General features: G+C 35.5%; 5 protein-coding genes across 10 annotated transcripts in view; 2 read left to right on the forward strand and 3 right to left on the reverse strand.

Annotated features, from left to right (window-relative positions):
* The window catches only part of LOC121254924 (ultraviolet-B receptor UVR8), a 4101-nt gene extending 850 nt beyond the window's left edge, over positions 1-3251 (forward strand). For 2 of the 3 annotated variants that reach the window (XM_041155158.1, XM_041155160.1), the window contains exons 2-7: positions 258-297; positions 413-692; positions 790-1139; positions 1246-1647; positions 2170-2554; positions 2800-3251. In XM_041155158.1, the coding sequence (XP_041011092.1) occupies positions 468-692; positions 790-1139; positions 1246-1647; positions 2170-2554; positions 2800-3042 (1605 nt within the window). In that variant the 5' untranslated portion in view covers positions 258-297; positions 413-467 and the 3' untranslated portion in view covers positions 3043-3251. Of the gene's footprint in view, positions 103-257; positions 298-412; positions 693-789; positions 1140-1245; positions 1648-2169; positions 2555-2799 lie in introns of all 3 variants that reach the window. The other variant, XM_041155159.1, reaches the window with a different exon arrangement.
* A 13062-nt stretch (positions 3252-16313) lies between these two features.
* LOC121255987 (probable pectate lyase 5) lies at positions 16314-18400 on the forward strand. The gene is given in 5 exon segments (XM_041156562.1): positions 16314-16586; positions 16713-17068; positions 17071-17452; positions 17658-17796; positions 17891-18400. Coding segments are annotated over 5 exon segments (1206 nt in total). The 5' UTR covers positions 16314-16479; the 3' UTR covers positions 18113-18400.
* A 3853-nt stretch (positions 18401-22253) lies between these two features.
* Positions 22254-27597, reverse strand: LOC121254911 (T-complex protein 1 subunit epsilon). The gene is made up of 9 exons (XM_041155141.1): positions 27192-27597; positions 26056-26374; positions 25052-25400; positions 24512-24644; positions 24312-24364; positions 23628-23730; positions 23129-23295; positions 22869-22982; positions 22254-22719 (listed from the first exon to the last, which is right to left on the reverse strand). The coding sequence occupies exons 1-9, from the start codon at positions 27388-27390 to the stop codon at positions 22549-22551; spliced, it is 1608 nt and encodes a 535-aa protein (XP_041011075.1). The 5' UTR covers positions 27391-27597; the 3' UTR covers positions 22254-22548.
* Positions 27598-39244: 11647 nt separating this feature from the next.
* Positions 39245-46164, reverse strand: LOC121256749 (cleavage and polyadenylation specificity factor subunit 6). 4 transcript variants are annotated; one of them, XR_005939057.1, is made up of 3 exons: positions 45902-46140; positions 42953-45115; positions 39245-40395 (listed from the first exon to the last, which is right to left on the reverse strand). XR_005939057.1 is itself a non-coding variant. In XM_041157635.1 (2 exons), the coding sequence occupies exon 2, from the start codon at positions 45067-45069 to the stop codon at positions 43111-43113; it is 1959 nt and encodes a 652-aa protein (XP_041013569.1). In that variant the 5' UTR covers positions 45070-45115; positions 46011-46164; the 3' UTR covers positions 42774-43110. The 4 variants fall into 4 exon arrangements, 3 of the variants coding, with proteins under 3 accessions (XP_041013569.1, XP_041013570.1, XP_041013568.1); XM_041157635.1 differs by lacking the exon at positions 39245-40395 and having other exon boundaries at positions 42774-45115; positions 46011-46164; XM_041157636.1 differs by lacking the exon at positions 39245-40395 and having other exon boundaries at positions 42774-45115; positions 45902-46141.
* Positions 46165-53876: 7712 nt separating this feature from the next.
* On the reverse strand, positions 53877-66650 carry LOC121254920 (actin-related protein 3). Its single transcript, XM_041155151.1, has 9 exons — positions 66171-66650; positions 65474-65933; positions 58291-58437; positions 57417-57509; positions 57108-57227; positions 56036-56146; positions 55154-55279; positions 54903-55001; positions 53877-54317 (listed from the first exon to the last, which is right to left on the reverse strand). Exons 1-9 carry the CDS (start codon positions 66218-66220, stop codon positions 54237-54239), a joined length of 1287 nt encoding a protein of 428 aa, XP_041011085.1. The 5' UTR covers positions 66221-66650; the 3' UTR covers positions 53877-54236.
* Positions 66651-68940: the final 2290 nt, after the last annotated feature.

Consider the following 68940-nt stretch of genomic DNA (forward strand, 5'->3'; position numbering starts at 1 on the left):
TTTTCTATTTACGATGGTCATTTCAACTTGGATGCTCTCATTTAGGCTGCTTTTACTTGGGTTGAGCCTATAATTCAATGATCGGTTCACAAATTTCCTGTGGTATATATGTCTATATATACCTTGGTTTTATTGGAGGATTTATTGTTTAGGTTTCTTATGAATAATGGGCATTCTTCATGTACAACGGACTATATAATTCAGTTTTGTTTCTTTTCCTCATGTAAATAAATTTTATGGGCATCTGTTTTCTGTAGGTTTGAGAGTTGAAGTTTGCTGATCAATACATATTTCAAGGTAGATACCTGTGCCCAATATTTAAAAATAGTAAGATGTATTAGATGTAGGGATTGGATACTCGCCGTAGACAATAATGTAGTAATTTTTGTGCTGATGTTTTACTTATTCCCAGCAATTTTCATATATTCGTCTACTATAATTGGGCACTGCAAACTGTGGCATTGCCCATGGACGCTACAACTAGTGGAACCCCAACTATTCAATACCATAACATTCCCGATCAGCCAATTACTGCTATTGTTGCCACGTCGGTACCGGCATTTCAACGACAGCAACGCCATTGCTTTGGGGATTCCACACCCGGAGAATTCCCCTTGTCTGCCAATCCCTCCATTGTTCTTCATGTCCTTACAGCATGTCATTTGGATCCCCAAGATCTTGCAAAACTAGAGGCAAGTGCCCTGATTCTGTGCATTTTGATATTGAACGTATTTTGCAATCTTAGAATTGATAATGCTGCTCATTTGATTTTGAATGTGCCTATTGCAGGCAACATGCTCCTTCTTTAGGCAGCCAGCAAACTTTGCTCCCGACTTAGAGTTGTCCTTATCTGAGCTTGCTGCTCTGGACATGTGCCAAAAGAGGGCCATATTTAGGCCAATGACAACAGAAGAACGCCAAGAGTTGAAGCAAAGATGCGGGGGCTCATGGAAACTGGTCCTGCGGTTTTTGCTGGCTGGAGAAGCATGTAGCAGGAGGGAGAAATCCCAGGCAATAGCAGGGCCTGGTCATAGTATTGCTGTGACATCAAGCGGAGTTGTATACTCATTCGGCTCCAACAATTCAGGACAGCTTGGACATGGCACCACTGAAGAGGAATGGCGGCCTCAGCCAATCAGGTTACCTACATTTGACCATTCTTAGACGTGATACAATAAATGCAAGAATATGGAAAAGGAACTACTCCAATTAAAGGAAAGTTAATGGAACTACACTATGTTGCAGATCTTTGCAAGGCATTCGGATTATCCAAGCAGCTGCTGGGGCTGGCAGGACAATGCTGATCAGTGATGCTGGACAGGTTTATGCCTTTGGAAAGGACTCCTTTGGTGAAGCCGAGTATGGAGTTCAAGGAGCTAAATTGGTTACAACTCCACAGCTGGTTGAATCGTTGAAAAACATATATGTGGTCCAAGCTGCAATTGGCAATTTCTTCACGGCTGTCCTGTCTAGAGAAGGCAGGGTTTATACATTTTCCTGGGGCAACGATTCCAGACTTGGTCACCAGACTGACCCAAATGATTTGGAGCCTCATCCTTTGTTGGGGGCACTAGAAAACATACCAGTCGTACAAATAGCAGCTGGATACTGCTATCTTCTTGCTCTAGCTTGTCAACCTAGTGGCATGTGAGCTCCATCTTCTTTTCTTTATCTTAAGATAAAATTCTATTTGTTTTAAGAAAAAAAGTATTTTCTACTGTCATATTTTATTTAGGCTTATAGAACCTTTCTATTACAATTATTTTTGTGAAGTTTATGTTCAGATATTAATGTTTCCAAAAGCTAAAAAATTCTTAATTATGCTGAGTAGCTTTCAATGGATAACAAAAAGCGCATATATCTTTTTGTCTTAATTGATATGTGGAAATGCATTGCATTTTTATTTTAAGTATTTTTATTTCACTTGAAATATTTTAAAACAAATTGCTTTGGAATCGATTTTCAGAAGATAATTTCACATCTAGGATTATTTTCATTTACTATACTGGAAGTCCCAAAATTCTAAATTTAGCTTTGACATTATGAATCCTATTTAGCATCTTACTTTTCCCCTCTCTTTGGAATCCTGTATAACTTATAACAAATGTATTGGATATGATATCTAGGTAATTAATTAGTTGTTTCATCTTCTTTCTTAAATCATATCAGGTCGGTTTACTCTGTTGGGTGCGGCTTGGGTGGGAAGCTTGGACATGGTTCACGAACGGATGAGAAGTACCCCCGATTGATTGAACAGTTTCAGGTTTTGAACCTTCAGCCCATGGTGGTTGCTGCTGGTGCTTGGCATGCCGCTGTGGTTGGCCAGGATGGACGGGTCTGCACATGGGGTTGGGGGCGTTATGGTTGCCTAGGTCATGGGAATGAAGAGTGTGAATCAGTTCCTAAGGTTGTGGAAGCCTTGGGCAAGGTGAAAGCAGTGCATGTTGCTACAGGGGATTACACAACCTTTGTGGTGTCTGATGATGGCGATGTGTACTCATTTGGCTGTGGAGAATCCTCCAGTCTCGGACATAATACCGGTGCTGATGGACAGGTCTGGCTTTCTCCCAATTCTTCTTTCTTATCTAGTCCATTAATCTGGCTTTATGGAAAGATGACATGAAATTTTATTTTTCATAAAAGTAGTGATTTATGCATCCTTGGCTCTTGGACACTCTTTAATCAATCCACCACAGCTTGATCTTATTGCCCAAAGTTTAGTCATGCACCGAGAGAGAGAGAGATCTACAATTCTATGAATCTACTGAATTATATTGTTTTTTGTAATGCATCTTTCAGGGAAACAGGCATGCAAATTTATTAAGTCCAGAGCTTGTAACGTCGTTGAAGCAAGTTAATGAGCGTGTAGTACAGATCAGCCTCACCAATTCCATATATTGGAATGCTCACACCTTTGCCCTTACTAAATCAGGGAAGCTATATGCATTTGGTGCTGGAGACAAAGGGCAGCTAGGCATAGAGCTTGTTGCCAACCAGACCGAAAGGGGATACCCGGAGCTTGTTGATATCGATCTCAGCTAGCCCTTTTATAGCTTTTACCTCCCCATTTATCATCCTTCCAATTTATCATCATCATGCATTGCATTTGGTGTTGAAATTTCCTTGTTTATGCTGTACATAGAATCAAAAGAAAAAAAGTTGTTAAGGTTCATGCCTAGTTAACACAGGCCTAAGCTAACATTATGTGGTTGTTGATATCTAAAAGACCTTGGCTTGCACTTTTGGTTGAATCATGAACACTCCAATCCCCCGGTGGGAATATGAATAGCTCACATTGAGCTGATCTGATCGTTTATTTAAAATTAATGGATAGCGATGAAGCCTGCCATTTGAGTTCAAGGGTCAAAATTCGAAGATGGTGTTGAAAAATAAATTATAATTAAAGACTTAAATAAATAAAAAATTTGACGAGTTCTTAATTATTATTTAAAACATACAAACATTATTAATTTTTTTTCTTCATGCCTACATTATTTCTAACATATTTAATAAATCTACCTCTCCTTAAGAATTTGATTGCAGCTCAATAAAATCATTAATCTTTTCTATGAGTTCTTATATTTTTAAGCCGGTGTGTAGAGCATATATTCGCATCACTTAAACGGTAAGATTTAAATTTTAAAACTTCTATTTCAAATTAAATTATGCTACGAAAATATTAAAATTTTGAGATGTGTTACCAACACTGTCTTATTCTTCGTACCTAAACATAAAAGAGTTTACATTACTCAATGGAAATTCTAAACAAAAACTAATATAAAAATTTGGTTACGCAAGGCCAAACTATCGAAAGAGACTTGTTTTTCGCTTTGTTAAAATTTGAAAATTGTTTTAAAATGTCTTCGGGCTAAAAGAGAATTGAAAAACCAAGTTGACCGCCCATAAACATGCGTTGCAAATCACAACCCACAATTTAAGATTCAAAATATACCGATAAAAAAAAAATAAAATAATAAATTAAAATATATGCAAGTACTGCATTTTGAATTCTTAAGGGATTTGAATTGAAGATTTTAAACGGTAGTATGATTATTTTATCTACTAATTTTAACAAATAAATTTTAATTTTTTTGGGAATGTCTTTATATAATTTATGTAAACATATATCAAGGAATATATTTATAAATACTTTAGATATTTTCAGCATAAAGCTAGAGATGATATTATTAAAGATAATACATATGAAGCTATTCTAGTTCATACAAGTTGAATTGAATTTTATACGAGTTTTTAATAATCGATCATAATTTTGTATTCACAAATATCTCATTTATTATAGGAATCAAGTCAAATTCAAATCCGATCGGCTTCTCAAGAAGTCTTATTCATTTACAGCCTAATACCAAAAGTTGATAATGATGTGTCGATTAAATAATCTTATTGTTATGACTTTTATTTTTTGGATCACCTACGTCGTCATTATGTCATTTGAAAAAAAAAAAAAAAAAAACAAACCATGAAACTTTTTTTTTTTTCTATTTATATGCCCCCACAAAAATCAAAATTACTGTTATAGGTGTGAAGTCTAGTCTTTTTAGGATATAGCACAAACATATACATGGTTAACACATTTCCTAGATCATTATAGCTAGATCACACACATGAAAAATTAAAATCCGAACCTCCTGTAAATATCTCAACTTATTCGTCTTGTTGATTTAAAATTTATTAAACGAGACGAGAGAAGTGTGCATGGAAAGCGAAGAAATCAAAATATCACAAAATTACTAACACAAAGCTTGATTATAGGCCATCTTTGCCAATTGCTTTGGTTTTACCCCAGTTTGTAGTAAAGAAAGATAAAAAAAATGGTCATGATACTCCATTTTTCTTTTTTGGATCCTTCCATTTATATATTTGAAGGTTTAATCCCTTTGCTTTCTTCCCAACTTTGCTTGCACATTCAAGCAGTGGAATGTAGATCTTTAGCTTGGCATTCCTCTTCATGTAATTCGTCTCCTCTACAGTACAGTACAGTACTACCTGCAACTGCAACCACTTTTTCCCCTTCCATGTATAGAGTGTTTCTCTGTATTGAATTTGATAGTTATTGTGAGCTTTCCTTTCACAGGATCTCGATTTTCTCGATGTTCTATATGATAATGGCCCACTTAGAATTCAATCTGAAGACACATGATGCCCATTTCCAGCTAAAAGCGCAAATAGATTCCTTTTCACTTCATAGCATTTTCCTTGAATTTACAGTGAGGAATGAGACCAAAATTTGAAGATAAATAACTGAAATTCCGAATTATAGGGAGTAAAAGTGCCAAAATTTGATGGGCGAAGATCACATGAGTACAAAAAAAAGTGAAGATATAGTACTATTGGCATTATCTTATGTCTTAACTTTGTTAAGCCCAAGGATCTTAGCAGAACAGAAAAGCTTGATTTGTTATCTTAGAAATGTGGACAAAGAATCTAGAAGAATATATTATAAATAATGTAGACAAAGATATATATATATATATATATATATATATATAAAGGACATATATATCATGTCATAATGCATGCAAATAGGACATTGATATAATTTAGTTTGTAAAGAAGATAGAAAGGAAGATGCAGACATCATTCATTCCCTATCCTAACCCAGCACATGATCTAATCATTAAAATGATCTATTCACATGCATGGCTGCTAATTTTTATTTTATTTTATTATATATATATATATATATATATATTTGTGAACTTCAGTAGGATTCGAGAAATTATGAACTCGTGAGCTTGTTTGGATTGAATGGAAAATTTGTCTTTTAAGATCACTATCTAGAATTGCTTGCTTGGTATGTGCTACTAAGATTAAAATAAGTTAAACAGGCTATTTTACACAAACAGTCTGTGTGTAAGAAACAGAGTCTTCTTTCTCTTTTCTCTATACAAAGGTGGGGGTGAAGTTCTTGGGACCACAAAGATTCTAACATAATCGTGGTGGACGTGGGATGAGTTAGTTTTCCAAGTGGCAGCACAGTCATTAACGGAATTGAAAAGTGAAAAACACGGCAGATGAGGATGAATGAGCTAGAAAAAGAATGGGAGAAATTTCGTTTAACAGAGGAGGAGGCTCTGGGTATAGAGATCAAGGACGGGGTATCAAATGAACTGAATTATAAAGGGGAGCGAAGCTTGGTAGGGAGGGCTTGTGTTGAAATGAGTATTAGTCTAGAAGTGATTGAATCATCGCTGGCTAAAGTCTGGAGAATAAGCAAGACAACAAAGTTTCTAGAAGTAAGATCAAACACCTTATGACTTCATTATTAAGCAAGAAAGCAAAGGTGTGAGCAAAGAGTAGATGGTTTATTCTTGTTCCTCCCCTTGCCACTGTTACTCCTCTTGTATCTCCCATGAAGTCATAATTATTAAGCAATGATTCAATCAAAAACTACATTAAAGGTTTCAAAAATTCCTCTGAAATTGTCTGCATTAAGTTCACTTTTTGTATAAGTTGTGAACAATCACTCCAAACATCCTTTCCTAGACGACACTTTCATAGAGTATGTAAAACAGACTCATCTTCCCTCAAGCAAATGGGGCACAGTAGTGAGTCCACTATTTGTTTCTTTGACAGATTCAGGTTTGTGGGTAGTGAGTACAAACAAGCTCTTCACAAAAAACCTTAGTGACATTAGGCACTTTGAGCTTCCAGGCTCACTCTTCTTTCTTTGATACAGATTTGGATGTTTGTCCCTTAGCTAGATCATTAAGCTCTTTTTGTAAATGGTAGGCACTTTTCACTAAGAATTTGCCATTAGCAGTAGGCACTTTTCACTGAGAATTTGCCATTAGCAGTACATCTTCAAATCAGCTTATCTGGTGCATTTGCAAAACTAATGGGAATTCTCTTTATGATAGTAGTTTCACTGCTTGAGAAGGTCTCCTACAAAAGTTCCAATTTCCATTGTTTAGAGTCAGGATTGATCAACTCTACCACAAAAGCATCTTCATCTAGTGCCTTAAATGCACTTTGATCCTTATAGGTTGAAGGTTGAGGTAGCCATTTATCCTTCCATATTCTAGGTTCTTGGTCATTTCCAATCCTCCAAAAAGGGCCATCTGACACCAAATGTCTTGCTGCAACAATACTCCTCCAAATAAAAGATGGTCTTGAACCTAGCTTGGCTTGAAAAAATTAAGTGTGAGGAAAGTACTTCAATTTTAGGATCTGGGCAGCAAGGGACTCTAGTTTTGTAGGATTCTCCACCCTTGCTCGGCCAGTAGAGCCAAGTTGAAGCATTCTAAATCACGAAAACTCAACCCTCTTGCAGACTTGGCCTTCCCCATTTGACTCCATGAAACCCAATGGACATTCCTCTCATTTTGCTGCTGACCCCACCAGAAATGATGCATTGCCTTGTTAATCTCTTTGAGCAGTGATTTAGGAAGCTTGAAAACCCACATGCTATAAGTAGGCAATGCTTGAACCATAACCTTAAGTAGGATTTCCTCTCTTGCCTGTGAAAGGAACTTTGACTTCCAGTTGTTGATCCTACTCCTTACTCTGCCCAAGATTTATGCCTTGATCTTCCAATAAGGGCTAGCAAGCCAAGATACTTTTCATAGGATGAGGAGAATCTGACCCCTGCAATACTGATTATGGAGTTCCCAGCAACACTGCTGGTGTTGGCACTAAAATGGATAGAGGTCTTCTCTTTATTGAGTTTCTGTCTTGAGGCCCTCTCATAGGTAGCAAGAATTCCAATAAGCCTGGCCCATTATAGGGAATTTGCTCTACAAAACAGCAAGCTATCAGTTGCAAAAAAGAGGTGATTAATGCATAACTTATCTCTTGCAATTGGAACGCCAGAAATTAGTCTCGATGCCTCAGCTTGATTTAGCAAATAGTTTAGTGCTTTAAAGCAAATGATGAACATATATGGTGACAAAGGATCATTCTGCCTTATCCCCCTTGTAAGTTTAAAAGAACATTAAGGAGATCTACTAATGAGGATAGAATAAGAAAATGAATTGGTGCACCTCATCACCAAACTGATCCATCTACTATTGAAACCTAGCCTCAGCGTTACCTCTCTTAGAAATTCCCTCTCCACCCTATTAGAGGTCTTGCTCATATCGACATTTAAGGCCATATACCCTACATGACCAGAGAACCTGATATTCATGGAGTGCATGGCCTCAAAAGCTACTATTATATTATCCAAAATAAGCCTTCCAGACACAAAGGCACTTTGAGTAGAGAAAATAATATCAGGGAGGATGCTCTTCAGCCTACTGGCCAACATTTTGGAAATGAGCTTATAAAGAACATTGCATAAGAATATTGGCCTAAAATCAGAAATTGTTTTGGGGCTTATCAGCTTAGGAATCAACACAATATGTGTCTCATTAATGCGTGTTATCTCACCTGATAAATTGAGAACCTCTAGTGCAACTTCACTGACAACATTGCCTACAATATTCCAGTGAGTTTGGTAGAAAGCTACTGGAAATTCATCTGCTCCAGGGGAGCCCAATGGGTTCATCTGAAACATTTCCTCTTTAACTTCTTCTTTTGTAAATTTCTTGGTCAGAAAAGAGTTCATCTCCTCAGTCACTTTTGGACTCATCGAGCTAAGGCATTCATCAGTACCTTCTGAGTTGGAAGAGGTGAAAAGTGCTTGATAAAATTAGTAAAAGAGCTCTGAAATCTCCTCTGGACTAGTTGCCACATAACCATCTTCTCTACCAATTCTCTGGATAGAATTGGTCTTCTCCCTTTGGTTAGCACACATGTGATAAAACTTAGTGCTCTTATCCCCATCTTTAAGTCATGCCTGTATAGCTCTTTGTTTCCATCTAATATAATCTTCCTCCAATAATGCATCCACCACTTTTTACAACAGCTTAATGTCACCTGAATGATTGCCTGTGTTTAAATTATGCAACTTCAAAATATGTTTTAGTTTGTCAATGATTTCTTTTATCTGTTTAATCACTGTCTCCTTGCTCCATTTCTTCAATGATTCCATACAACTCTTAAGACCTCTAAGATTAGATCCCATCTTAGAAAAAGGATTTTGCCGTTGAGCCCAACTCTCTTTAACGATACTGCTGGACTCCTCTCTTTTATCCCAACTGGCCTCATACCTGAAAAGTTTCTCCCTCCATTGACTACTACTCAAATCATTCCTCAATCCATTCCTCGTGATAATCAACAAAGGACTGTGATTAGATGTCTAGCTAGCTAAATTGGTAATAGAACTGTTTGCATAGAGGCTAATCAAAGCTGAGTTGTCAAAAGCTCGATCCAACCTCTCTTTAGTGAACTAACTGCCCTCTCTATTGTTACTCCAGGTAAACTTAGAACCTTGAAAACCAAGGTCACTTAATCCACATGCCTCGACTACTTCTTGAAAATCTTTCATTTGGTTATAAAGTCGACTTGCAGCCCCTTGCTTTTTATGGTTATGTAATATTTCATTAAAGTCTCCAAAACACATCCATGCTAACCCTTATCTTGGCTTCAAAAGTTGAAGTAATTGCCAGCTCTCACTCCTTTTCGTTGTTAAAGGGCTACCATCGAATCCTGTAATGAGAGTCTGTGAGCCCAGACATATGTTATCTATGCTATCCACATAAAAGTTAGCCCACCATGAAGGCCCCTACTATCAACGACAAAGCTACAATCAAATCCCATTTTATTCCTCACAACCTCCACCATATGTCTATTGCATTTAGTTTCCATAAGAAACACAAAATTGGGACACTTAGATTTCATCAAAAGTGTAATTCACGAACTGTCTGAGAATTTCCAATCCCTTAACAGTTCTAACTAAGGTCAATCATGGTTATTGGGGGTGCTGCACTGCAGCCTCCACCAATACATTTTGAGATGGACTCTGATCAATGGCTAATACTGATTTTGGTTTCTTAGATTGATGCAACACACTGTCATTAGAGACAAACACATGTCCCCTTTTCTTTTTCCCACAACTCTCAGGACATGAATCATTGCTTTTATGGTTTTGATTCGCCCTGGCTCTACTTTTCCACTTGGGTCTTTTCTTCCTTGACATCTCAGCATTCCTTTTAGGGGAATTATCATAAACTAAATTGTCAAGAGGGCCAATGCTTGTATGAGGATAAGCTTGATGTAGTAATGACACCACAGGTGATAAATTAGGCAACTCTAAGTCCATGTGGTAAGAACTTTCCATACCTTCTCAAAGAGACACCATATCTTATTTATTTTAGTCTTCCTTAAGACATTTTCCTACCTGACTTCCTTATTTGTAACTGTGCCTTTACCATTTTGGAAACTACCATGATTTGGGTTCTCAGGCCTTTTGACTTTGTGGTTAGCGAGCTCACCCTCCATTTCAACCAAACTTGCAACATCCCCACTTGACAAAATAACATCATCAGCCTCAGAAGAGGCCTGAGATTGAGCCTCAAATCCCTCTTTCTAATCTGTCTTTCCTTTGTTAGTTTCACCATTGTCACCACCACCGAAAATTTCCTGTTACCTCCTTTAAGAGTAGACCTTGTTCATCCTTCCACAATATTTTCTGATATCAAATATATTAGAATTCATAGGCTGAGCTGGAAGCCATGGACCATACTGCAATTGTGACTCCTCGTCCATTTGTCTGGTTATTCTCTACTTTGTGCACCTCTTCCCTTGTGGTTCAGGGACCCCACAATGAAAGCAGAAACTTTGCAATAGTTCATACTTAAAAGAGATCCATAGTTATTGACCATCAACTCTAATCCACTTCCTCCTCAGTAAAGGCATGTTTAAGTCTACTTCAACCTGTTTAAGTGTACTTCAACCCATACACGAAGGCATTTCCCATGCCCAACCATCACTATCAGCCTCAACTGTAAGCACTTTTCTAATGGCTGACCTAAAATGCTCTCTCACTTCCTCTGACATGGCCACCAAAGGAAGATTGTGTAACTGAACCCAAAAAGGTTCATGCAAAAATGGAATTGCATTAGGGGGATACTTCCTTCTACTTCCTGGATTGCTAGCAGAGCACGATAAAAAAACCAAGGTCTTCCATTTAAAATTGTTTCCTTATCATATGACCATTGGAATTCAATGATAAAATGATTGTCCCCTACTTCTTTAAACATAAACCAACCCTCTAGTTTCCAAACTTGTGCCATTTTCATCCTAAAAGCTTCATTGTTAACTCCTTTCTCAGTCACAATTAAACCAATCAGACAATTTTTTCCTCTTATCCAAGAGTCTTTGACCTCCTCAGTAGGCATGTGGAAAATTTGTTGCTCCTCCTCAGAGAGTTTAAGGCCATCCCAGCGTTTAGACAATTATTCATCCTCCATGCGACAATACTTTCAAGATTCAACAATCTGAGAGACTACTCCTTTGCACAAGCAAAGCAACCACACCTTACTCTACTTGAGAGAAGGACTAAGGCTAAATATTTTTAATCTAATCAAAAATAATAATAATTTAGATATCACACCTCATAGAGCTTCTTAAGCCTACAAGGAAGTAGTAGTGTCCTTGTATCTTTCACTATATTTGAAGGGAAGAAAATTGACAATTACCTTGAAATTAAGATCATCATGGGCAAGAATAAAGATTTGATATGACCAATATTCATAAAAATCCAAATACCAACAAAAAAAAAAAGGTCCCACCAAGATAATTGTGGTAATCAAATGACTTTTACTAGCTCTTTGTTGGCAATGTAAAGCTAGCATGGATGGCTTTATATCTACAAGAAAAACTGAAAACAGCATGATCTAATTTTCACACTCTTGGGATTATATATATAATTACAGGTTTTTTATATAATTAATATAGTAATGCTGGTGCCCCACATTCGGCTTATTGTTATGGGGAAGCTGGAATTTAACATTTGAAAAATAGATCCGCATATTTGGAAGCTCCTCAAATTGTTTTCTACCAATATTTTATTTGACCAACAAAACAAACTCTTCCTCCTATTGCCTACACTTTATTTCATGACCATATTTACTATATTTGGAATTTGACAAAAATGTTAATTTGGAGATAATCTGATTTTATTTTTTATTTTTGTAAAATTTTAGAATTTGGGAAAATATTATTTTCTAAAAAATTATTATCGTTACGAAATACTGATTTTGAAAATATTAAAATTATCCTTACAAGTGAAGAGTTGAAAAAACAGGGACAAAAAAAAAATGAATAGTTAAGAAAATGTGAAAATAAATAAATGAAAATAATAATACTAAATTATAAAGAAAGATTATTTTAATAAAGTGGAAAAATAATTAAAAAGTGAGATAAAAGAAATTTTGGGCAAGCGAGTACCCAAAATAGACAAAGGTATTTTTTGACTCAAATTTGAAAGTTTAGTCAGTCCAATGTAATTGCTCTTACCTTTTTTTTATGAGTAATTCTACATATAATTGTGAAGTACATAAACGTCACATAATTACTTTAAAAAAGAGTAGAGTCCACTATTAAAAATTAATTTTTTCATGTGGGTCCCATGTGTTATTCACTTTTTTCAAAGTGATTACGCGGCAGTTGCACAATTCACGATTGTAAATATCTTTTCTTTTTTTATATAGAGTGAGCACCCCCGTTTAAGAAGATGAATCATTCTAATTTAAAGCATTTACATTATACACCACCTACGTGACACAATTTAATTTGAAAGATAAATTTTAAAATTTGAATCTTATAAATCAAATTATACCATATGGATGATGTATAGTATAAAGGCCTTCAAATAGCATTATTTGAATGAGATTCTTATAAATGGGATCTAATATATTAGACACATGATGTTAGGCTTGGAGCCACAAAATTGATTAAAGAGATTATCTCCTTAAAATCAGGATCAAATAATTACCTTTCTTTGTGGTCTTTCCTAGTGCGACTCATTGGATAATTTGATTCCCACAAGTTACAAACTAATGTAATCATCAGATGACATTGCTTCATGCACAAGAAGAATCCCCAAAAATGGATAAACGTGAGACCCCTATCATCTCTATTCTTTGATAAAAACAAATATCAGCAGCATGATATTATGATTAGAAAAATTTTATACACCACACTACTATTACATTTACATCCCACTGTATAAGATGTGACACATTTATCATTATTATTAAATTAAAAAATAATATGATAACGTAGTATATAGTATTACTCTTATAATTAAGATCTATTTCTTCAAGCATGAGTGGATTTAGTTGGGAGCCACCACCCATGAAAACATAACATTTCCTTCCATAAAACATGCATGCAGCAAATTCAATGATCAAGTTCAAGATACACAATAAATCCCATATATATAAGATGATGACCTTATCCCAAAAACTCTACACACATTTAATAATGCACAAAAGTGGGTCTATGATTGTGCATATTATCATTGCACCCATGACGATGCTGCAGCAGCCTTTGAAAAAAACAAATAATAAATCAAATGGTTGAATATAGTTTATCAGATGGCATGAAGACTGTAAACGACGTGTGTTTTAGTGGATGAGCTCGTTGATCTTGCCAATAGAGAATCCACTATCGTTGGGTAAGGTAAGTTGATCACCTGCCGTTGAGGGACGAATAAAGAGGACTCCATGGCTGTGATTTGACTCAAAATAAGTGGGACCCGAGTGAGAATCTAAAGGGGAACAAAGCTCACATGGAAGAACGTGCCCGTGCCCGTGCCCTCCCTAAAAAGATTGCCATGTCAGCAAATTGACGGATAGTACGGCCCTCCCATGTGGGCTTCATTTCATTCAATCCATCTTTGACGTCGGGGAAGAAATTGTTAGTCCTTCAAAAATAATTCTCCCAAAAATATACCTTTTTAACTGCTCTTTTTTTTTCCTTCTTATTTGAGATTTTTAAGATTATATCTTTTATTTATTAAAAATATAATAATTTTTATCTAATTTTTATTTTTAATATATATATAGATAAAAGTAAGTGACGTGATATAATTTGAATGATTACATTTTAAAATTTTAAAATTTTTTTTAATTATTACTATTCATTACTCCACACTCTACAATTTATTAAAAAAAATATTCACGTCATATAATATAACTCTTAAAAATTTGATGGTGTAATAAAATCAATTTTAAGTATAAAATATAAAATCCCTATTAATTTGGAAATGAATTAAATGGGGTATTTTCCTTCAAATACATTTTGAAATTCAACTTATTAGTTTTTTTCTTTTACAAATAATCAATTTACATTAAATAATAAAAAAATTATTTATCAAGAAGGTTGAAAAATAAGTCAAGTGCAAATATAAATAACAATTTGAGATTTTTTTATAAAACATTTGAGATTTTTTTTCATATAATTTTAAAAAGTTTTTTTTTTTTTTTTTTAAAAAAAGTAAATGGAGAATGAAGAGGATCAATCGAAAGAAGTCAGCAAAATCGGCGTGATCGCACTTCTTCATCGCCTTCAAATTCCGTGCAGTACATGATTGCGGGATCATGCATGCTGTCTTCCAGCCTCTCCAGGTCCCAGGCATTTATTTTCGTCTTTTTATTTATTTAAATTTTTTTAAATCTCTGTTACAGGAAAACAACTTATTTCATAGAATATTATTTGAGATTATTTTGAATACTAGTTTGAATTAAGAAAAATAAACTACTAGCTTGTGTTATTATATATTATAGTTACGTAATGGTACTTGAGGAACTGTATATTTGTGATATGAATAATAAGTTACAAATTTTATTATAGATTCAATATTAATGTTCAGTAATATAGAGGGTAAAGTCATATTTTCCAAAAAAAATATATTTACAAAGATGTATCAAATGCATAAATGGTATAAAAACTTGTGACATTAGTAACAAAAAGTCCCTCCGATTTTCATTTGTGGTATAAAGAAATTCATAAGCTTAACTCATATCATAAAATCGGTTAAACAAGAGATGATTATTCATTCCTTATAAACATGCACAAGACTTTGTCTACAGACAATGTGAGATTATTCCTCAACACCCTTTCTCACGTGCAGACCAGTATTTTTCTTGATCATTGTCATGAAGTAAGTAATGTGGGCCCTCATTGGTCCTGTGGTAGGCTCTGATATATTATGAAACATAAAGAAATTTATGAGTCTAACTCATCTCATAAAACCAGTTCTACAACAAAGAATTGTTCATTCCTTATAAATATACTTAAAATTTTGTCCACAGATAATGTGTGATTATTTCTCAACATGGTAAGATCCATCATCCATCTCATCACATATATATGTATTGAGTCAATTGGCATCCCATGAGAATTGAAATGAAAGCAGAGTGAGAAGGGTAGTGCTTGAAAAGCCTTAAATCCTTTGAGAAAGCCAGCTCTCTCATTGAAAACAAATTAGTAACTCAATGATCGATAGGTAAGCACGTGCATGCAGGGAATTAAAGCTGAAGAACGTCCATACGTATAATGTCATTTTGCTAAAAGTGTATATATATATATATATATATATATGGTCCAGAAGCAGCTTTCAAGCGCCCTATGCGTAAAGGATTGGTGTGATGTTATTGGGGGTTGAGTAAAGGAAATTTTTTTTGAGCCCTTATGCGTTTGGCATGGTTTTGATGCATGATTGGACAACTTAGGCCTCGTTTGAACAGTAAGATGAGATAAGATATTCATAGTTTGCGAAGAAGAAGAAGAAAAAAGCGCCCTAAACGTTCTATCATAATGAGGAAAACGGCAATGGTTAAAACCTTAGAAGTCGTTGGGGAGGGTGAAGACAAGTCAAAGGAGATCAAATGAGAAATCTTTTAAGCCTATTTTAACGTATCATAAATGGATACAACAAAAATGCTTCTGTGTGATGGACAGAGAGGGTAAGAGCTGTCTACATTTTCATTGTTCAACACATGCAACACCGACGCAAGTTTTCTTCATTAACAGAGTGTCGGTTGTGTAGTTAAAATGCAAAAATGAAAATGAGCAGATATATATATATATATATATATATATATATATATATATATTGTCTTTGATGAAACGTAATTGTGTACATCTGTCTAAACACCTGATCTTAAGGAAAAAGAAAGAAACAAGCTAGCTGCTTAAACAGTCCACTAAGGACAATAAGCTGAACTATGTTCCCGTGATTTTCAGGCAAATAAAGGGAAGAAATTCTTGGAGAGGCCTTGTTTAACGGCCGAACTACTACTAGAGGTTTTGGATTTGGAGCCCCTCAATACCATAAATCATGGAGTTTGGAGGGCCCCAAATATTTTGTTTGATCAGGGCTCTTTCATACACTTTATTGATTGCTCTTTTCATTTTCTCTTTTGGTGAAATTGATTACTTTATTGAGAAACCAGATCATCAAAAAGAGCAACTGGGATAATGCAGTCTCAGCAAAACCAACTTTCCCATCTGTTCTCAGTCCCTATATAAGCACACCACTTTCTCTCAACATCCTCACAAATACGGTTCCCTTTCTTCCCATCTCTTCTCTTTGTGTATGTATTTTCGAGCCAAAACACACGAGAAACCATGGCAATTCCACTCACTGTTTTAGCCTTTTTGGCTCTTCTAGCTCCAACCTCCATTTCCTCATCACCAGTTCCAGACCCAGAACTAGTGGTGCAAGAAGTAAATATGTAAGAGGCTTAAAAACCTTGGATTATTTATTTAGTTAATGCTTAATTGGTTCTATCAACATTTTAATAACATGTTACATTCTTAATTATATAATATTGGTCTTCTTTTTTAATTGTTGCATGCAGGAACATCAGTGCCTCCAGGAGAAACTTGGGCTATCTCTCTTGTGGGACTGGAAATCCCATCGATGATTGCTGGAGGTGCGACCCGAATTGGGAGCAGAACCGGCAACGGCTAGCCGACTGTGCAATTGGGTTTGGAAAGCATGCTATCGGCGGCAGAGACGGGAAGATATATGTGGTCACCGACGCCGGTGATGATGACCCTGTGAATCCCAAACCAGGCACTCTTAGACACGCTGCGATCCAAGACGAGCCCCTTTGGATCATCTTCAAGCGTGACATGGTGATCAAGCTGAAGGAAGAGCTAATCATGAACGCTTTCAAGACGATTGATGGGCGTGGTGCGAGCGTGCACATTGCCGGGGCCCATGCATTACTATCCAGTACGTGACCAACATTATTATTCATGGCCTCAACATCCATGACTGCAAGCAAGGTGGGAATGCCTATGTAAGGGACTCTCCTGGACATTATGGCTGGAGGACAGTCTCCGACGGCGACGGTGTTTCGATCTTCGGGGGAAGCCATATTTGGGTGGATCATTGCTCTTTATCTAATTGCCATGATGGACTAGTTGATGCCATTCATGGAGCCACAGCAATCACCATCTCTAACAATTATATGACCCACCATAACAAGGTCATGCTCTTGGGCCATAGTGATTCCTACACACAAGACAAAAACATGCAAGTCACTATAGCATTCAACCATTTTGGAGAAGGGCTTGTACAGAGGATGCCAAGGTAAATTTCCTTCAAAAATGTTGGTCCAACTTTTCTTTTCTCTGTTCTAACATGATAGTAAAAAGTGTCTCCCAATCCCCAATTCTAGGACTTGGGATTTCAAATGGCCTTGGTCCTGATCCATATATATAAATATATATATATATATATATATATATATATATATTGAACGTGTTCCTTCTTTTCTATTTACATTTATTTGCAGATGTAGACATGGGTATTTCCATGTGGTGAACAATGACTATTCCCATTGGGAAATGTATGCAATTGGTGGCAGTGCTGATCCAACTATTAACAGCCAAGGGAACAGATTTCTCGCCCCCAATGACATGTTTAACAAGGAGGTGAGAACCCGCATACAAAAATCTAAAATATGGGAAAAAAGTTAAATGGCCCATAAAATCAGAGCACTTATTCAAGTATGTCAACTGATTTCAGGTTACCAAACACGAGGATGCACCACAGAGCCAGTGGAAGAACTGGAACTGGAGATCCGAAGGAGACTTGCTGTTGAATGGTGCTTTTTTCACTCCCTCGGGTGCCGGAGCATCTTCAAGTTACTCCAAGGCATCAAGCTTGGGAGCAAGACCATCTTCCCTCGTGAGCACAATCACTGCTGGTGCAGGTTCACTTAAGTGCAAGAAGGGCTCGCATTGCTGATCGAGTAGCTGTGGCTAAGACAGCCAGTCCCCCCAAAGGCGAGAATTAATCCAGGCTTGGAGAAATGAAAATGACAAAATCTGAAGGGAAACAGAAGACCAAGCTTACTTGCAAGAAAATTAGGATTAAAGTTCTTGTATATTAACTCTTAATTACTGCCTTAAAAACTTGGGTATATTACAACCTTAGTACTTGTTTCTCTTAAGAATCGTCATGGGGATAAGAAGAAGCGAGCGAAAAAAGTGTTGTGTAATGATTGTCCAATGAAATGAACCCTTTAATGTCTAATCTCTCATCTCTGTCACTTTCGTTGGGTCCCACTTTAGCCTTTGGATCACATGGATGACCCAGTTGGTCTGGCCGGAGCTAAGAATCGGAGCAAATGGGTGTTACTGGTAATCCATTAATGGGGTTTGGTCTATAGGGTTAACATTTTCAACTTGCATGTGTGCCTGCTTTGAAAACATGCAGAGGAGGCAGGAGCAGCCAGCCCACGCCTAGTTCAGATCTTGTGGCCAGGAAGTAACTCCCCCGTACCAGTTTTCTATTAAAATTCTGTCCCTCCGACAACTCCGGTAGCCATAAATTACAACTACTGGCAATCATAATGGCCAACGGTACACATTCCACCTAAATTGGCAAATCTAGGGTCGGCAGAGATGGGAATCCCCCTCGGATTTATAAATTATATCGGCATCCCCTTCCATTATTTTCGTGTGTTCTGCTCAAGGCTAACGGCAGCCCCATCCATAATCTCGGAAGATCAAAATCTTCTCAAAACTTTATCCAAATTTGAGAGTTTGGAAAATTCTATATACCATATTAGCATTTCATTTTCATCTTATTAAATAAGATGTAACATATTTATCACTTTTAAATAATTATTTACTGAATGTTTCTTTATCATCTAGTGGTGATGAATATACCACATACTACTTAGTATAATCAAAATAGAATGAGAGTGTAATGTATAGCATTATTCTGAGAGTTTTGAATAGGAAAAATAATATAGCCCTACAGTATTTAATGAGCATGAGCATTGGTAGTGATTTATGCATCTTCATATACAAAATCATCCTTTTTGAAGAATGATTTTGCATATGAAAAAAAACTCCGACATTGGTTTATGCATCTTTGAATCAAATAATAAAAAATATTATTTTTTTTTATTTTTTATTTGTTTCCTAAAATAATTTTTTTATATTTATTTTACAATTAACATCCACTTTGTCTTATCAACTTAATACAAATTTTATGTATCAAAATCATCTTAATATAAATTCTACAAAGTTGATTTTAATAGATAGGAGAGAGAAAAAAATAGTAAAATAATATTTGAAGAATGAATAGTGCTTCTTCAAATTTGAAGAAGTACTATTTATAGCTATGTAAAAATTTAGAGATACATAAGTCAATGTAGATGAATTTAAAGACACATTCTTTAAATTTAAAGATGAAGATGAAGATGGAGAAGCCACTACCAATGCTAGCATTGTTTGAAAAAATTCATGAACAAGAATCCTCTCCATTTTCAAGTGAAATGAAGAGTATTTGATTTAGTGATGTGAAGTAACCAAATTATCCATTATTTTACACATACTATTTCAAGTGAAATGGATAGAATATTATTCCAAAATTCACATAGGGCAGTAATAAAATAAACATTGTAAGACACATTTATTGTATCTCTTATTCCATGGAATAAGATTCTATCAGGAGATCTTTTTCCTAATATCACAACAAACAGCATGATGAGCTGGTTTGTACCTTAACTCCTGATCACAAAGCTAATATATCCCTCGTGCCTTGAGTTCTCAATTTCTAGGACTTTACAAAAATCGACCACACTGACTGTCAAAGATGCGAACTGTCTACCAAAGTCCGAAACCAAAAGAGAATCAATCGATCGACAACTAAAAAATCTTAAAACTGATGTCGAGCAGTTTAGTCTCTGTTTCAACTTAGTTCAAACTGTCGAACCAGCTGATTATATATATTATACGTATATAAAATGACATTGTTTCACTCATGTGAGTGAAAATGCATCGTTTTACACTTGACGTTTATAAAATATATATATATATATATGAAACGGCACAGTTTTGACCTAGGGTTTAATAACCTCGCCCCCTCCCCTCCCTCTTCTTCTTCTTCCCAATTCTTCTTCAATTCACTTTTCTTCTCATCTTCAAGCCCCACAACCCCCTACAGTGCCGCTCCCCTCATCCTTCATGATGTTCATGCAGGTTGTTAAACCTGTACACCGCTGCACATCTCTCATCAGCCCCTCTGACTTTCCCCATTTCCACCAGTGGCTTTTGTTCTTTTGATGTTGTTAATTTTTACATGTTTGAATTTTGATTTGTGAATATGTGATCTAGTTTTTCTTTTTCTTTTTCTTTTTTTGCATTTTAATTAGGTCTTAGATTTGCGTTTGAATTTTGATGTTTTCTTCATCTTTGATAGTTATTTTTCATATTATTTGTTGTCTAAATTGTTTGTGTGTGTACAGAAATTTTAAAAACATTGGATCAAATTCTTGGAACCGTGAATAGTGACCTGAGACCTAAATCCCACTGTGAGTGTTAGATCAAATTATTGAGTGTTGATTTAATATTTTTTTACATAAAAGAAATAAAAAATTTATTATTGTTAATTTATTACGTAAGAAATTTCTAGTTGACAATTGTGTTGTAAGATTATTTTGAAATAAATTGGGGAAAGATGAGCGAGCCAAATTCTAGATTAAAGTCTTAAACATGTGATGTTTGCCATGTTACAAATTAGCTGCTGTGTAATTGTGTTGATGTTTGTTCTTTGTTTATTTTAATTTTTTATGTTTTGTAATTAATTATGTATTTAAATTTTTACATGCTAGATGGATTCTTCATCAACTCTAATAGATGTTGATTCGAATGAACAAACTATTAACTTGAGAAAATGATTTAAGAGATACTCAAACAATGCAAACACCAAACCCCTTAGTACCCCTAATGGTATCAATTGTCGATTTCTAAGAAATGGAAGGGAAATGATATGTTGATTGTTTGTGATCATTTTACGAACGAGTAATGCTAAATACAGACATGAAATACACAAGCGTCATGCAATCCTTTTGAAAAAGTATGAAATCTACTATTAAAAAATTAATTTTTTTCATGTAAATTTTATATTTATTCACTTTTTTTAAATAGATTGTACAGCGTTTACACACTCCATGATTGCAAATATCATTTTTTCTTTACTATTACCATTGATAATGCAAGATTAGATGATAAAGCAATTTCATATTTGAGACAATATTTTACGAGAAATATGTTGGGAGAAAAATATATGCACATAAGACGTTGTATTCATATTTTTTAACGTTATTATAAATAAAGGTTTGAAAGAGTGTAACGACATGATCACAATAGCCAAAAATACGATTAGGTATGCGTGCTCCGCTCCTCCATCCAAAGTTAAACACAACCTCAACACAGGGAAAGACCAAAGATTATTATTGTTTTTTGCCGCTGATACTCTGCTGCTGCCGCCAATGGAGAGTGGAAGAGTAACACCTAGAATGTAGGTGAAGAGTACCACACAAAGTGTGAAACCAAAGGGCCAGCAAAAACTGTGGTCGGCGATGAACCAGGCAGCTCGAAAAAGAAAACGTCTCTCTAATAAGTACCGTAGCCTTCTCTTACAACAGATGTGCCCCAATCCTCTGCTCTCTCTCTCTCTCTCTCTCTCTCAAATTCAAAGAACTCATAAATTATCAATGGCAAGGGGCCCGTCAATTACAGATGTGCCCCAATCCTCTATTGTCTCTGTCTATGACAGTTTCCTGCTTGTCGAGAGCGAGTAGCCTTAAAAAGTACAATCCATTAAACACCAACCACGTGGGCTTACGATTATCTCTCCAGAGAAGGAGACGAGCCTACGAAAAAAACAAAATCTGTGGCCGGACATCAGTACCATCAGAAGTACTACATTATCTACCGCACGTTACACCTCTGTATGATGAGCCATCGTTACTTCTATTCGGGTGCCCCATGCGAGTACAGTCCATTAATGGCGAGAGAGAGAGCATAAAATCTCAAAATGCAAAAGTGTCGGTGCAATTGAAAGCTCGAGCCAAAATTTTGGAACGCCAAAATTAACCGAAAAAAAGACTTTCAAGATTCTGTAGCATCTTGTCCCAGCAATTTTGGACGGACTTCCACGTAAAAAGATGAGAGGAAGCAAGCATCAGATAGTTGCCAAAAGTAGCAACAAAATCAACAACCACAGAAGTGAGTATACTACAAATTCAAAAGGCACTCCAAAATCTACAAGAAAACGATCTTCCTCCAAGTGAACATTAGGGTCTCACAGTCAATCATGACACCCAAATCAAGCCAACATAACACTGAGCTCAAGTGAAGCAGAACTGTAAATAAGACCTGGACACGTCAGTACTCATTAGGCGAGATAACATCATCAATCTTCAATATCATCTTGACAACTTGAGTTGCCAGTAGGATCTGCTGCTGTTTCCCAATCAGAGTCTCAAACACATTTTGCTCACGCATGTCATTAGTGCCAGAATCATTACAATCTATTCCACAGTAGGAATTGTTTTCCTGCATATTTGAATCCAAAATAATGTTTACAAATCACTTCCATTAAGCACCAGCAGGCTTACACTTATATAGTAAAGAGAGACAGAGAGAGAGAAGAAAAGATCAAAAGCCATCAGGCCAGAATAAAACTTATAATCGTGTCCATTTACCTTAATTTGCTGTGACTTCACTGCAGATAGTGTTTCAATAGGTTGGAGGCCACTGTTCTCCGCTAGTGCCATGGGAATAGAATCCAAAGCATCGGCAAATGCTCTGATAGCATACTGCATAGAAAATGACAAAATCGTCAGCAAGACACGTTAAACAGAATGATAGGAATACCGTAAGAAAGTATGCTATCGAAGAGGACAAGATGGTCATTGCAGTGGATTAATCAGAAGGATAGAAGTACCAAAAGAAACTGTCATACCTGCTCAACTCCAGGGTATCTATCTGCAGCTGCCTCTACAGCGATTGAGCATGATATCTCAGCTGAGCCACCGCCATAAACAATAGAATTGTTGCGAATGAGATTCCTAGCAACACACAAGGCATCGTGGATGCTGCGCTTCGTCTCCTCTACCATCATTTTGTTGCCTATTACATTATCAGACACCAAAATGCATTACGAGATCATCAAATTCCTTGAAGACCATTTGTCTCGGTTTTCCGCTGCTTTATATAATCATATTCATATTCTCAGATAAAGTTGAAGTGTATCAACAATTCGAATGCGAGCAACTCCTTTGAAAATACACGTCGTAACTCAATAATTGCACACAAGTTTCCATTTGATGGTGCCAAAATGAATATGAACTAAATCACAGCTTTCTATCCATCCATAGAAAACAAGGACAATTACCAATGAAGAAAACGGAATAAGCTACAATTATTGATTGCAGACCTAATAAGACAAGATATTAACATACCTCCACGAACAAATATGGTTACAGCCCTCGAATTTGCACAGTGTTCAATGTACAGCATTCGATCCTTTGTTGTACCAAATGATTTTTCTCGAACCAAACCAGCCTTTAAAATTGCAAATCAAAGTTTATGTCAGAGTGAAGAAATGTAAGCAGACTAAGTTGTGTGAATCATGCAAAAAGTTTAGAAACATAGGGGGAATGTTTGTTTGAAAGATATTTTGAAAATTTGTTTTGAGATGTATTGTTTATTGGATTTTGTGAAGATAGATGGGAAAATGTAAATATTTTTGTATTGGGGTTCGTGAAAGTCAATAGGTAGAATTGAAAAAGTCTGAATATAATTGTTTTACTTTTCACTAAATTTCAGGCAAATGTTTGGATGAAAAGTTTAAATATAAAAGTTATTTTCAAATTTTTTGGATTGAAATTGAAAAAAAAAAAATTAAAAAGTTTTGGTTAACCAAACATAGAAATGAACTGCAAGTTGAATATCTAATGAGAAAACAAACTTTTCCGATATGACTTCAGACTAGGGATAATTTTCACTTTCAAAAATGTATACCAAAAATTGAGATCATTTCAGTAAGACAAAATAATATTCGTGTCAATTAGGCTTGAGAAAATATATATCTAGCAATACATACCAGTATCAGAGCAGTAACAGTAGTAACAAGTAAGAAATACCTTTCCTAACTTTTCTGGAGTCAACTCTTGGAACCTTGGCACAATTCTTCCACCTACAAAGACATTAATAACATTATATTCTGGTAAATACAGAATGGAAGAAAACAGTAGAACTTCCATAAAAAACTTCTTGACAGAATCGATCCAAATAAATAATAAGCATATAAAATAAAGAGCTGAAAAGCTAAAACAAGACAAACCCGTGGCTATTGCAATCAACTCCAACTCCACACCACCAACCCATCTGACAGCAGGCAAGTTCCTGTGCATCAATAAATGATTCGCTTCATCATCAAACCCCCATTGACAGATAACCAAGGTAGCACCAACATCCTGGAATTCTCTGAGTCAGTCTTCCCATTACCCCAGAGGCATGATGACAATAAAGAGAGATATATTGTACCGAGAAAAAGCATTTCAAAGTTCCATATCATAAAACCAAAGAAAGTAGTGAAGTCATATCAGGGAAAATAGGAAAATTTTAAATTAACAAAAGAAAGATACAGGGAAAAAACTTAATAATAAACACAGGAAAAGAGAAGTGCTAGATCTATAAAGGGATCTCACAAAAATAAACTCACAAATTGCGTGGTTTGATGTGATACGACATATCCACTTTACAGTAAAAAGAAGTTTACAATTTGACATATAACATCAAGCCACATCATTTTGTGAGTTTACTTTTGTGAGATTCCTTTGTGGATAAAATATTTCTCGTAAACTATACAGTGCTATCCCACCTTGCATTTTTGAACCATGTCATCAAAATACTTCTGCTCTTGCACACGTAATGTCTGGAACTTTTCCACCGTATCAATATCAACCTTATGTTTAGTTTTTGGCTTCGGTGGCTCAAAGGGGCAAGTCAAGATAGCAATTTTTGCATCTTCAATCTTCTTTGGCATCTGTGGATGGCTCATATCCTTGTCAACAACAATTCCATATATTAGCTCGGCATCTTCCAACTTCCCACCGACTTTTCCATCTACTTTTATTAACTCAAGGTTAACATCCTTCCTTTCTAAATCAGCCACAGCAAGAACTGCTTTAACAGCAATTTCAGCCAAACTGCGTTTGCATCGATTCACACTGCCATATAATGTAGAAAGGTTTCACAAACATGGAAAATATCATGTGAAAGGTAAAAACACATTAAATTATCATCAACCACCATTACTCTCCATTGAATGCCAGTCTACAGGTGAAAAAACACATGCTCTCCTGTTCCATAGGAAAGAGGGGAAGAGTTCCCACATGATAATGTAGGAGGAGCTTCCAGAGCTCCTTTAACCACTTCAAGTGCCACTGATACGCTCAGAAAATTTCTTTTGAGATCCTTCCATAGTTGATAAATCAGATTAAAAAGACTTCCAAAATTGGGAACCCTTTGGGAACTCTAGCACCGGATCAGTTTTAGGCCAAAAACAAAGTCATCTTTTTTTAGAGGTAACAACGAGGTGCTTTTTACTGGGCAACAGCAGAATGTAATAAATGTATTTTGCAAACCAGTGACAGAAATATGACAAGGACATATTTATGACAACTATATCGCAAAAAAAAAAATATAAGCAATTTCGGCAAAATATAAGCAAGAGGCATGCAAATGAATATTTTTTCCTGAAAAATCAAAGCAGAAAAAGAGAGGGAAATAGAGCATGATATCAAATATGACACTGGTGACGGGAACCACTAAGGACCTGCCAAACATGGTGGTGAAACAGAAAAGAATATATAGTGAACTCACATCTTTGAGGACAAAGTAGTCATGCAAGTTTGAACCAAAGGCTCTATGTTTGACAGTCCAAAATCAAACTTCTCAGCTATCCGCTCTAAATTCTCAACAGCAATCCTAGAAGCCATTTCATAGCCCTCAGCAACCCGAATGGGATGAATACCACGTTCCAACAGCCGCTCAGCCTGCTCCAAAAGTCCACCAGCCAAGACAACAACCCCAGTTGTGCCATCACCAATCTCATAGTCCTGACTCCGGGACAGTTCAACCATCAGCTTGGCAATTTGATTGTCAACATCCATCTGCTCCAAGATTGTTGCACCATCATTGGCTGACAACGAAGAAAATAAAAGGTAAGAAACACCTCAAAAAGTAGCAGAATTTGCAAAGAACAAAATCTTTTTCATCTTTTGTTCTCATGCACGCATCACAAAGAAAGCAAAAGGACAAGAGATTAAAGGATCTAGAAATGACACGACCACATAAAAGAACAATGAATATCGTAGAACCCATCTTTTTACGTGGATATTACTAATCACCAATCCTTAATTCTAGCGCGTATAGACTCAGTGGTCTAAGCGGGTTTAAAAGTACGGATTTCAGGTATTTCGTTACAAAGATTTTACACACGAAAGGCCTCTCAGGATATTGTTAAAAAAAAAGGGTTAAGTTCGTAGGTACCAGGGGAAAAGGTAATAACCGTAGGGAGCCCGGAGGGCTGAAACTCGACATAAAACTAGAGGAACTACTCAACTCTGTACCGGTCGATCCCCTTGCCATCCAAATCAAATCCCTCAACCATGGACAAATAACTTCACACAATTACACACACAGAGGTATACTTGTTGGAAATGAAAGAAACGAACACTCTACTTCCTCACTGTCAGATTTCCATAGCACATAGATTGATCCGCAGAAGCAAAATCTCAAGTGTCACTTACCCTGCTCAGGTAACCAACAAACTTAGAATCGTATATCAAGTATTTCATACAGAGAAATTAAAATACTCTAACTTCAAAATTCCCTAATTGCAAAAAAAAAGCCAAAAGCCAAAAACCAAAAACCAAAAACCTAGGGCATGTTCAAAAACAGTCCCAAAACCAAAAACAGAGAAAAGAGTAGAGTTTCAGTCCGAGAGAGTGACTAACTGATGGTGACGTCACCGTCGGGGCTCTGAAGCATCTTGTCCATGCCCTTGGGGCCGAGTGAGGTGCGGAGGATGCGAGCGACAGCTTTGCCTGAGGAAATGTTGGCCTTCTGGGCATCCAACCCTCTCAATCTGGTCTTCTGCTCCTGCTCCCTAATTATTATGAAGGGCCTTCCGAACTCGTCGAAGGCCAGCGCCATTTCCCTCCTACTCCGATCTCTTTCTTCTCTGCTCTCTTATACCGCGGATAGGAATCAGAAAGAGAGATCAATGCAAGTGACGACTGAGTCTAGATCTAAGAACAAAAAAAAGTAGCAGCAGAAGAAGCTTCAAGAAGAGCGTAGACTGTATACGAAGGGTGCGGGGGTTTTACTGGCTCGCTCTCGTTCTTTCTCCAAACCCTAACTGGTGTAGTTATAGCAATTCGTTTATGGCGTATGGATCTCGGGCTTTCTGTTCATGGGCCCTGTTTCATTTCCACTGTTGTACACCTTTAAGGCCCATTGTTATTTCTGGATTTTCAATTACAGGCCCAGCCCACTATGAGCAGAGCGAATCGCTCTCAAACTATCAGAGCATTAGCAATGGTTTCATCAAATTTATCTTCAAAATTTGATAAAAAGTACATGTTTTCCAAAAATTCAAAACTTTCTTATCTATAACCTCACATTAGATTAGCGATTAGATTCATCAAAATAATAATATAATATTATTTTTTAATAATAATATTTTTAATTTTTTTTTCATATTTTACAATTACATTAATCATATATACATTAATAATTTAATTTGATACTTAAATTATTGATATTAACTAGAGGGTCATTCATATTGTTAAGGCCAAAAAATGCATCAACATCCACCATGCAGTAGTGTTAGTAAAATAGGCACTAAAAAAAAAAAAATGAAAGAATTACATTACACAAATTATAGGAAATGTACGAAATACATTTTATAATAAAACAATAGGAATAGAGAATGAATAGTGGGTCTTCAAATATAGAGATAAAGGTGAAGATACTGTAGCTCAAAGTTTGAGCTTTGATGGTATACCAAATCCAATGCCAGCATTTTAACCCCCAAATCATCAAATTTTGATGAAACCTCCCTTTTTATGAGATCGATGCTTGTGCTCTCATTCAGAAATACGTGAATATTTAATATAAATGATATTTGCAATCGTGAGATATGCATGCGCCATATAATTCTTTTAAAAAAATAAAGTAAATACAAGACTCACTTGATAAAATTTTAATTTTTTAATAGAGGACCACATTTTTTTTTAAAAAAAATTGTGTTGTGCTTGCATATTTCATGACTGTATCTACCATTACTTAATATTTAATATCAAAATTGGGATTTCATTGTCGACAATCGAATTTCTCTCCCTATTTTACTTCTTTTTTTTTTATCCATTTTGTATGATAAATTAATTCATATCCCTACTTACTTAAAAACGAATAAACCTCAGTTCCATGAAATAATAATTACATAATCTCACAATTTTCTTATAAAACAAATTATATATTAAATGGTATGTTGGGTTGTAAATTTGGCTAAGGTTCAGCGTTCTTTTTTATATTTTTTATTTTCTCTCATTTTGGCCAAACCCAACACATCTATTCCAAAGAAAAGTTTGATAAAATTAGAACTAATAATTAGTTGACCATAAAAAAAAACTAGTGAACTGAAATCATCGATTGCCTTTTGCACACAACTTTGAAACAACCAATTTAACTAAAAATATCAAAGCTTTAACTGAAAATAGCAAATGAAAAAAAGAAAGCTAGAAAACAAAATCTCCACAACCAACCCAGGCATGCATGGCTTTCCTCATACTTCGCAACCAATGCTACCCCGCACTGCATGCAAACCCATTGTTTCAATTCCAAACCCTAACCCTAATCCTAACCCAGGCCTATATCAACCCCCTCCCCTCCCTCCTCCTCTTCCACAACCTTGCATGCAGTGATTCTCTATCCGCTTTTAGAGAACTACTGCATTTTCGTATAGTACTCGATCGTATACCTTCTTCGATCAACGCCCACATACGTACACACACATCCAAAAGAGCCATTCCGTGCAGCTAGCTAGCTACCTAGTTTCCATCAAAAATGGCACGCCAAATCGTCGTTCTTCTCCTAGTTATTTTTGCTGTTGTCGGGCTGGCTTTCGCCGAGACACAGACCCCAAACTCTGCACCAGCCCCAAACAACGACGATATTGGAAACACTGACGACGGAAGCACTGGTAACGAGGTCGTTGAGGCCCCAGTCGGTGGACCTGTGTCTGCTGATGTTTTCCCTCCAACCAGTGCTGAAGGTCCTGGGCCAAATGCTAGTGGCGCTAATTCTGTCCTCAAGGCCTACGGCGTCGCTGGAACCTTGGTGGCTGGTGCTGTTGCTGGCTTCTTTAGTTTTTATAATTAATTAAGCCGTAGTGCATAACCACCATTAATTGAGGCTTATTTTAAACAGTGCTTGCTTAATCATTATGGTAATGCATGGATGTTGTAATCTATAATTCAATTCAACATGATTTTATATGCACGAGTGAGACATAAAATGCATGGATTCCGAATAAAGAAAAATAGAAGTGTGGAATTCAAAGCATGCATGACATTTTTTTTTTTTTTTTTTTAGTATCTCAAAATTGTTACTTTGGTGGTTGCTTAATTAAAAAGTATTGATTCCATGTTCTTTTTTTTTGTTGGAATTTTTTTACCATTGGATTTCAGCTCATGAAATGTGACAAAAGAAATTCAAGATTATTATTATTATTATTATTATTTAGGCCTACAACCCGATTAGAACCAACCAACCAGTTCTGGACCCGGACCAACCCAAACTAACCAGGCCACAATAACACGCCAAACCAACCCGACACGTAACATCCGAGTCAAGTCAGGTTAGGTCACTTTTTCCCCCCCGCCTACTACATTCCGCAATGGGAGAGATAATTGCTATTATTTTGGTCTTCTTTTCAACATAATACAGGTTAAATCTATACAAAAACTAATAAAAAAATGTACAGAAGCTATCTATTACAAAAACTATCTAAATTACAAAATATAAATATCAATTGATAAAAGACTAAGGAGCATCCAATGATCAAATTTCTCAGCTTTCCAGTAGAGATACAAAGAGTTATTACTACAAATATGTTCATAAGTCATAACATTATGATAAAATCCATAAGCAGCACAAGCAACCGTCATAAAAAATCCAGTGTTCATAGAAGATGTACATTTGGCAAAAACAAATATCAGTAATGAACTGCAAACCAGAATCAAATAATGATTTTGCAACAATACGAGGAATCATGTGTATCTGGATCAATCTTCAAGTAGAATGCTAGTAAACAAAGTTGAGGAGGTGGAGAAAATGATTTCAGAAAATTAAGGAAATAATAAAATGAGAACTACTACATATACAAAGAGATTACATAAAGTAAACCTACAAACTGATGTGGCTTCATGAAATCTGTTAGATCTACTTTATAATAAAAGTAACTTTACAATTTGACGTACCACATCAAGCCACATCAGTTTGTGAGTTTACTTTTATATAATCTTTTTGTTGCTAAAGTATTGATATCACTAATCTTTTTTTCCATTTCCAAACTATAATTTGTGAATCAAGTCTAGACACCTGTAAACGGCCAAGGTCCAAAAACCCTTAGAATCTGGGGAAGATCAAATCAGACTCGCCTACAAAATACAATTGACAACACTAAAACTTTGATTTCAGACATGATAAAACCTCATTCTTGTTCAAACCAAAAATTTGCATGAGACATCGACTATAGCCCTTAAGTCTAGTTTTTCTGCCTGCAATTCATAACACAACCATTATTGGATCCTGGAATAACACATGACATCAAGCTGTAAACACCAAAAACCTGAGAAATTATAGCAGATTCTCATCTCTTCTTCCATATCTACCATTATGAAAAAGTCAATACCAAATCAATAATAACACATCAAATAATTCAAGTCAACACCAAAGTGGTTTTGTTTCTCTAACAAAGGAGTGGAAATGAAAATCATATCATCATGCAAACCATAAGTCTTGAGTTACTCCTCATCAACATAAGTAAAGCTTAATTTTGGATCAAACTCTAAAAAAACACATGATGATTATTAAATGATATAAAAATAAACATTTTGAAAAAGTTTAATAAATATGTAAATAATAAATAAGTTCATTACCCAATTCTGTCTCAAAACTTGCAATATTATCCAAGGAGGCACATAGATCAATGGGTATTGGATCTTTCAACCAATTTTGTATACAAATGAGTACCTCGATTGTTCTTGGAAATAGTGAATTACGGAATGTGTCAAGCACACGACCCCCTACACCGAAGGCTGACTTAGAAGAAATAATAGAAACGAAAATGGCCATCACATCTCGTGCAACTCTTGCCAAAATAGGATACTTTACTTCATTGATTTTCGATCAATCTAAAATATCAAAATTTGGAGCTCGTGCCTCACAACCATGTTCTAAGTATTGTCTGATCTTCGATTTGTTCATCAAATTAGATTCAATAATTTCTTACTCATACTCAACCCAAAAACTCTGTTGATAATCATAATCAATCATACTATGATCAACTAAGTAATGAGGCTTAAAATGGAAAACTCCACTTGAACTCCCATACACAACACTATACTCTTCGTAAATGTCAATCATCAATTGTTTCACTTTTGTAATCATTACTTCGACTAAACTACCACCATATATTTTTTTGAACCAAAATTGCAAAAGACTAAATTTGCATCTTGGATCAAGAACAACAACAATAAATATCATCAAGTTAGTCTTTTTAATTGATCTCCAATATTTGTCATACTTAATCTTCATATTGAATGCCATACATTTCAACACCGCATCATTACTTTGACTAATTTTTTATAAATTTGATTGAATGCTACAAAACTCCTGAAAATATGCATTAGATGTGACATACATAGAGCCAAAAATTGTCAAAGTAGCATCATAAAAAATCTTCAAAAATTTTATCAATACTCTAACTCTCTCCCAATTACTAGAGTTTGGGGGGCTCAAGTTCACACTATAACAATAACGAAAAAAAAAATCATCATCCTTCTCCAATCGCAAAAATAGTTTTTTAAATATTTTTACAACTTCTAGCATTAGATAAGTCAAATTCCATCTTGTGAAAACATCAAGGCATACCAATTTTGTACAACCAATTTTTTTCTTCTTTATACACTTTTTGAGTTTCTCCATTCTTGCAGGAGATGATCTAACATACCTAACTGCATTGTGCACCTTTGTGATTGAATCACCACAATCTTTTAACCCAACATTCACAATGATGTTCATAATATAGACACAACACCTGATGTGAATATACTTCCCTTCCAACAAATGATCTCTTACGAACTTCCTCAAATACTCGATGGCAACATCATTTGAGGAAGCATTGTTAACTATAATAGTAAAGATGGATCTTGTCAATACATCAATCTTGTAGACATGAATCTACACACTTTCCAATAATTTTTCCTTTGTGATTAGGGATCATACAAAAGTTTAGAATTCTTTTGTGTAGTTTCCATTCACATTTGATAAAGTGTGCAGTAAGACACATATAATTTAAGTTTTGAATCGACATTCATGTGTCAGTGGTTAAACTAACTCTCCCAACAGTCTTAAATATTTTTCTTAACTTCTCATTATTCATTTTAAATAGTTTAATACAGTCTCTAGCTGCAGTGGTTCGAGATGGCACTTGGAACCTTGGTTTAAGTTATCTACATACATTCCTAAATCTTTAGGCTTCTACTATCCTAAATGGAAGCTCATCACAAATTATCATTTTAACAATTGTCATTCGTACATTTTCGGAATCAAATTTATATGCATTTGCCGAGTTACTGACATCACTATCTCCAATCCCCTCAAGAGCCCCTCACGACTCATAGTCTGTTGATTCGTAAGTCTGATTCTATGAGAATGTTGCTTACAAGTACCAAGATGCTACGACATACTTAATATACCATGTCTTTTGGGATGACAAGAGTAAATCTTGTGACAATAATTACACTTCACTTTTGGGTCATTTAAAGGGCATCCATCTATTTTAGTGAAATGGTCTCACACTATTAAGGGGTCTTTATTTGCCCTCCTTTTACGAGGAGCAACACTTGTGTCGCTAGACAAGTTAATATTTGAAGCTATTTATGATCGGTTTTTCAAATGAGTAACAGTCTTATTATTTCTTAAATTTGTATGAGTGTCACTTTCGAAGCAATCCATATATGAATTGATATATAATATAACATACAAAAATCAAGATGTTAGTGATGCATAGATGCATCCAGCCACACACTCAATAACAAAACTAGTATAAATTAGAAGAGAAGCTAAAATTAGTAGACCATTAGCAGTTAACAGATTATATATAGCTTCATCGATCTCCAAATGCTTTCAGGATAACACAAATAAAGCAGCATCATAAATGTTGGATGCTTGCTAAGCCCATTGTTTCTGAGCAGATTTTTTTTGGCATGGGTACTAGGACAACACAAATGTTTGGTTAATTTAAAAAGCTTGTTAAAGTTGATTTTAGTTTTTCTTGTCCTCACAGAAATGCAAAGAAAAAAAAAACATGATGCTATGATGGATTTGAATATGTTTTTTTCGTACAGGGCTTTTTCTGATTGACCATTCTGAACTTTCTTTGAGTTTGATTTTTTTTTTCTTTCTTATTTATCCTTTTCTTATAGATTATAAGGAAAGCAGGCAAAATTTTTAAGTTGATTTTGCTTTCTATGTTTTGTTCTAGGTTTGGCTTGATAATTTAAGAGGAATAACCCAAAACGCTGACTACCCAAAATAATGAATTTGAATGTAGAAATGAAGACAAAAACAATCACTTTAATGTTAAAGAGAGGAACCCGTTAGCTAACTCAAATTAGCTAAGGAATAATTAAAATCTAATCTGAGTCAAACTAACTAGGTTGCATATCCATGTAGTATTCTTCTTTTTCTTTGTTTAAACTCTAGAGTAGTATATATAAGGCAAGGAAAGTTTCAAGTTCTTCACTTCTAAAACCATGGAACCTCGAAAGTAGTGCAAGATGATGACCAACTTAGCAATGACTCTCCAAAGATCAAGAGTTAAGCAAAAGGAGAGAGAAAGTAAGAGAGAGTGACCTGTGATGAATCAGAGTAGGAGAGAGTGGGGTAGATGGAGAAGTACCGCTAAGTGAGAGTGTACAGATCTAGACGCAAGGTGGAGAAGCAATAGAGGGGAGCAACAACGAAAGGTCGACGGAGTGACAGATATTTGTTCGGCTGGGCCATGTCGGATATCTCAGACGGATCGAGCCCAGGGGCTTTTATCCACAGGCCTAATTATTTTCCCTCAAATAATGATATGAACTACGTACCTAGTGATAGCGTTGGCAACTTAATTAGCTAGATATCTTAGTATATATCTAATGTTTACTTAGACATATATTAAGATTTTATTGTGTACATTAAGTAGGATCGAGATCCAGCCTTACCATTCCTATGGAACTGTACATCATAAAGCAAAAGAGAGATAAATACATAAGTTATGAATATTACAGCATTTATTAAGTATTTAATGTTATATATATATATATAAGATATTCACATGGATAACAATAAAATAATGTATGACTTAATTCATATATCTATCACCCTCCATTCTACATCCTTTTAATAAAGCTCAATCACACTGTCTGCTTAATCTAACATTAACCAATCTAAGGAGGAGATGTGCAGAAAATGGGGTAAACGTAACTGTTTCAAAATTCTAGAGTCAATCTTTTCCAGCTCTCTATCATGAGTCGCCATGTAGAAATCTTTTGGGTCCTTAAATTTTATATACACTTCAATTTGAATAGGGAAGGCTAAGATAATCTAATATAGAGCTAGCAAGCTTCACAACTGACTCATTGATAACTAAGGCTATAAATGAACTAGTTTGTTCGATAGCCCGCTCGATACTCACCCAATTAAACTCGAGTCGAACTCGACTCGTGAAAAAAAAATAAAAACAAAACAAAAATCGCCCGTTAAAGCAAATACCCGCTCACTTAGTAAATGACACATATCCGAGAAAACTCGACTCGGCTCGACTAAGGCTCATTAAAGCTCACTTGTTTATGTCCGAGTCGACTCATTAGCTCGACTCAATTAAAGTTCATTCATATATTGATAGATATATACATACACCTATCTATATATACATACATATGTATTAGCTAATAATATAAGCATAACACTTTTATAAGTAAATATATAATATGTAACCTAATTACTTATGCCTATATATTGAATATACTTCATAGTTATATTTTATAATTTGTACAATAATTAGTCGATAAATTTAATAATTTCATATACTAGTATGTGGGAATCATCTATGAAATAAATATATGCTATCATATAATGTGTATGTATTAATAATTTATATAGGCATCTAATATATTGTTGGATAAATATCAACTAGTTAGATATTAATTACTTATAAATTTTTAAAATCTTATAATTCGATAGAGGTTCTACTTGTTAGTTGTATAAATTTAATCTTAGATTTTTTTTTTTTTTTTTTATTTAATTTATTAATTATTAAATCTTATTCAAAAAATAATAATAATAAACAACTAGAGTCAAGCTCGAACTTGGCTCGACTTGAGCTCATTTTTAGAATGATCTCGAGTTGAAAGTTTAGCTTATCGAGTTGAGATTTAACAAAGATTAAATAAAAATCTCGAGCTCAAGGTTGAGTTTTTTTAGTCAAGTTGAGTTCGGTAAGCCAAAGACTAGCTTGGCTGGCTCGATTACAACCCTATTCATAACACAATTTTTCTATATCTAGATTGAAAGATAACTAGTATCTACATCGACCACGTAAAATTGAAATATGTATATTAGGTGATTTCCAAACAAGCTCCAAACTATTGTTTTAAATTCCATTTCGATGATCATTTCAGTTTAAATATTGGAATGAAATATTTTAGTATCGGTACATTTCTGGTATACTGTTTTGGAATTAACTATATATATATGTATATATAAATTAATAAATAATAGAATGAATATTTGTATATTAAAAATATTAAGTGTTAAATAAATATTATAAAATTTATTGACAATTTATTATTATTTAAAACTTTTGTAAAAAATTAAGTAGTTAATAAATATTATAAGATTTAGGTTACGTTTGGAAGCCTAACTCATCTCAACTTATCATTACAACTTTTTTAAATTCTAACACAAAATATAATAAAAATTTTAACTTTTTCAATTTTTAAAATAATAATAATAATAATAAATAATATTCTAATAATATTTTATTATTTCAATTCAATTCAACTCAATTCAATTAAATTTAACATTTAAATGTAACCTTATTTTATTTGTCGTTGAACATTTCTGATCTAAGCATGAAAGATAATGTGAGTAAAAAATCGATTTATTTATTTATTTTATTTTCAGAGGTCAAAGTAGGCGATTTGTAGTTTCAAATAGTTAGGATGAAAAAAAAAAATTAGTTAGGATGAAAAAAAAAAATTTCGTATACACCAAAATATTCAGGAAAAGGAAAAAGGAAATTTAAGGTAGTTGACACCTTGACTGGTGCAGATTACAATATAAACAATAAGAGTGATGTAAAGAGGCAGCTGACAAGAGATTGTGAAAAGACGTGCTATCAATCTCGAATTACTATTTAAGATTTTGTACTGAAATGCAGATTCTAGCCTAAGTAGGTCGAAACAGATCGAAATGACTAAAATTTAAGAGAGATTTATATTTATAATATATAATTTATCTCAATTCATTTTATTATTATTTATTATTTATTAATTTTAATTTATAAATTTTATTATTATTTACTATTTATCTTACTTAAATCACGATTATTATTTTAATACAAAAAATTTCAACAAAACAAAACGAAAACTAAAACTTTACTCCAAACCTCTTCACATATTTTTTTAATTTTTTAAAATATCATATGGCGTGCTGAAAATCAAAGTGATTAGGTTATGTTTAGGTAATGACAATATCTAAAAAGTGTTGAAAATGTTTGTGAATAATAGTAAAAAAGTAATAAAAAAATAATAATAGAATAATAAATAGTAGGTAAAAAGTAATAAATAGTAAAAAAATAAATAAAAAGTAATAATAAAGTAAAGAATAGTAGTAAAAATACTTGAGGTACTCTTGGTACCTATACTTAGCCTAAATGGCAATGTAGAAAGTGTCACAAGACTCGGTCATGTAAGAACACCCTCGTGGAAATGGAAGCTTGACAAAAAATTCTATATACTATACTATCTCACTCTTATCTTATTCTGATAAGATACCAATATTACCTATCAACCTTTGAATTATTTAAAAAAAAAAATTAAGAGATGATTTAAGAATGATGAAAAGTGTCACAATTATAAAATAGAATAAGAATGTAATATCTAACATTACTCAAGCTAACTTTTACAGGTAACTGATACAATTCTTGAAACGTAACCCATGAACTCCATGATTAAATTGACCTAAGATTAGATATGGAAGATATTGAAAGTTTGTTCGAACCAGGTCAAAGTGAACACTAAAATCCTCTCAAATCGGTCAAATATCTAAATGAGTTGTGGCACAAATACATTTGAAGAACATAACAACAAAATGGCTACTAAATCTATAACAACGACTGAAAAGCCAATGTAATTTGAAATAATATGTTTGACCCACAAAAATAATTACAAAAAATTACTGTAATTTGAAATAATACGTCAAACTTCTCAATATGTTGTAGTAGATTATAGCGATATATGCAACTAGGGAAAAAGCTATAGCCACCGAGGGAACATCTTGAAGATGGATCCCAATTGACGTGGCTGTAGCCATGTGGCTTTTTTTAATATTAAAAAACTTATAAATTAAAAAAAAAAAAAAAAGAATTCGACTCTCCCTCTCCCAAATTTTGAAACCCTAAAAGAAAACCTCAATTAATTAGCACGCTCTATGAATTATGCGGCTAGATAGAAGTTGTTTTACTCTCTAGACTTGCTGGAAAACTTTCGAGTTAAAATAATTCTTCTCATCAGCCATTATTCACTACTCTCATACCTTATGAAAAATATCCCACTCTAAAAAAAAAAAAAAAAATCAAATATGAAGTGTGGAGGTAAATAATGACTAATATATAGCAAAACATTTTGAGTTATGATCGTCTTCACAAGGCCTCTTTTCAGCAAGCAAGTGGTGGTTCGGAGAGGAAGAAAAAAGTGTTACAAAACAGAATCATTACAGATTAAAGTTGCAAGGCTCTGGATCATTATTAGTTTCAAAGAATTAGCCTAAAGGTCGCCTCCATCCCTACTCTCTTCCATATCAATTTCCTGTTTGGCCTCCTCTTCCGCATCGATTTCCAGCAGGGGACCATAACGTTTAAATGCAACAAAAAGTATTTAAACGAGAAAGAAAGAGGAAGGAGAAGGAGAGGAATAAAATCAGAGTGAGCGGGAGGGACTGGGCAATAGTCATGCACAAACATTAATACTTGCTATGCTGGTTTACAAAAATCCAAGAAAAAAAAAATGCATACACAAGCAAAGAAATTCTGCACAGATACATGTAAAGAAATTATGCTGCCGCCCGGATGCCGGTGCCGGCCGGAGGGAGAGGTAGGATATCGTTCATGCGTGGGGAGGATTTTGGGTTACATCGGTATGGGGTTTAGAAACATGTTATAAAATAAATAAATAAAATTATAAAATGAAGTTACTTTTATAAAATATTTTACAAAAATACCCTTCATTTTAAAATATTATTGTAAAATGTTGCAACATCTCCAACCACATCAAAAGGTCACTTCAGGAGCACAACGCTACCTAATGTGCTATCAAGCAAGACTAGCCCTTCCAGACCAAAACAAGCATCATTTATGCCACAGAATATCCATAGTTTTTAGTTGACAAATCAAAACCTAAAGACAGACAGTATCCATAGGAGGAGGAGAACAAATGTTGTCCAAAACAACATGGGTAAGAATAATTAGTTTAAGATAAAGGAATACAGCTTTTCACATTTCCTATACAAAGCTTGTTCAAATGAACAAAGACAAAAACAAAAAGGAAGCAAAGATCAAATCTGAACACCTAACAATGAACAAGTGATTTATTTGTTACAGGATTTCTTTCTAGCCAGAATAATACGATACAGGACAAAGCAGTCAGGCAGGCCACTGAGCATGTACATCTCCGTCCAGGCTATGTCAATCGCAAAATACTAAAGTAACACCATCCAATTTACAATTGCTGGGAATCTATACATACCAAATCCCATTTGAAACAAACAGGATTTAAACATGTTGCCAAAAAATAAGCCGCTTCCCAGGAGAAAAAAAATACGTATAGAAAAGGTTAAATAAAAAAAAAAAAAAAAATACACAAGGAGCAGCATCAGGCTTCCATCACGAGGGAAACAACCTCAAGCAATCAAAACTCTTCTGGTCCCGAGTCTATCGTATGCACTGTAGCATCAATACATGACACCAGTTCTGATCCTATATGCAAGTACTGCTCGCAGTTCACATAAAATACACTTAAAAAGGATAACTCTGAAATCCTTACTGCTTACAGGGATATTGCTTCAAGAGAGACAGGGTTGTACAAATTTTACAATAACCAATTACAATTGAAACAGTGACCCCTATGTTACAATGTACTAATAACTCGACCCTGGCTCTCCTATTATAAAGAACATAAATTCTCAGTTACAACTGATCAGTTATGAACGAGTATGAGCCTCAAAACTTTTTACAAGCTCATAGGTAAAATCAATACAGTGAAAACAACAAAAGAAGACCGTTACAAGCTGTGGACCTAGTACAAAAAGTCAACTTTATACAACAGTACTGTGCTTTACATGGACTGACAAAAACGTCAATCGTATGCACAAACTTGACCTCAACATTAATTTATGAAAATATACGTGACCGCAACTCTTTCTAAACATTTTGTTGCAGGATCACGGTTTACAGAATTTTAGGTGGTACAAGGCTACATGCGCACACTCGGACAAAAGCCATCACCAGAGGAATCCAATGAAGGCAACCCATATAACACCTCTTCCTCCATAAAACTAGCACAGGCTGATTCAATCATGAAAACAAAAGGTTGCCTACTCCACTCCCTGGATATGATGATAAAAAGAAAGCGAATGACTTCTATCAGGTCATGCCATAAAATAAGGGGTTTACACCCTCCGATGGAGTATGACAGGTAAGCTTTCCTTTAATTTGAGAATAAACACTGGATCACCCGATTCACTCCAAAAATCTTTAAAAACCTCCACAGTGCCACCCAGTGCTGGAAGGTTACTGTTTCATGCTTAGTAGAGCAGGTGTGAGAGTGAGAGGTTGAACCTTTCAGAGGTTGTGGTGGTGGGCGGCACTGCAGATGGGGTGGGAGAGAGAGCATGGCGGGGGAAATGGAAACTGAGGGTTTGTGGGTTTTTTCAAGATTTTTGGGGTTACTTGGGTGCTTGGGTGCATATTCTCAAATTAAAAGGAAAGCTTATGTGTCATAATTCTATTGGAGGGTGTAAACACCTTTTATGCCATGACAGGGTAGAAGTTATTCTCAAAAAGAAAACCCCCAAGTTAATAGATATTGAACAAAATAATCTGCCGAAGACACCACCCAAAATCTACCTTAGTCACTCAATATTAGGGAGAAATTTTTTTTTTTTTTTTTTTTTTTTTAGGCAATGGAGAGAGAGATAAGAAATAGAAACAAACCAAAATCTGTAAGAAAACAATTAAGGCCTCGTTTGTTTTCACAACACATCTCATCTCATTTAATCATTACAATTTTCCTAAATTCTCACACAAAATAAAATAAACAATTCAACTTTTTCAAATCTCAAAACAATAATAATATTAAAAATATATATTCTAACAATATTTTATTCAATTTTCAACTTTTATCTTAACTCATTTGCGAAAACAAACGAGTATCCCCTGAGTCCATTTGTCACACAGCCCTACGGCATTGTACCTCTATGAGGAATAATACTCAGAAATAACCATTCAACTACTTACTGGTTCTATCTAGTTGCAGACCAAAGCTAGTAAGAATTACGAACAAGCGCAAGGAGTGATTATTTCTCATTCTACCACAGATAGCGTTAAAATGGAAATCAGTATAGGAATCATACAGTATGATTTAGACAAATGACCATAACATCAAAGTCTACCAGAATAACCATTACACTTTCTCTAGAAAGAAACAGTTTTTATCCCCACTATACTTTCTACCACTGTTCTTGTTCACATCTTTATAACTTCACTTTGGGTGAAACCAACATCCCAAGTTTTTAAGTTCAATGTAGCACACCACAAAAGAGAGGTAGAATGGGAATGCCTCTCAGTCAAGTATCGATATTTGAGAATGATGCTTTATGACCAACAGAAACCACAGAGCCGGTGTTATTTGATGAAGATTATAACTAGAACCATATTTTACCTGCTACCCATGGGGCTTATTTGCTACACTATTCAAGCTCTAATAAGAGGAAAAAGGACAACACCATTTCTAGATTAGTTTTCAACACTACAAACCTTTTAAGTAAACTTTAAGCTTTTCATAAATTGTAGCTTTTGGGTAGAGGAAGATTAGATTCTTTAAAAAACAGCCCGTGGGATAGGGTGGAAGCTGAGGCTTCAGGAATATATGCTAAAGGTTGGGTTGAACCAATGGAGCAATATATTCCATTTTGATTACGTAGTAATAACTAACATTAACGAGTCTCTCACTACCCTAATACTGGCAACCTTAAACTTCCTTTTCACTAACCACATACTGAAACCAACAGGCAACCTAAAGCTTACTCATACCAATAGCACTTAGCCACCCTTCAATTCTTGAACATAATCAGATTTTTCTTACTTGCATAAGAAACAAAATCATTACATAAGCATCAGCAGGACATAGCCATTACAGATATGATGAAAACTTGAATGAAAATGACTAATTTAACACTTACAAGCACAATTAATACTGAAATCAAAGCAAGGTAGTAGAAGATACTGAATTGGCATGAAAACAAGAACTAAAATGTATTAAGAACAAATTGCAGAAGCTACAACCAATCAAAACATACATCGCAAAAACATTTATTTGAAAATTGAAAAATGCACGATCACAGCACACAACAAAAATAATTTTAAGCAAAAACGATGCAACCAATACTAACTAATATGTACAAGGACTTAGGTAAGCAGTGAAGTTGTTTTCAGCCACCTTAATTGGAAAATTCAACCAGCAACATAACTTAGAAAAGAAAAGATATCACATAAGAGTTTATTAAAAACTTTATGCTAGCATATGAATCTAGCAAGGACAAAAGGATCCATTCAATGAAAAATCATTTCACTGAGAGCATATGGATAATTGACTCCCACAATCATATAAACAAAGAAGGTGGTTCCAAGTGTACCAATATCACAAGTTGAAGAAAGTAATTGTCTGAAGATAGATAGTGCTATAAATACGAAACCAAAGGGATACTTAGTGAAGGATACCAAAAGTCCAACGGACAAAAGATATCCACATTGGCATGCTACTAAAAGTTATCAATCGTTTTTCAGCAAACAAATACTAAGCATAGCAGATAATGATGTTTTGTAGTATGCAGCACGAAAGCAAAGTCAATTTAGTTCTTCCCAACTAACATAAGCAGAACTTACTTCTTCCCTCAAAGAAGCCACACTCTGAATGTGGAGCTACTGATAACCAGAGAGAATAATGAAGGTGCACCATAGATATCCCAGCAAGAAACTCTACAAGTGAGAACATAGATATGAGGTCTCGTAAGACCCGCCAATGGATGAAAATCATGCTTGTATCATTCAGATGGCAAGCGTCTCCTCTTTCCATAATCCCCATCCCTGGATCGAGACTTGTGATCTTCTTCTGGGATTGCTCGAGACCTGCTTCGAGGTCTAGAAGAAGACTGCCCCCTGTCCCAGTCATCCTCATAACCCACGTCACGTTCTCTCTGCCGATGGTCTCGGTAATTGTCTTTTTCTTCCCTGTAACGGCGGTCCCTGTGCTCCCTTTCTGGTCTGTCCCAGTCCTGTTCCCTGTCATCACGAGGCCTCCTCTCAGAGCTTCCTGACCAGTCACGCTCAGATCCCCGTTCTTTTTCCCTGGAGGCAGCACTTGACCTTACCCCTTTTTCATGATTTGCATCTCCATAACCATATTCAGAAGCACCATCGTCACCACCATAGCTTGACTCCCTCGTCCTTCGACCATGTTCTTCTCCTCCCCATCCACCCATGTTCGTCTCATTCCACATCCCTGCATGATGACCCTCCATTCCAGCAGCACCCATCATTCCCATTCCATTAGTTGCCATTCCACGACCAAAGAAGGCAGGGTTGACATGAGGTGCCACCCCAGCAAGTCCCATCGTATTAACAGCTGGAAATGAAGGAATCATTCCAGGAAAAGCAGGACCTGGAAACCCTCCATAACCACCTCCCCGGCCCATATATGTTGGATCAAATCCAGAACCCATCATGCCCTGTGGGGTCATCATACCACCAGCAGGACCCCCAAAAGCAGGACCTCCAAAGTTTTGTCCATAACCTCCTCCAGTGGCACCACTTCCAACTCCAGCATTGTTCCCAACCATGTTCCTTGCACCCATGCCCCCTCCTCTTCCCCTCCCAGGACCTCGGTTGAGTACACCCTGCCCACCCCGTCCCCATCCACCCCGTCCATAATTTCTTCCTCCTTCTCCACTTTGATAATTCATATTGCCACCTCTCCCCACACCATCATTCATTGGCCTCCTTCCCTGAGGCTGAGATTGAGTCTGGGGTTGATTCTTGTTTACATAAGAAGCTCCCATCTGCTTCAATGTTTGCGGAGAAGCAAAGGCCACAACACAAGCTCGGCCATTGAAAACATGACCATTCATTCCCTCTTTGCATGAAGCCGCAGCAGCTGCCTCATAAAACTCAACCTGACAATACCCTTTGGATTTACCACTAGCTCTTTCATCAAAAAACTTAATTTCCTTGACCCTTCCATATTGAGATAAAGCACTCTCAAGCTCTGCATCAGTTGTCCACCAATGTAGTTCTCCCACAAACAGCGTGGTTTGACCATTCTCTGCATGAGGACGAATCTGATTTTCACTCACTATCGGATGATTGACATTTACATTCACATTGATTTGATTAGTGGGCATCTGTGGAACCCCTCGAGGACCACCAGGGCCAGAATTAACCACAGGCATTGGATCTTTAGTAATTTTTCCAGGCATATCAGAAGGATCAATCCCAGAATTGGGGGGCACAGGTGTGGATCCCTGAAACCCCATGTTTTTTAATTGAGCATCATGAGGCATCTCCACAACCCTTGCTCCATGTGAGGCCGAAGACCCATCAGGGTAACTAACAGATCCCACTTCTGGTCCCTTAACAGCAGATGGCCCCTCCTGCTCAGGATAATGAGCACCAGAACTAGAATACTTTCCCTCGACTGAAACCCCAGGAATGCTCAGCTCTTGGGCACCCCTAGCTTCCACTCTTGATTGAGGATCATTTTTCTGAGTTTGAAGAGCTCCATTGCCAACAGTAGCAGGTGGGACTGTTGCCTCAGACCGGTGCAACTGAAGGAAACCCTCTCCAACATTAACATCATTGTACAGATCATCATAATCATCATCTTCTCCCATCAGTTCTTCATCTGCAAGGGCAGGTATGGCTCCACCTCCTTGATACTGCGTCTTGTGAGCCCCTCCATATTCCTCATCATCATAATCTGTTTGCTCCTCAGCCATTGGATCCATATAGATTGACCAAGATATAATACAGATAAACTTTCTCTATCTCCACCTATATTATACATGAGCAGGAAAACCACGATTAAACTCATCTCCAACCGCACATCAATAATAACATCAAAAGGAGAGAGACAGATCCATTTAGCATTGGTTGTGAACACTCTTATTACATCTGGAGAGAATTCCTCATAGCTCGAGACCATGTATGAAAATCGAAAAAACATATGAAATAAAAGAAAAAACATTATTTTACATTCATATCAATAATAAATAAATCCTCAACTCGATAACATTGACGAGACAGTTTATTAACAGTGAGGTTTTACAAAAGTTATCAGCCTTGAAGTCTTAAGCATCTTAAACAAGAAAACTAGAAATACCTAGCATCTACTGGAAGGTACATCAATAAAAAGTAAACTTTCTGAAACCCATCAACTACAAAAGGGGGAAAACCTTCCCACACCCACATCAAAAAAAATTCCAAAAAGAAAAGTCTCAGAAACTGATGATGATCACAGAATTAATTGCCCCTGCATGATGTCAGACAAAAATAATGATAAATATTCAAAACTCACCTCGTAAAAATCATTGAAATAATAAAGTAAAAAAGAGCAGATAAATCATAGAAACACTAGCACATATCTAATATCCCCGTAGTAACTCAACAGAAAAAACAGGCGAAATTCCCAATTTCCACCTCGTAAAAGCGTAAGGAACACCAGACAAGCAAGTAGAAAATCCGAGAGGGTGAGTAAATCAGCGTTACATAGCTCGTAAAATTTATAAAATAAACCCCAAAAACACAAACACCCACCAGAGATTGAGATCAAAACATTACAGGGAAAAAAAACGACACGCAGCCTAGACACGCGCAGAACAAAGCAAAACTATGAATGATAGAGCCAAATTTATCGCGTCTGAGTACAGATTCAGAGAGGTTTCTTTACTCTTCCTCTTCTCCTCGTCGTCGTCGGCGTCGTCTTCAGCTTTTTGTCTTGGGCTCTCAGCAACAAGTCAGAGTCAGACAAGCACCAGATTAGCCTTCCCTTTTTCTCATCTCTCCCAACTGGGTTTTCCTTTTCTTTATTTTTTCCACCCCCAAGATTTCCTTTTTTACACTTTGGTACCCTGAATAGTGAATATCCGACGTTATCCGTAAAGTAATTTATTTTATTTTATTTTATTTTTTAAGTAACGGTAGTTATAACTTACAATTTTCAAATAGATAAGTGTATAAAATCTTTTATAAAAAAGTGTCTCATTAATAAAGAATAAAGTTACGTTTAGATGTTGAACTGAGTTAAGATGATAAAATATTATTAAAATATTATTTTTTAATATTAATATTATTTTAAAATTTGAAAAAATTGAATTGTTTATTATATTTTGTATTAAAATTTAAAAAAATTGTAACGATGAGTTTAGTTTAATTTAATTTCTAAACGTACTCTAATTTTTTTTTTTTTTACAATTTTTTAAACTGAGCTCTACATTTTTACAAAATTTTACGAAGGACTTCAAACTTATACAGATTATTTCTTTTTTTTAAAAAAAGAAATTGGTCGTGAAAAATGTTTCATCATCAAAGAAGTTTAAAAAAATTAAGTTTAATAGATTAGATTGTAAAATTTATTTTCTTTTAAGGTAAATATACATCTTATATCAAATTATATTTATTTTTATGTTTTCTTTTATATAGATATAACACTTTTGGTTATTAATTACCAAAAATTTTGTCCTATATCCTCCTTTAAATTAAAACGGATAAAAAGTAGATGATTTGATATAATCTTGACTTTGAAATTTGAAAGAATTTTGTAAGATATCACTTTTTTTAATAGTTTGATCGATTTTAATAATTTAAGGTGTAAATTGTAAAACTCGATTAAATATATATTTTATATTTTTTTCACTTAAATGTGATCAACATCTTTCTACTACAAATATATTTTATTCTATCATTATGTTTAAGAAAATCTAGGAGCCTTTTAAAGAATGTTTAAAGGTTAAAAACATCTCTTTATTTTCAACAAATGTGGATTTTATTATAGTGAATCCAACTTCAAAGCACACAATAACAAAATTATTAAGAAAGCAAAAAATAAATAAATGAGACATAGAAATTTGGTAATGTAGTGGAAACCTCTTGTTGCATTTAGACAGTGAGATGATATCAGATATTCTATGAATAATAATAAAAAATAATGATAAAATATTAAATAATATCTAAATATAAGTAAAAAGTAATAATAATAATAATGTGTGAGAGAAAATCCTTCAAGAGAAACACGTCCGAGGTAGCATACCCCCAAAGAAAACTAATTTAGTAGAAAAATTTAATAGTACATAATAGTTCCATTTATAAAAACCCATGTATCAAACTCTCTTTGTACCAGACAAGCAATCCACTTGCCTCATTTTGCAGCAGCTTTCATAATCTCTTAACTATTCTTCTACATGGCTTCATGAGCTTTTATGTGATGATTGTCTCGTTTGTTTTTACAGATAAAATGAGATGAGTAGAGATTAAAGTTAAAAGTTGAATAAAATATTAATAAAATATATTTTTTTAATATTATTTTTATTTTGAGATTTGAAAAAGTTGAATTGTTTATTTTATTTTGCGTGAAAATTTGAAAAAATTGTAATGATTAGATGAAACGAAATGAGATGAGTTGAAATAAGTTGTGAAAACGAATGAAATTTTTAGGCATAAAGATTCTTAAATATGTTAGAAAACAATTTAACAACTTTGAGGATAAGGAAACTTTGTTTTAGAAGCTTTTCTAGAGACTTGTCTAGACTAGTCTTTAGTCCACTGGGATAGAACTAGGTTTCAAGGTTTTTTGTGGCATTAACCGGGTATTGTGTCTTATTAACTACATGATTTTATATAATTATGTTTGACATCAATATTGACATCCTAAAAACTAATAAACTACCAATTTTACAATTCATTGACAACCAAAATAACTCATTACAAGATGTTTTCCAACTAGAAAATGTTCGTAATCACAAAATAACTCATTGCACACGCAATCCTCCACTCAAGACTGTAAATAAAATTTCTCATGTTTGTTACATGATATGAGCATACATAAAAACAATTTAAACTCATGAAGAATTAAAGAAATCAATTAAAGAGCATTAAAGAAAACATCATTCAAATATTTTGTCAAATAGTCTATATGCAACTTCTATATATGAACATATGAAGATGAAAAACATCATCTAAATATTTATGTCCCACTCAAACCATGCTTGTGTGTTGTGTATGTAAGCTTTCCACATGAAGAGCTTAAGATCATAAGTATTTGAGTCGGTATAGTTGAAACAATAAACCATAAGAAAAAATTGATAAACTCTCCAAGGCCAAAAGTCAAACCATATAATTTTAAGGCCTAGAGACAATCATATAAGGACTCCTTTAATGAAGTACATGATTCTAACCATGGTCGATTTTTCACCTTTTTCTACAATAATTTGAATGACTTTTTCTATAAGAACTTGGATATTATCATTGAAGTATCTTTTATTCCTTTCTTTTGTAAATAAGGGATTAGAATCATATATGATATGGAGTCATAAATTCAATTTGACTTTATTCAATTTTACCAAATTAAGAAAATCAATTTTCACAAATACTTGGAGACCTTAGGACTTGTTTGGAAACACAATTGTTATCATATATTCTCAAATTATTTAACTACTATTTACAAACTATTAACCACTATTTTACTAATATTTATAAATTATTTTACTATTATTCACAGATATTCTGAGATATTTTTAGTGTCCAAACGAGCCCCAAGACTTACCATGAGCTTAGTGTGCATCAATAATAAGAATAGCTCAAATGTAACACAACACTTATTGTTATAAAGAATAAATAATACATCAAGTCCTCAATTCCCATGCACTTAAAACAAGAAGTTGAAAATATAGAATGATCAATTTTTATAATATTCAAGAAAGAATTTGATAGAGTGTATATACAAGTACAAAATATACAGAACAAGATTGAAAACTTACACCTCTCTTCCTTTTTTTTTTTTTAAAAAAAAAAAACAAATTAAGGAAATATGGTCACAAAAATGCAAGATAAACACACACACACAAAACATAAATGCATGAAGTGTACTCCTATGCATGTAATGTAAAATTCTATATCTAAGTAGAACATGAACTGTAACTTTTCCTCAATAGATGAATGTCACTAATTCTAAGTACATAATTGTCAGTGTGATAACTAAGACTTTCTATCTTATGTAACTTGAACAAAATCAAATTCATACTAACAGTGGATTTTCTTATGTTCAATATATTTTAACGCAAGTTTTCAAAATTCAAATTATCACAAAGAATACGCGAGTCACTTAACATGACAATCAAATCTTTAATTACATGTTCAACCTCATTGGGTTTTCTAAAAATATTTTTTATTTAATTTTTTTTTTTTTAAATTCCTCAAAAAGATTGTTATAGACCACCGTGTAGGTCATCATCTTCTACAACTTATCACTAACATGGGAGTCAATAGATATCATAAAGTTTCCATCTTGACATGACTTGGGTAATCATACGAGTCCTCAAAATCTGACTCGTTGCTCAATGTGTCTGTCATTCAGAGCCCTTTTCGTAGTCCTATAATAATTTGGATATTTAACTCTTATATGACCAAAACTTAAATATTCATGACGTTAAAAATGTTTAGAGTTACTGTCCATTTTCACATTTTCTATCTTTTTTTGGATGGCTTATTGAAGAATTTCTCTTTTAACTTGGGAGATTTGTCTTTCAAATTTTACTTGCAGGGTTTGAAGAATTTCCTGAACTATTAAGCAAACAAAACTAGGTCTTCATCATTAGATGCTTACTCATATGAAGAATTGTGTCATTTAGATAATGAGTTAAGATGAAAATTAAAAGGTAAATAAAATATTATTAGAATGTTATTTTTTAATATTATTATTATTATTATTGTTGGATTTGGAAAAGTTGAATTGTTTATTATATTTTGTATGAGAATTTGAAAAAATTGTAATGATTAAATAAGATGAATTGAGATCAACTCTGAGTTCAAACGGAACATCTCTTCTCTAATAGACTATAAGGGTAGGGGGTATATAAGATTCCATATTGCTTCTTACTCTTTATAATGTTCCAATTAGACTCTAATTGTATCATTGACTAGTCATTTTGAAGTATAGGCCATGTGGTTTGAACCTTCTGTTGGGAAGTTACAAATGGTATCACAGCCTATCTCAACCAAAAATGTGGGACTTGAGCTGTGCCACCTATGAAAGATTAGCCCGACAAGGACGTCATAAATTTAAGAGGGGAGATTGTGATACTTCATATAATTTGTAAGGGTAGGTAGTGTATAAGATCCTACATTGCTTGAAAATAAAAAGTTCTTACTTTTTATAATGTTCTAATAGAGTTACAATTGTATCATTAATTAATTTTTTTGAAGTATAAGTCATGTAATTTGGACATTTCATTGGGCTATTACACATCCCCTTTTGCATTTTTTCAACAAAAACTTCTTAGCAATCATTTGATTTCGTGGATCAAGTACAAAAACAATATATATCATCAAGTTGAACCTATTTGTGTTACCCCAATACTAATTATACTTATTTTTCATATTTTTTCTCACAGTACTAGTGATAATATCATTAGTCTTGATTATGAAGATTTCACATGTCTAATAACATCTCTAATTTTTGTTATAAATTCATAAACATTTTTCAAGTCATTCATAACAATTAAATTTAATATATGGACAACACACTACATGTGAAGAAACTCACCACCTAAGATGGTACAATCATTATCTTCTATCTTCCTCATGTAATTAATGGCAGCATCATTAGAAGATACATTATCAATAGTAATGATCAAAATTTTATCAATCCTCAACTCATGCAATCACAAGTCCAACACCCTCCCAATAGTATTGTCCTCATGGTAAGGAATTTGACAAAACTAAAGTATTTTCTTATGTAGTCTCCAATTGTAATTAATAAAATGTGCAGTAAAACACATTAGTTCATAATTTACATCAATATTCAAGTATCGGTGGTAAGATAAATCTTTTGACCATCCAACAATTTCTTTAACCGTATCTTTTCTTTATTATGTAGTTTAACACAATCTCTTCATAAAATGGTTCAAGATGATAATATAAATCTATATTCCAAATTAGCCACATGCTCAATAAACCCATCATGCTCCGCAAGCCTAAAAGACAATTCACACCTAATAAATAACTTAGCGGTTGACACCCTAAGTTTTTCTACATCATACTTCACAAGTCCTTATCGACTATATATTCTTCCATCCACATCCTTCTTAACACTAGATGTTTGAATTTTTTGAACTCTTTTAATTCTAAGAGGAGAAGTTTCAAGGCATCATGGATGTGATACATCATAGATAAAGTGACATTCTTGTAATGACAATTGAATAGCTTACCGCAATAATTACACTGAGCTTTCAGGTTATCACAATCAATATGATCAACTTTATGTGTTCCCATACCACCGATTGATTGCTAGGTATTTTTTGGGATTTCTTGGATAAACGTGGGACGGACTGGGTAGGATTTTTGTTTATATGTGGATGAAGGGGGAAGAATCCCATGCTCCTCTATATCCACTAGAATAGAAGAAGAGTCACCACCACCCTCTGTGTTGTACCAACATTACAACTCAATGTATCTTCTTCCATTTATAATTGAGTAATATATAACAAACCACCAAAAGATCAACAATGAGAAAAATAAATATCATAATGAGAGAGAAAATAATATGGAAGTATAGTTATAGAAAGAAAAATAAAAAGCAAAAGCAGTGAATTAACATATATTTTTATGATTCTTAAGACCAAAAAAGGTGTATTTTTATTCCATATCTTCACCAAGTGATGTATTAACCAAGATTTTATAGAAATATCATTCCTGTTCTGTTTGTTCTTCCAAGTTTTAGAAAAGGTTGTTGATTAGGTGTTGGTCCTATAAAAACAAGAAAAAAAAAAAAATATGATCCTGGAGGCTCGGAGTGAGACTATAAAATTCTCACATAATGTGAGTATTCTCAAGAGTTAAACATGTACACTGATAGTCGATTAGTTAAGACTTTCTATTACACCATATAGTGTTCCCCTATTTTAATAAAAGATAAAACAATTGTAAATTGTTGAAGTTGAAACATATTAGATAATAAAATGTAGGGTAGTTCATGCAACAGCTCCCACTGAATGTAGGGTTTTAGGATAGGAAAAATGATAGTTACAGTCGTAAGTGTGCAAGCGTCGTGCAATCACTTTAAAAAAAGTGAATAAATACTAGATCCACATGAAAAAAAAATTATTTTTTTAATAGTAGATTCCGTTCTTTTTTAAAATGACTGCACAATATTTACACACTCTATGACTGTATATATCATTACACTTAAGATAGTAATATGGCTAGCAAGTCCATCTTTTTGTCTATTATTGGTGTTTTTTAAAGAAATTCACTCTAATTTGGAAAAATTCAATAAACGAGCAACACAAACAGAATGAATTTAGGTCCAAATAAACAATGTCATCAGCTTTCAGATAATAGCCCAGGGTCCATAATGACCATTAAAAGCACCAAAAGAAGTTGTCATGTACTTATCTATGATATCATAAGGCCCATCTCTCCACTTGCGCGCACTCAAAACAACAAAGTCCCCTTTCGAAAACTGTTTCTACTCGAGGGATTTAGGATGGAACAAAGCAAGTCAGTTATTGCTTTCAAGCTTGTTTGTGGGTTAATTGAAATATGTGAAAAAGATGTGGGATGGTGATAATCGACCCATGAAATATATAGTTAGTGTCTTCAAACATTCTAGCGGGAGAGGGAGATAGAGAGAGAGGTGTTAGGGTTGATACTGAATTTTTTTTTTTTTTTTTTATAAAACTCAGTACTCGGGTGTCATAACTCGGGTGTCATAACCGTACCCGGCCTGGGTAGGACCGAGTGGGGTCTGGGTAAGGTGATGCAGTTTTCGACTTGAATTTTATTCGGGATGAAAATGGATACCCAAGTTCCGGATCAAACCGGAATGAAATCCGACCAGTTAAATAGTCCTATTAACAATTACAGAAGCATTAAATAGTTTAGAATTTTGTGAATCATATGAAAGGAGTCTTTGATACTAATTGTAATAATCGTGCAAGGCCATATAAAGTGTTAAACCATTGATACTAATTGTAATAATCGTGCAAGGCCATATAAAGTGTTAAACCATTGATTGTCCTAAAAATTCAGATTCATAAGAAAAGAGAAATTTAGAATAACGTAAAATTCAGAATTCAAATTCAAAATCAAAATCAAAATCAAAATCATTCCTATGATATCATGGTTAATCATTAATTGTCCTAAAAATTTAGAAGCAGTCGAAGATAATGGATTTAAACATTTAAATTGTATGTCTCGCAAGGAAAGCAACATGAGCATAACAAAACGCAATGGGGCGCATCCACAATTTCATGTTGGAAGCATTCTCTTCAATAGACATTCAGCCTCTAACCTTGTTGAAATTGACAGTAGAAAAGACCCATCCCCGTTATAATGTTATTGCCATCGATCTTGATGATGAAAAGGATGATTCCAACATAAAAAGTTAATCCCCACATCCATTGTTTATCTGCTCTCTACAATCCCCACATCCCCGACCTCTAGAGAGAATTTCGAAATTGATTGAAGCCACCAAAGGGCAACTGGATAGAAATAAAACTACTGATAATTTAAAGGATAAGGCAATGAGAGTAGAGGGCTGGTAGAGTAATCACTCTTAATAAAAGAATAAAATCTTTATCCGATTCTAATCTATGCTGAACACTGCACTTCAGCTCGGTTACCATTTACCCCAATGACAATGACCATTTCCTATTGGCTGCTGAGATCAGAACTGTTGAAACCCTAATGAAAGAATGGATACAGGAAAAACCCATATATTCTTACAAAAATGATACTAAACACATTTTACATCACTTACACCAACTCAAGAGAGCGTGAATGCCACCAAGTAAGATGGGGCCCATGACGTGAATGAAGTGAATATGGAAGGCGGAAATGATGGGGCATTCCATTGACCATCTCACTCAGAAAATGATGATCATCCAAAATGGTTTTTGCATCAATACATTCCCTTGAAAACAGGATTTGTTCGGCATATGCCAGCACCATATTCTTCATACTCTGCTTTTGTATGGCAAGCCTGCACATGGGGCACAACTTCCAGTCATAAATCCAATATTTGGAGACTCAAGAATATCTTAACTTGGGTAATGTTGATAGAGAGACCTCAATGAATCAAACATCAAAAGCTACAATGACAGAAATTAACTTCATAAATTTCTTTTGAAAGTTTGTTTGCCGACTTGAACTTAACAAATGAGTACAACATCTTGCCCAACTGAAATGATGTAATGCATTGTTTTTTGCTAACACTAGAGCAATCAAGAATCCAGCTTGTTCCTTCAAACTTTAAAATTCTCTTTACACCATTCAGCTTTTTAGCTTTGTATTAAGTGTCCCCGTCATTGTCTTCTCTGAAACCAATGAAGTGGTTCCCTTGATTCTCAAGAGGCGACATGCAAGATAGCAACTCTTTTATAATAAGTAGGTTCAGGGTATAAGCAACACTAAAGTGTGACTTCGTAACTATACCTCTGAGAAACCATACCATGTCTTCTACAGTAAAGTAGAATATGAAACTTGATGATTCAGGTGCAAAAAGAGAACCTATGCAATAATTGCCGTAATTTATGTCTATTCGGATGAGAGGGCAAAAACTTCCTACCGCAAAAAATTCAGGTGTCGATGCAAGGACAGAGCCTCCAAACCAAACCGCAAATCTCTGGATGGGATGGCTAACTACATTGACTTCCACTGGTTGTGACTGCAGACCCAAGGGTGGGAGAGAGACAGAGAAAACGAACAAAAAAAGGTCAGCATTTCCATGAGGTGATCAGTGAAACATATTCTATATATAACAAAACATATGAAAGAAATTGTAAACTATGAAGTCAGTTGTAAATATGAAACTCTTACTTTAACTTCCCCACCAAGTCGAGCCTCTGATGCAAGAACCCGAGCATCCACAATCTTCTTCAGATCCCGCTGCAACCTCCTGTGGAAGTCCTTAAACATTGTTGAGCCCCCAGATAAAACTATATTCTGAGAAGAACGGGAAAAACAAGAAAAGAAAAAATAAAATCAGAGAGTTGTACGATAAACAATTGGTTATGAACGAGGCAGAACGTGAGAAAAATTCAAATATACAAGGCATACAGCAATAACTTTCTTTCCTTTTCGGTAAGTAACAATAACCTTTCATTAATGCAAACTAAACAAAAAACAATTAATTTGAAAAAATTAGAACCTTGAAACTATAAGCAATTCAAATAACTATATGATATATCAGAACTGTCCATGCTAAAGTTTGGTAATCAAACCCCTAGGGGTTGGCTCAAGTTATGCTCTCTTCAAGTCTAAGGTTCGAATTCTCTTGGGTGCAAACAATTTTTAGATGTCATCAGACTGGAGAAACTTCCCCTTTAATTACCCAAGGTGTACTTGTGGGAAACTCCTTGCCGAGGGCCTGTGCACCCCCGAGATTAGTCAGGACTTTGTTCTCGGACACCCAGTGCCAATAAAAAAAGCTTGGAAATCAAAACAATCATGATTTTTTAATTAAGAACTGTTGGATTATGGATGCCCATAATAAATTATAGAGTATAAGAGTCCATCAAACACAACTTAAGGATAAAGGAGCAACTACAGAAGCCCCCCTTAATACTTTTTTCTTTTCATAAGTACAAGCAATCATCAGTAGGTTTAAGCCCTCCAACATAGCCACTCACAGTATTCCATTGGAATATAATAGCTCTAATAACAAAGTTTGCATAAGTTTCTTGGGCCTTTGTAGTTTACCTTATACAAAGCTCTTCTTGTGTCAATTGGTGCAGACTGAATACACTTGTCAATTACCTCTGGCAAAGGGGTGTTAAACTTGCTGCTATAAATCTCAGGACTAAAGAAAACCTGTAAACATGTCAAACAAATTACAGAAAACAGTTTCAACAGTATGCAGTTGGTAAAAAGCCATTCAAAAGCAGCAAAGTTATGATTGTAACCAGCTGTATATTATTTCCAACCTCTTTCAGAAATGTTTTGTAATTTTATTATTCTTGAACACTACATAATCTTGTCAATTGTATCACTGACATTAAAGATTATGAGAACCTTCAAATACAGTGACCAAACCAAAAACATGAACTTTTCGGGAATTTACATCAAATTCCTCATCTTTTTGGTCCACAAATGGAGGTGTTGACTGTAATTGTTTGAGAAAAATAATCTAATGTCTGTTGGAACAAATTTTTCCTTGTCGAGATTCTGGTATGGGTATATCCTTAGATTGAAATATATAAATATTTCCCAACAAACTTATCAAAACAAAAAAGATCTATTAATTTTTTTTATAGGTATGAAATAATAAATAAAAAAGATCTCCCAACAATTAATACCAGCTAATCTGATGTCCACCCCGCCTCATTGTTTGCTGAAATGGTATTTCCTACCAATCAATTTAAGAATCAAAAAACTGAAAAAGTAAAAATTCCAACACAGCGCATGTGGAATATCAATTCAAGACGACCAGGAATTGAAAAAAATATATTATTGGGAAGGATATAATAAAAACTCAATTGAACATCTAAGCAAAGAACTGAAATGTTCTGCTTTGACTGTATCAAGTGACAGACACAGATACTTGTATTTATATGAGGGAAACGTTAAGAGACAGGCAGCTACAAGACAAATAAAACCCTATAATTATAACAGGTCTCCATTACCAGCTCCTACTGACATAATTGCAACTTGCACCATATTAGCTTAAATTCTGAGACAGTTGCTCGTTAAATCTGGAAAACCACCTACTCTTCATTCAATAGAATGAACTTAGGTAGGATGGAGAAGATGGTCAAAGATAAATATATCAAACCTCAGGGCCAAGAAACCGTTCATAGCCAATATCACAAGAGTATGGTGCCCCTGTCTTTGGTTTAATACCTCTCCATTGCTTAATATACTTTGCCGGCTCTTTATCATGTTTATTGAACTCCTGAAAACGTTGGAGAAATGAGAGTTGTCATCAAGTAATTTCTAGATGAAATTCAGATTGACAAAAATTTCTAGTGGAGAAAGTAATACGAAGAACTGGAAACTTGCAATATAATGCCCAGGACAAAAGTATTGATATCCATTTGTAGCAAAATTTGTTCGACTCAAACTGTTATAAAAGTGAGTGCACCTTGACAATATCAGAACAAGTGTAGCAATATGTTTCCTTTACTTTCCGAGCAACTTCAAATGAGTCTTCAGGGGGCACATTCTCTCCTCTTTCCTACATGAAACAATACCAAAATGCAAGAGTCCACAAGAAGCCATTAAAGGGATTCAAACTTTCCAGCTATAATATATTGATGCAGATAAAACTGTTCGAATCCAACAATGAAAAGGGTCGGACAATGAGGTGTAGGATGGACCAAGAATTTCTCTCATATATCACTGCAAGGACATGTTACATTTATAACAGTAAAAAAATTCAATCAGTCTACTATTGAGTTTTTCTTTAATGAAGAACTTAAAATTGGAAAGATCAAAACATTCCAGGAGCTACATTTCAAGAATGCCAATACTGTAGGCACCAAACAACGAGCCTCTATTATTAATTTGGTATTGCTAATTAAATTAACACTACAAACTAAGTTATGTCAAAAATTTCTATTCTTCATCATAGATCCAAGGGTCTTCAATTCCACCACCTAAATCCAGCTCATTATGACATTAGAATTTGCCAACAGATTTTATTATTGGCCATGGGTGTCCGAGACAAAGTCTCGACTAATCCTAGGGGTGCATATGACCTCAGGAAACATTGACCCGACTAATCATAGGGGTGCACGGGCCCTTAGCAAGGAGTTTCCCACAAATGCACCTCCTCGGTTAATTTAAGGAGAAATTCCCCCTAGTCCGATGGCCCCAAACATGTGAAAGAATTTGCCAATAGAATTGTAATTAATAAAGGATGCGATATAATGTATATATTTAACAGCAATGATCTTCCAAACATAGCCAGCACAACCAACTTACAGTTTGTACAATGAGATTCAAGGAGAGCATACCCGCATAAGCTGCTGGACAAAAAGAGTAACATCCTTCCCGGCGATAGGAATTGACTTAATGCTGCTCCCAATTACATAACCATCTGCAACAGGTACAACATGAGTGGCCCCATCTCCAACATCCACAACCACCCCTGTCATCTCACACTAAGAAGAACTGTAGGTCAATCTAAATGGAAGAAAATAAATAAAAAAATACAAAGATGGCAGTAGAAATATGCACAGGCACATAGATCTAGATGAATGGATGGATGGACAGATATAGGTTTCAACAACCACAACAACATAAGCAGCAACCACAACAACAAAAAATAATAACCAACAGCAGCAAAGCAAAATCCAAACAACATCTGACGAGATTCCTGGCAATGCACCATTTTTTGCAGTTCGATAAATTTATTATGATCATTTTTAGAAAGAGTTGCAAGCCTAATTATGTGGATTAATAAATTCTTCTCACTTAACAAAAAAAAGAACAAGGCGCAAATAAGCATGGAAAAAAGTGTTCCAGCAATTGGTTTGAAGCTGTGCATGTCTGTATGTAATATTAAAATTCTACATTGTTAAACTAATTTTGTGGCAAGAGCTTTATCAGAAATTTTAAGGCAAGAGCTTTTTTGTGCTAGCACCCCCTTGCCTTATATCTGAGAACAGAAATGACAAATGTGAGAGCCATGCCCCTCTCTATGAACCTCACCATTGCCTCCTCCCTCCTTACAGCCCCCCTCTCCCTGGTTATCATCCAGAAAATTATCCCACAAATCCACAAATGAAACAAGTTAAAATTTCAGGTTGGGGGATACCCACAGGCATATACATACTGGAATCTTCATTCCCATCGCATGTAATGTAATGTGAAGCAAGGTGACTTAACGTGTATGAGTACGTTATAGTTCATTCTCTTACAGATATTGATTGTAATAGTAAATGTAAAACAAGAACAAGCTAAGGAATAAGGATGAAAAACTTCATAAATTTAAGTCTTCTGTAGATACAAAGGGGCATTCGAGGAGCCCAGACCTCCAAAGGAAAATACTCAAAATGACTATCAGATTCCAGATGATCCCTCTATTTTCCCTCTCTGCTCCCTTATACCCCTTGCCCCTCACAGGGCTAACTAACAAGACTAATAACTAGATGACACGAGGAAAGTAAATAACAAACTTCAAAATTAAAATGACTACAAGGAAATGAAATGCAAATGTCCCAGGGTGTGAAACGCTGCGTTGCAACTTAAGTTCCAGTTCATCCCCAAACGACACCGTCCAGTCAGGTTCATAACAAATCCTCTCCCTTTAAAGAACCTTGTCCTCAAGGTTTAGAGCAGTGATTATTCTCCTAACTCACCAGAAAGCATGAAAGCATTGGCCCACTGCCTCACTTGTGACACAGAATAATAAGATCAAGAGCAAAATAAAAGAAGTGAAACACCCGGGGTGCCTCTCTTATGTACTCTTCCATAGTTGTAAGAAAGGATAGTGGATGACCTCTAAGACGAATTTGAAATTCCTAGCAAATCCCAATCCTTTCCAAACTTCATAGAACTCAAAAAGGCCAAATGCCTGCTAGCCAGCTCGTTTATAAACATCAAGGGCTTTCACAGCCTCTTGTCTTGGCATCCCAAAAAAAACTTCTCAACAAGATTGATGATCCCATCATTGATAGCAGAGTAAATTTTAAAACTCTCTTTCAGTACCAGAGCCAAAGCATATTGTACAACATAATTGCTGAGTACTTTAATGGCTGCACCATCCCCTTCTACTGCTTCTTCCTGGAATACCGTGCTTAAACCTACATTGTTTCCCAATTTTTTTGCAAAAATAGCATGATTTACTGGGTGAGAATGATCCAAAATACCTTGGATTCCAGCAGGTTTACAAACAAATCCGCCCACATGTTTCACCTCATCAATAACGGGTTCTTGGTCATCCATGTCCAAATCCATTGATTTTACCATTCCTGGGACCACATTGGTATATATCCACGATAATCTTTTGGCAAATCCACGTCCTTTAATGCACTTTCATCACCACTTGCATCCCTTGAACGGCATAGCTCAGACTTAATCTCCTCCAATTTCTTTTCCAGCTCATATTTCAGAATTTGAGTTCTCTCATTTACCCTTAAGTTTATCTCCTCCTCTTGCTCCAGATTGCTCACGTCTAGCTCTCAGTGCAGCAACTTCTTCTTCTTTCTTCAAGAGCCCTTTGTGTGCTTCATGTCGCTCTTTCTCCCTTAGTTTGTTCTCCCGTTGTTGCTTCAAGATAAATTCATCCATGGCAGCAAACCTTGATCCTAGAATGACTGCAGACGAAGAATCTTCAGTTCCAATTTTATCCTTAATTGGCGTATGAGGGCCACAGACAATACATTTTGCTTTTGCTCCATATTCAAGGGTGGAGATCATCTTATGTATCTCCTTCGGACCATTTGCAATGGATTCAACCACTCTTTTCAATGCTATGTTTCCTTGGTTGATCTTTGCTATCTGCATTTTTGCCTCGAATCCAATTTGACCAGCCTGCTCAATATTTTCAGATCCCCCCATGTCTACAAGCATCAGGCGTCCTCCCATTGTTGGGACATCAAGGATTATCATGCAGTGGCTTTGAGAACTTCTATCATTACAAAGGGTACTTCTAACAATCCTTCGCTTCTCCACCTTTTGTATCTCTTTCGAAATCTTTCCGGCTTCATTTCCTGAAATATATGCTGCATTCTTTGCCTTCTTTACTGCTTCCCAGCCATTCTCACAGCAATCCATTTTGACCTGCATGCGACCACAACCAGATGCAATCTGTGCATCACCCTGAGCCCATAATCTTGTCAATTCATTCTCTAGAGTCTCAACAATTCCTGCACTTGACCCACCCCAAACTATGGCAACTACAACACCAGAAATAATGTAGTCAACCAACAACAATGGCTTATTAACTCCAACTACAGAGAAACAGATAGGAGCTTTTCCTCCTAGACATATATATTGAATGAGAAACGATTTGGAACGGTCCGTCCATAACTAAGGCTTTAACAACCTCTAATAAAAACCCACCACGCCAGATCTTAAAATACAACCGGCCTCAGCAAATCCCATATAATCCCCACCCCTCACTTTCTCCCCTCTCTTTCTACCCTCTCTCTCTCTCTCTCTCTCTCTCTCTCTCTCTGCTATTTGACCACCGGGGCTTTACCAGAACCAAAGACCTTTTTGCAAATGTTGCAGACGCGAGGGGATTCTTTTGCAAGTGCAGAAGCTTGTTCTTCTACTCATTCATGATCAGCCTTGATGCGAGGGAAACATTTTGCAGCTGCAAAAAGGGTGTTTGTGTTCATGTTCATAATCAAACAACTGGGTCCAACTCAGCCTTGGAAATATTCAGCTTGATGCAAAGTCTGCCATTCCCGTTGGTATTCTCGCCCAAAACGATGGAAACTTTTGCACCCATTTAATCATGCTTTTGATTTTGTGAAGCTTTGGCCATTCTGAAATTGGCAATAGAGATTGATGGGTTTTATCTCTCTACTAAGGAATTTGATCTTTGCCCAACGGAGTGGTTATTGTAACATGCAGGCACCACTTCTAATTATTCCTAATTGTATGTTGTTTCTCCTTATTTTTTTTCAACAAATCTTTGTCATCAAAGAGTTCGTTAATTTATAAAATAAAAATGCTTTCTAACGATTGCTGGGCTCAAACTATGACAGTCTCTTTCACCTATTTTTTGTGGTGGTTATGGGTTGGGAAAGGGAAAGAACCTGTCTCAAATGGTCCTAGGAGAGAGTGAGGGGGGCTTCGAGGTTCTGGTCCTGGAAAGGGGGGTTTTTGTTTCCATGTAAGGGGGAGGGGGGCTCTAGAGGTTTTTGGAGAGGGAGGAGAGGGGAAGGGTTACTAGAGAGGGTGAAGGCTTTTTGTTTCTTCATCCTCTGTTGTGCGTACACATGAGAGTTGATATGGAAGGCCCACTTGGCACTCAATCGTTGGAGGGCTGTTATTTGGAAGATAGCAGACCGACCGGCCATAAGTTATTCTCATATTGAATACCCTCATTCCTTTAGGTCCGTTTGTGTTTATTATCTCTGTGAAATGAAGGTCAACCAAATAGTCTCCAGGAGGAAGATCATTGAAATGATAAGAAAATTTTCCCAATTGTGCAAACTGATAGATGAGTGAAAAATCTCCGTCCTGAGTTATTGATTCATTAGTTTGGAAAACATTTCCCCCCTCATAATGTGTGTCATGGACAAATTTTGTACTGGAATCTACCTCGTTTACAGCCTCGCCTCCAGCACTTATAAATAGCACCCATCTAGAAGGAGGGCACCGTGTACAACGATCCTAGGCACAAGAAATTGAGAATTGAGAGGTGACAAGAAATAGGGTTTGATTTTGGTAAGAGAAGGTGGGATTGGAGTTTGGGCGAGAAACGAACTTAAGATCTAGTTTAGACACCTTTCTTAGTTTTGTGATGGCTTTGGTTTAGAGAACTCATACTAAACTCTGAGAGAGAAAGGGAGAGCCATACCAGGTTGTGGTTGGGGATCCAATCGAGAGGATTCCACTGGAACAGAGGTTGGGATTCGGCCACCAGTTGCTCCACCGTGTATTGTTGCACCATGATGAAGGAACGACCCTGTCCTCCTGAAGATGTAGTCGCTTGTTGGAGGCAATAGCGATGGTGACCTAAGCAAAGAGAGAGGGCCATATGTGGACATGGTTGGAGAACCAACGGGTACCGCTGTTTGCAAGTCCTCCTGGAGCAGAGAAGTCGTAGGGCTAAGTTCTCTTCCCTATAGGTTTCCCATGGAGGATGCCATGTGAGGCGTAGAAAAACATCCCTACATCTACAATTAATCAGCGTATTAGAATCATTGATGTTGTTGATGAGGTGCATCTCGATGATCAAGTGCGTTTGCAATCTCTCTAGGAAACCCGAGCAAGATCATGTCGGCTTTGAAGGTCTCTAGATGCACGAGAGGATCTTTGGACCTGTTGTACATCTTGACCTGGGAACTTGAAACTTTGGAGCTAGGGGCGCGACCATCACTTTCGCGCTATAGAGCTAGTCAGTCCTGTTAAGCAACTAGTCAACCGATGACGAGGCCACTATCCTCTTTGCCATCTCCTCATACTTTTCCATGAGGCTACGCAATTCGTGGTTCATCCTCCTCCATTCTTCTTTTTGTGAGATCAATATCTAACGGCGTGTTAATGAAGGAGAGAAACGAAATACAAAGAGGGAAATCTGAAGGTTGAGAACATAAGTTGGGATTTCCGAAAGAATTTTTGAGAACAGATGAAAGGGGAATTTCTTTGGGGACAATTTCCGTATGCACTGCCACTATCTCTTCCACCTCGATTGCATTTTCTTCTTCCTCCTACGCCGTTTGGTCTTCGCAGACCAAGAAGGATTCCTGCACTTGATGCTTGAAAACGTTGTAATTTGCATGTATTCGGTCAAGAATCTTTTCCATCAACAGCAAATTTGCTTGCTATTTGTTGAAGTTTACCCCGTCCCCCATGAAGGATCGTTGGACTCTAGATAGTTCCTTCTCTTACAGATACTAATTGTAATAGTAAATGTAAAACAAGAACAAACTATGGAATAAGGGTGAAAAACTTCATAAATTCAAGTCTGCTGTAGATACAAAGGGGCATTCAAGGGGCCCAAACCTCCAAAGGAAAATACTCAAAATGACTATCAGATTCCAGATGATCCCTCTATTTTCCCTCTCTGCTCCCTTATACCCCTCGCATGACTAATTAACGAGACTAATAACGAGATGACACGTGGAAAGTAAACAACAAACTTCAAAATTTAAATGACTAAAAGGAAATGAAATGCAAATGTCCCAAGGCATGAAACACTGCGTTGCAACTTAAGTTCCAGTTCATCCCCAAACAACACCGTCTAGTCAGGTTCATAACAGAGTAATTAACGTGTTAAAGTGAGGGTTTGAGCTAGCCTGAGGTGTGAGTCTATGAATGAGTTTACAAATGTTTGTGCGCACCTATATTGTTGGTGGGAGGAAGTGACGTGTGTGTAGTTGTACCATATAAGTTTGCTTTTGTTTCAATATCTCCACCTCCTCCATGTAAGTTTTCTTAAGTAAAAACAGAGTTATTATAAAAATTGCAAATGTTTTTTTTGCTAAGAGTAGTAAGTGGGGTTTGCTACTGCCATTTCTCAACCCCATATGAGGCCTCCAGCGATTTCTCAGTGAAATTTTATGGTTACTAGTAGTCACTTGAATGAGCAATGTCAGAATTGCAGATTGAATTCAAGAAGTCAACTATTCGAATTAAATTTGAATTAAATCTTGCACCATTTGATAGGAACCTAGACAATAACGAGGTAGAAATTTTCCACTTAGGGTAGTAGAACACCACAAACTCCACTTGGGGCTGGAAAAGACCACAATTTTCACAAGAAAATTCTCAACATTTTTATTAACAACATGTGGCCTTTAAATAGGCTACACAATAACCACCCAAATTCAAATACTACTCTACTTAAAACTGACTATATAACTAGCCAATTTAAAATATTAAAACTATTTTAACATTTTAAAATTAAAACTATTTTAATATTTTAAAACTAGTGTTACTTGTGCAAGAAAGATGATCATCTGTTTCTGCATTGTCAGGTGGCAAATACTATTTGGGATGAGATTTTCAGCAGGTCGGGTGTAGCTTGGGTGATGCCCAAGAGAGTGGTGGATCTATTGGCTTGTTGGAAAGGATATATGGGCAGCCATCATATTGCTGATATTTGGAAGATAATTCCTCTATATTTAATGTGGTGTTTACGGCTAGAAAGGAATTGATGCTGTTTTGATGATAGAGAACATTTTTTGGGAGAATTTACAGAGTTTTTCTTTCGAACTCTTTGCTTTTGGGCAATAACTCTTGTACTGAATGGGGATATTTTAAATGCTTCTGTTTTAGACTTTGCTAGTTCCTAGTTCATAGCTTGTATTTAAGTGTTTCCATTTGTATACTTCCTGTGTACTTGAGTTATGTCTAAGTACTTGCATTAATAAAATCTCTTATTACTTGTAAAAAAAAAATATATTAAAACTACTCAAACCAAATCCTAACACCATCTGAAATAAATTATAAGCAGCGAATGTCGTGATTCTAAATCCGCGAAAAAAAATAAGAAACTTGAACATCGAAACCAACCTTAGACGTTGTGTAACCGGCCGCAAGAGCAAGGACGGAATTCACCGCTATATAAAGCCCAGGAACATTGAACGTTTCGAACATAATTTCACCAGTATACTCGCGACTCTCCGGTGCAGTAAGCGGACTCTCTGTCAAGAGAAAGTAATGATCCTCTGGATCACACCGCAAATAGTTAAATATACACTGCTGCCAAAATCGCTCCATTGCATCCCAGTTGTCCACCTGACCATTCCGAATCGGATAGCTGAGATTGTAAGTACTACTAGATCGGGATCTCGCAAGCGCCTCATCCCCGATAAAGAAGTCGAGATCGGCCATTACGCCCGCACTGTGCTGCGCCTGCCAATTGGCTTTTGAAGAGGTTCTTGATTGGTTCAAAAACGATTCGTTTATGGCAACTACCGTCGGAGCGATGAAGCACGGTTCAACATTACCGGCGAACCCCATCTTAGTATAGCTGTAAAAAAAAGAAAGAAAAAAAGGGACACAGAACTTATTGAAAACCCAATTGATGAATAATTTTGTCAAATTGCTGGAGTCCCCATGGGTTGTAAGAATCAGATTGATATAAACCCACATGAATATAGGTAAAATTAAGCAAATCCAATTGAGGAATTTCGTCAAACAGTTTTTGCGCCTATATATACTACATACACAAATACACCACTAACTATGGAGACGTATAAAAGTGTACCCGGTGCCGTTGTCGATTACTACAGCGGGACGAGAGGTAGCTGGGTCCATGAGGATAAGAGAGAAGGAGATGTCTGCGTTGAAGGCGGACCTGTGGCTAAGATCCGAGAGACTGTTTAGGGCAGAGGATCATGGTAGAGAAGGGCAGTTTGTGGAGCGCGAGGAAGAAGGAGGAGGAGGTGTTAGTGATGGCGATGCAGACTTGGATCGTAAGCGAAAGCAGCCACTCAACGTACAGGAGTTGGTGATTGAACCACCCATTTCAACAAAAAAGAGGAGCATATAAAGCGAATGGAGCTAGTCGTAACAACTTCGTCGACATGGTTGTGCGTGTGAGAGTGTGTGCGCTCGTTTCTTCGATACTTTTCTTGGCAATGAAACAACAGAACCACCGATCTGATGCCTCTCTCTCTCTCTCTCTCTCTCTCTCTCTCTCTCTGGTTGGGTTTGTTTTGTTTCTTTTGCTGGTGCAATTCGTCATTTTACGCTCCAAAAAACACAATAAATATACTGTCCGATTTGTCGTTAATAGTTTTAGAGTATGACGGGGTCTTTGGACCGTGTGATTTGGGAACCTGAGAAAGGTAGCAACGGTTAGATTTCAGCCCTAGATAGCACCTTTGGGCCCCACAAGATGTCCGAAATCAAGTGGCTGCAAAATCGTGGGAGACGTTGACGATGAGTGGGGTCGTGTTTTCAGAGAATACGAGAGAGGGAGAGAGACAGATAATAGTACTGCAGACTCAGAGAGAGAGAGAGAGAGAGAGGGAGAGAGAGAAATTCATTAGGAAAAAACCGAAACAGATAACAAAAACAAAAAATAAAAAACAAAAAAACATAGAGAGATGATGATTATTTATTTCCATGCTGTGGGTTTTTTATGGTAAAAGAAATTAAGGAGTTTTAGAGAGAGACTTCTTAGGATTTTGTCGAAGTAGTATAATCAAAATATGTTTGGGGGCCTTTGGTTGCCTAACCCTTAATTAAATTTTGGCAAAAAATCGTGAAAACCAACGTAGATTAGACTTTACTACTTCTTTAGCAATTCCTAATGATTTATTTTATTTAAGATTGTTCATCCAGATTCTGATCCGAAAATTCGGATATATTGGATCAGAACCGAAATTTCAAATTCGGGCCTGAACCTGGATTGGATTAGTCCGAATCAAACTCGGGCCGAAACTCGGATGAATCCGAGTTTTAAACCTGGAACTTGGGTTTGACCCAATTTTTTTTTTTTTTTTTTTTTTTCTTTTTTGTAAACAGACAACTTTAAAACCATTCACACTCTAATCTATGTTCTGCTGCTTTGGCTAACTTCAAACTAATAGTTCATGAAGATTGTCAAGATCAAAGAAAGGTTGGGGCTTTGTTTTTGTGTTCAATCTTGTGGGTTTTTCGAGGAAATGGTTTTCAGGATTTTATTTGTGTAAAGCAAATCAAAGTCATTTCTGCTTGAGCTTTCTCCTTTTTCAGTCCATGGAGATGTGCTAGAATGTTATTGGAGTACATTTTTCTTTAAAATCCATGATTACCTATAAAATAAGACAAAGAAAGCAAAGTTATACCTTGCAAGAATAGAGGAACATGAGAGAGAGAAACCATAACGCCAGCCATTTGAGGTCGGGAATAAACCATCAACAGAATGAACGAGAGGCCTAACACACCAAGCGGTAAATATAGGATTCCAAAGGCCACCCAGTTACTCACTGTACGTGGAAAAAATAATCGCAAGAAATGGATCTGACATGGGACTCAGAACCTGCTAGATTAATCGGCATGTAGATGGGATGGGCGGTGTCTCTGAGACCAATCAAGTCAACCCAGCCAAGCACGAAATCAAAGCTAGGCCAGCTGACCATATGGACTTGACCTGGGCAAAACATAGTGAAGAACCCAAAGGGAAAAGTAACAATTGTCGATCGGTGAAGAACCAATCAACGAGGGAAAACCCATGCACCTAGACTCGATTTGGGATGAAGATAGATAAAAAAAAAAAAAAAAAAAAAAAAAAAAAAAAAAAAAAAAAAAAACCAGTGAACAAATGAAGGCAAACATGTATAATAAGAAAAAAAGCCTGCAAGCTATACGAAGAAAGAAGCTCTGATGATGGAAATCGGGAGAAGAGGATGCTAGCTTTTCCAAGAACAGATGCGACAACACCTATGTAGGACACTGAAAAGTCCAATCAGGTGTTTCTCCTAGCTCTTTCTTTCCTTAGAGTGTCATAAGGGTAAAATCAGGTTGTCGTCGTTTTGTAACTTGAAAAAATAAAAATAAATCGGGTTTCAAATTTAAATCCGGAACCTGGGTACTGTACCTGTAACCGTAACTGTGTATACCTGATTATATAGATCCAGTTTTCGGCCCAAATTCCATCCGCGCCAAAAATCGCATTTGGAATCCAATTATCCAGATTTTGGACTGGACTAGAAAAAAATCCGACCCGTATGAACAGTCCTAATTTTATTCAATGACAAATGTAAACTATTACAGCGGCCTCTAATGAGTGACTCAATATAAATTGAGAGCTTAGGCAAATTTTTGAAATAAGGCATTTTATAGTTGAGTAGTGCTAGATCCAATTATGGATTGTGCAAGCATTGTGCAAGAATCGTGTAAGCATCATACACACTTTAAAAAAAATGAGCAAATTTGAGATCCACATAAAAAAAATTACAATAAATCTATATGTAGTCATTTTTGTGTATTTCTTGCACACTCTATTGATGAGATTGGTTGCGTTACTTTTTTTAATATAAAATAATTGA

The sequence above is a fragment of the Juglans microcarpa x Juglans regia genome, chromosome 3D, assembly GCF_004785595.1.
Source record: "Juglans microcarpa x Juglans regia isolate MS1-56 chromosome 3D, Jm3101_v1.0, whole genome shotgun sequence".
Lineage (NCBI taxonomy): Eukaryota > Viridiplantae > Streptophyta > Magnoliopsida > Fagales > Juglandaceae > Juglans > Juglans microcarpa x Juglans regia.

What these genes read in the sequence shown, in the direction of transcription:
- LOC121254911 (XM_041155141.1), bottom strand. Translation starts at nt 27,390, where the DNA reads ATGGCGCTGGCCTTCGACGAGTTCGGAAGGCCCTTCATAATAATTAGG. An exon ending in ACTACTTTGTCCTCAAAGAT is followed by an intron (nt 25,401 to 26,055) that starts GTGAGTTCACTA and finishes ATTATATGGCAG; the next exon opens with TGTGAATCGATGCAAACGCA. An exon ending in CTCCAGAAAAGTTAGGAAAG is followed by an intron (nt 23,731 to 24,311) that starts GTATTTCTTACT and finishes GCAATTTTAAAG; the next exon opens with GCTGGTTTGGTTCGAGAAAA.
- LOC121256749 (XM_041157635.1), bottom strand. Translation starts at nt 45,069, where the DNA reads ATGGATCCAATGGCTGAGGAGCAAACAGATTATGATGATGAGGAATAT.
- LOC121254920 (XM_041155151.1), bottom strand. Translation starts at nt 66,220, where the DNA reads ATGGACCCAGCTACCTCTCGTCCCGCTGTAGTAATCGACAACGGCACC. An exon ending in CTTGTTCTGATATTGTCAAG is followed by an intron (nt 57,228 to 57,416) that starts GTGCACTCACTT and finishes CAACGTTTTCAG; the next exon opens with GAGTTCAATAAACATGATAA. An exon ending in CAAGAAGAGCTTTGTATAAG is followed by an intron (nt 55,280 to 56,035) that starts GTAAACTACAAA and finishes CGTTCTTCTCAG; the next exon opens with AATATAGTTTTATCTGGGGG.